Raw genomic sequence first — 69,697 nt, 5'->3', positions numbered from 1 at the left:
TGATAAGTTCTTTATAGATTTTGGATACTAGTCCTTTATCTGATATGTCATTTGCAGATATCTTCTCCCATTCTGTCGGTTGTCTTTTGGTTTTGTTGACTGTTTCTTTTGCTGTGCAAAAGCTTTTTATCTTGATGAAGTCCCAATAGTTCATTTTTGCCCTTGCTTCCCTTGCCTTTGGCGATGTTTCTAGGAAGAAGTTGCTGCGGCTGAGGTCGAAGAGGTTGCTGCCTGTGTTCTCCTTTAGGATTTTGATGGACTCCTGTCTCACATTTAGGTCTTTCAACCATTTGGAGTCTATTTTTGTGTGTGGTGTAAGGAAATGGTCCAGTTTCATTCTTCTGCATGTGGCTATCCAGTTTTCCCAACACCATTTGTTGAAGAGACTGTCTTTTTTCCATTGGACATTCTTTCCGGCTTTGTCAAAGATTAGTTGACCATAGAGTTGAGGGTCCATTTCTGGGCTCTCTATTCTGTTCCATTGATCTATGTGTCTGTTTTTGTGCCAGTACCATACTGTCTTGATGATGACAGCTTTGTAATAGAGCTGGAAGTCCGGACTTGTGATGCCGCCAGCTTTGCTTTGCTTTTTTAACATTCCTCTGGCTATTCGGGGTCTTTTCTGGTTCCATACAAATTTTAGGATTATTTGTTCCATTTCTTTGAAAAAAGTGGATGGTATTTTGATGGGGATTGCATTGAATGTGTAGATTGCTCTAGGTAGCATTGACATCTTCACAATATTTGTTCTTCCAATCCATGAGCATGGAACGTTTTTCCATTTCTTTGTGTCTTCCTCAATTTCTTTCATGAGTATTTTATAGTTTTCTGAGTACAGATCCTTTGCCTCTTTGGTTAGATTTATTCCTAGGTATCTTATGGTTTTGGGTGCAATTGTAAATGGGATCGACTCCTTAATTTCTCTTTCTTCTGTCTTGTTGTTGGTGTATAGGAATGCCACTGACTTCTGTGCATTCATTTTCTATCCTGCCACTTGACTGAATTCCTGTATGAGTTCTAGCAGTTTTGGGGCGGAGTCTTTGGGGTTTTCCACATAAAGTATCATATCATCTGCAAAGAGTGAGAGTTTGACTTCTTCTTTGCCGATTTGGATGCCTTTGATTTCTTTTTGTTGTCTGATTGCTGTGGCTAGGACTTCTAATACTATGTTGAATAGCAGTGGTGATAGTGGACATCCCTGCCGCGTTCCTGACTTTAGGGGGAAAGCTCTCACTTTTTTCCCATTGAGAATGATATTCGCTGTAGGTTTTTCATAGATGGCTTTTATGATATTGAGGTATGTACCCTCTATGCCTATACTCTGAAGAGTTTTGATCAAGAAAGGATGCTGTACTTTCTCAAATGCTTTTTCTGCATCTATTGAGAGGATCATATGGTTCTTGTTCTTTCTTTTGTTAATGTATTGTATCACGTTGATTGATCTGCGGATGTTGAACCAACCTTGCAGCCCAGGGATAAATCCCACTTGGTCGTGGTGAATAATCCTTTTAATGTACTGTTGGATCCTATTGGCTAGTATTTTGGTGAGAATTTTTGCATCCATATTCATCAGGGATATTGGTCTGTAATTCTCCTTTTTGGTGGGGTCTTTGTCTGGATTTGGGATCAAGGTAATGCTGGCCTCATAAAATGAGTTTGGAAGTTTTCCTTCCATTTCTATTTTTTGGAACAGTTTCAGAAGAATAGGTATTAATTCTTCTTTAAATGTTTGGTAGAATTCCCCTGGGAAGCCATCTGGCCCTGGGCTTTTGTTTGTTGGGAGATTTTTGATGACTGCTTCAATTTCCTTAGGGGTTATAGGTCTGTTCAGGTTTTCCATTTCTTCCTGGTTCAGTTTTGGTAGTTGATACATCTCTAGGAATGCATCCGTTTCTTCCAGGTTATCTAATTTGCTGGCATAGAGTTGCTCATAATATGTTCTTATAATTGTTTGTATTTCTTTGGTGTTGGTTGTGATCTCTCCTCTTTCATTCATGATTTTGTTGATTTGGGTCATTTCTCTTTTCTTTTTGATAAGTCTGGCCAGGGGTTTATCAATCTCGTTAATTCTTTCAAAGAACCAGCTCCTAGTTTCGTTGATCTGTTCTACTGTTCTTTTGGTTTCTATTTCATTGATTTCTGCTCTGATCTTTATTATTTCTCTTCTCCTGCTGGGTTTAGGCTTTATTTGCTGTTCTTTCTCCAGCTCCTTTAGGTGTAGGGTTAGGTTGTGTACTTGAGACCTTTCTTGTTTCTTGAGAAAGGCTTGTATTGCTATATACTTTCCTCTTAGGACTGCCTTTGCTGCATCCCAAAGATTTTGAACAGTTGTGTTTTCATTTTCATTGGTTTCCATGAATTTTTTTAATTCTTCTTTAATTTCCTGGTTGACCCATTCGTTCTTTAGTAGGATGCTCTTTAGCCTCCATGTATTTGAGTTCTTTCCGATTTTCCTCTTGTGATTGAGTTCTACTTTCAAAGCATTGTGGTCTGAAAATAGGCAGGGAATGATCCCAATCTTTTGGTACCAGTTGAGACCTGATTTATGACCTAGGATGTGATCAATTCTGGAGAATGTTCCATGGGCACTAGAGAAGAATGTGTATTCCGTTGCTTTGGGATGGAATGTTCTGAATATGTCTGTGAAGTCCATTTGGTCCAGTGTGTCATTGAAAGCCTTTATTTCCTTGTTGATCTTTTGCTTAGACGATCTGCCCATTTCAGTGAGGGGGGTGTTAAAGTCCCCCACTATTATTATATTGTTGTCAGTGTGTTTCTTTGCTTTTGTTATTAGTTGCCTTATATAATTGGCTGCTCCCATGTTAGGGGCATAGATATTTACAATTGTTAGATCTTCTTGTTGGATAGACCCTTTAAGTAGGATATAGTGTCCTTCCTCATCTCTTATTACAGTCTTTAGTTTAAAATCTAATTTGTCTGATATAAGGATTGCCACCCCAGCTTTCTTTTGGTGTCCATTAGCATAGTAAATGGTCTTCCACCCCCTCACTTTCAATCTGGGGGTGTCTTTGGGTCTAAAATGAGTCTCTTGCAGACAGCATATCGATGGGTCTTGTTCTTTAATCCAATCTGATAGCCTGTGTCTTTTGATTGGGGCATTTAGCCCATTTACATTCAGGGTAACTATTGAAAGATATGAATTTAGTGCCATTGTATTGCCTGTAAGGTGACTGTTACTGTATATTGTCTGTGTTCCTTTCTGGTCTATGTTGCTTTTAGGGTCTCTCTTTGCTTAGAGGACTCCTTTCAAGATTTCTTGTAGGGCTGGTTTTGTGTTTGCAAATTCCTTTAGTTTTTGTTTGTACTGGAAGCTTTTTATCTCTCCTTCTATTTTCAATGACAGCCTAGCTGGATATAGTATTCTTGGCTGCATATTTTTCTCCTTTAGTGCTCTGAATATATCCTGCCAGTCCTTTCTGGCCTGCCAGGTCTCTGTGGATAGGTCTGTTGCCAATCTAATGTTTCTACCATTGTAAGTTACATATCTCTTCTCCCGAGCTGCTTTCAGGATTTTCTCTTTGTCTCTGAGACTCGTAAGTTTTACTATTAGATGTCGGGGTGTTGACCTATTTTTATTGATTTTGAGAGGGGTTCTCTGTGCTTCCTGGATTTTGATGCCTGTTTCCTTCCCCAAATTAGGGAAGTTCTCTGCTATAATTTGTTCCATTATACCTTCTGCCCCTCTCTCTCTTTCTTCTTCTTCTGGGATCCCAATTATTCTAATGTTGTTTCGTCTTATGGTATTGCTTATCTCTCGAATTCTGCCCTCATGATCCAGTAGTTGTTTATCTCTCTTTTTCTCAGCTTCTTTATTTTCCATCATTTGGTCTTCTATATCACTGATTCTCTCTTCTGCCTCATTTATCCTAGCAGTTAGCGCCCCCATATTTGATTGCACCTCATTAATAGCCTTTTTGATTTCGACTTGGTTAGATTTTAGTTCTTTTACTTCTCCAGAAAGCATTTCTCTAATAACTTCCATGTTTTTTTCAAGCCCAGCTAGTATCTTTAAAGTGATGATTCTGAACTCTAGATCTGACATCGTACTAATGTCCATATTGAGTAGGTCCCTGGCAGTCGGTACTACCTCTTGTTCTTTTTGTTGAGGTGATTTTTTCCATCTTGTCATTTTGTCCAGAGGAGAAGAGATTAATGAGAGAACAAAATGCTAACAGGGTAACAAGGTCCCCAGAAAATATACTCTAAACAAATCAGAAAAGACCTGATGCAGTGGGAAAAGAAAGGGAAAGAAAGAAAAAAGGAAAAAGAAAAAAAAGAAAAAAAAAAGAAAAAGATAAAGATAAAAACAAACAAAAACAGAACAAAACAAAAAAAAACAGAATATGATCAAATATGATCAGGCTGGTATATAGATCAGTGCTACACACTAGATTTTGGGTGTATTTTGGTCTGTTAGAAGAAAGTGCCTCCCAAAATTTTAAAGAAAAAACTTATATATGTACAAAAATAAGGGTTGATATGATGAAGGGATGGAATATGACTGTAAAGATGGAAATTATAAAAAATTTTATAAAAGGAACTGCTAAGAAGTTGTTTGAAAAAAGAAGAGGATTAAAAAAAAAAGAAAAAGAGAATGTGATCAGGCAGGGGAGTAGAAAAAAACCATACACTAGAGATTTAGGGTATATTTTGATCTGTTAGAAGAAACTATCTCAAAATTTTAAAGAGAGAACAACTTATATATATATATGCCAAAAATACGGGTAACTACTATGAAGGGATAGAATATGACTCTAAAAATGAAAAATAAAAATGTTTTTTTAAAAAAGGGATTGATAAGATGGTTGAAAAAGGGAAAAAGAAAAATTCAAAAAAAAAAGTTAAAAAAAAAATTAACTTTGAAAGACTACAGAATCATGGTAAAAAAGCCATGGATTCTATGTGCAGTATTCCCCTAGTGCTGGAGTTATGCCGTTCTCATTGATCGGTAAACTTAGTCTTGGCTGGCTGTTCTCGCTGATCTTCTGGGGGAGGGGCCTGTTGCCGCAGTTCCCAAATGTCTTTGCCGGAGGCGGAATTGCCCCGCCCATTGCCCGGTCCGGGTAAGTAATCTGCTCGGGTTTGCTCTCGGGAGCTTTTGTTCCCTGCAAGCTTTCCGTACAGCTTCGGAGGTGGAGAGTGAAAATGGCGGCCTCCCAATCTCCGCCCCGGAGGAGCCGAGAACTCGGGGTCCTGCTCCTCAGTGAGCCCCCGGAGAAAAGCAGTCAGTCACTCCCGTCTCCCCCGTCTCCGGCCGCACTCCGTGCTCACCTGGCCTGTGACCGCGCGTTTCTATCTCTGGCACCCGACCCCGTGTGGAGTCTCCAAACCCCGCAGATCCCTGTGGTGCGCTCCCGCGCCTCTCCTCCCGGGGGAGGAAGGGCAGTCTCCCCGGATCTGCCGCTTGTTGGGTCCCTGCTGGAGGAGCAGTGGCCTGACTGTGCCGCGGATCACAGTTTATGGCAACCCTGAGCTGAGAGCCCGCGCCTCGGCTCCGTCTCTGCAGCCGGCTTCCCTGCTCCGATACCTGGGAGTTCTGCCGCACTCAGGCACCCCCGGTCTTTCTGTGACCCCGAGGGTCCTGAGACCACACTCCCACGAGGGTTCCACCCCCCGCTTAGCCACCGGAGTGACGTCCCTCAGCAGAGCCGACTTCTAAAAGTTCCGATTTTGTGCTCCGCGGCTCTATCACTTTCCAGCAGCGGCCGACGGAGGCCACTCCCTGCCATCTATCCTCCCAAATATCGCCTCAGATTCACTTCTCCGCACGTCCTACCTTCCAGAAAGTGGTTGCTTTTCTGTTCAGAGAGTTGTTGCTATTCTTTTCTTTGATCTCCTGTTGAGTTTGTAGGTGTTCAGAGTGGTTTGATCCCTATCCAGCTGAATTCCTCAGACCAGACGAAATCCAGGTCTCCTACTCCCCAAACTTTGGACTTTTGAGAGAATCTTGTGTTTTATGTAAAAATACTCCTCTGAGGAAAAGAAGTACTGTGGCTTTTAAGACCTAAAGGTACTCTTATAAAGACTATATTAATTAACGTACCTACTTTATACCTTTTAGACTTTTTTGGGTTGTGGTTGGTAAAGGACATTGAAAATGACAAGCTCAATATATAGGTGCTAATTTAAATAACTTTGATTATTGAGTACACACTGGGTACTACCAAAGAAGAGAGTTTTCACCCTGGGGGATTTAAATCTTAAGTTAGAAAAAGCATTAAAACCCAGATATAAAACATAATGGTACCACAACAGTCTCCCATCTGAGGTTACTTCCCCTGACTTGGATTTGTCTTTTATTAAGTAATCTCTACACCCTATGTGGGGCTCCAGTTCACAACCCTGGGATCAAGAGTTGTATGTTCTACCAACTGAGCCAACCAGGCACCCCTGGATTTGTCTTTTAATCCACTGAGCATGCTGCTTAGTATCTTTGGACAATACCATAGGTATTCAGTGAAAACTGTAAGGTTAAAAAGGTGGATAATTTGCTAGGTAAGTTCTTAAGGAGGTAAGGCGATAGCCTGGGTGCTCCAAATATGATCAATATTCGAGGAGAAATGCTTAGAAAATTATTTCACTGGAAAACAACTTTTAGAAGTTTTAACTACACATATTCTTGGTTTTAAAGCAGGCACTCATTTTCACTATTGGTCTAGCTTCTGCTAAAACCAATACTGCAGCAAATATTTCATGACTAAGTATCTGCCTTTAGAGAGCTTAACTCTGACAAAATAAGTTATTACTACATAAAAAAGCCAGATGTTGCCTATTTTTAAATTTCGATGTAGGCCTTGTGAAAGGCAAGGTTGAAGGATTTGAAAGGCCAGGAGAACGCAATCAACAGCAGAGGACATTTTGCTGGTACCTAGTAACAGAGTGATGGAGAGGTAATAAATTATCAACAAAATACCTTTCTTTTTCTTACTAGATTCCCAGTGTGCAAGAGCCAGCCACAAAACTCAAGCATAAATGAGATAGGACTATTTTCCAAGCAACCTAGGTTTAAAAGAAATGAAGAGAACTGATTTATTCCTTATGTTATTTCCTATATTCATAGACTACACATAAACTCCTAGGGAGCAAAATAAGATTTTGTATGATTTATACATCATATTGGACGTCAATGCTCAATAAAAATAAAACGTCATCTTCTAAACACAAGCTATTGATACATGTTGGTAGATACCTCCAGTTTAAATTGTGTAAAATTAAAGTCATGAGAGAGGCGCCTGGGTGGCTCAGTCATTAAGCATCTGCCTTCGGCTCAGGTCATGATCCTGGGGTCCTGGGATCGAGCCCCACATTGGGCTCCCTGCTCAGTGGGGAGCCTGCTTCTCCCTCTCCCACTTCCCCTGCTTGTGCTCCCTCTCTCACTGTGTCTCTCTCTGTCAAATAAATAAAATCTTTAAAAAAATAAATGATTGGGGCGCCTGGGTGGCTCAGTCGTTAAGCATCTGCCTTCAGCTCAGGACATGATTCCAGGGTCCTGGGATCGAGCCCCGCATCGGTCCCCCTGCTCAACTGAGAGTCTGCTTCTCCCTCTCCCACTCCCCCTGCTTGTGTTCCCTCTCTCACTCTCTCTCTCTCTCTCTGTCAAGTAAATAAAATCTTAAAAAAAATAAAATAAAAATAAACAATAAAAAAAGTTATGGGAATGAGTTACTTCCTGGAGGTTATCGATAGGATAAAATCGTAGACCAGATTATATTCTTCCCTTCTCTATCCCCCTCCCTTCTCTGTCCTCAAAAATTGATAGTTGAGGGGTAGGCTGACTGGCTCAGTGGAGCATGTGACTCTTGACCTTAGGATTTTGAGTTTGAGCCCCACTTTGGGTGTAGAGATTGCTTAAAATCTTTTTTAAAAAATTGATAGTTGAGGGGCGCCTGGGTGGCTAAGTCATTAAGCGTCTGCCTTCAGCTCAGATCAAGGTCCTGGGATCGAGCCCCGCATTGGGTTCCCTGCTCCACAGGAAGCCTGCTTCTCCCTCTCCCACTCCCCGTTTGTGTTCCCTCTCTTGCTGTCTCTCTCTCTCTGTCAAATAAATAAAATATTTTTTTTAAAAATTGATAGTTGAAAAGGAAATTAGCCAATTAGAATACCTTTTGTTGTTTTCACTATAATAACCACGTTGTTTTATGTGGTAATAAAATCAATAGCAGAATGTTATTTAAATTACCATTGTTGTCCAAATTTGAGAATCTGTGAATTTGGTTTTCTTTTTTATGAGCTGACAGTGGGAAGTTTTGTTGTGTCTGTTAACAATTAAAAAAAAAAAGAGACATACTTTCCCCACTTAAAATTTTTCAGAGGGGAAAAATTCTTTTAAGGGAAAATAATGTCTGCAAGTTAAAATGTAAGGCAGGGACTTTGTCTTATTTTCTGTTTCCCAACACCTATACCTGGTACACTGGAGCTCAATAAATCTGTGTTTGATCTTTTCTGTAAACTAGAGACAAGTCAGAATTTTTTTTAACTAATTCTTCTATTTTTATGAATGCTATTTCATTCGCTTTCTCTTACATGACTTTCATAATTGGAGGTAGAAAAAACAGAGAGTACACTTTGTTCTTTTAAGTTATGATTCAGTATCCGTAATTGTGAGACATAAACTTGTCGAGAGATATTTAAGATCTAGAAAAAATGAAGGAGCAGTTACCGAAAACCAACAGACCAGTTAGACAACATGTTCATTCAGTCATCAAATAATTTAAATTACTTTTTTTTTTTTTAAAGATTTTATTTATTTATTTGATAGAGAAAGACACAGCGAGAGAGGGAACACAAGCAGGGGGAGTGGGGGAGGGAGAAGCAGGCTTCCCGCGGAGCAGGGAGCCCGATGCGGGGCTCGATCCCAGGACCCTGGGATCATGACCTGAACCGAAGGCAGACGCTTAACGACTGAGCCACCCAGGCGCCCCTAAATTACATTTTTTTAAATGAGAGAACAGTATGTTTAGTCTCCTCGGCCCTGCTCTGAACGCTTTGAACAGGTAAGTCGTGGGGTATTAGCACTGTGACATAGCAAGAGAACCAGTCACCTTTCCTAGTCGTGCTTAATTTATATGCTGTAATCTTACTGGTTAAATTTCAAAAATCTTTTTAATTGAAAATAGAATCTGATTTTTGTTTTTATAGCTGCTCAACATACTGATTAGGGAGAAAATTCCTTTCAATAATAGATTAACTCCAAATATCATTGATTATAGTTGGCAAAAATGCCACATAAATACTAAATTAGCCATCATCAATGTAACAAATTGAAGTAAACTAATTAGTGTAATAACATGACTATATTTAACAAATTCAGGAATAAAATAAATTTTTAACTAATTTAGAGGCAACTGATTAAAACAGCAACCAAAATTTAATTTTAGAGGAGTCTCTACCTATACTCCACAAATAATCCAGATTCCTTACCAAATATAAAATTAACTTGAGCATTCTGACCCTTGACTATTTCTGCAAAATCAGATTTTTCCTTGAAAATAGAATACAACAGAAAGGCAGATTTTAGTTGATTTTTTTTGTCCACTTTTTAATTTATTTTTATTCTTTAAGTAGGCACTATGCCCAGCATGGAGCCCAACGCCAGCCCAAACTCAGAACCCTGATATCAAGATCTGAGCCAAAATCAAGAGTTAGACCCTTAACCAACTGAGCCACCCAGGCACTCCTTTTTTTGCCCACTTTAAACAAAATACAGGAAACATTATAATTGGAAACTAAGGATTTCGTTTTTTTAAATCTTAGATTCTAAACAGCTGGTTCAAAGGTCTGCTTAGAACTTTTAAATGACTCAAATTCCCAGTAGGATATTAAACGTTAATATAGCCATCATTGTATTAAATCAGCCTAGTGCTTGACTTTCTCACTGGTTCTCTTTCCCCTTAACGTGGTAAATTAAATGAGGGATGCCTGGTATGGTCCCTGCCTGCCTTATTACCCACCCTCTCCCTTTTTCTGAGCTCCCACCTTAAGTTCCAAGATGTGCGATTTCCGCCCCCCAACTCAGGACCTTTGCTGAAGGATTCATTCTACCTAGAATGCTGTTTACCCTTTCCCTTACCACATTTTAATTCCTCATCCCATCAATCAGCTCTAACTCAAAAAAATACCATCTAGGGGTGTGTGTACCTGGGTGGCTCAGTCAGTTGAGCCTCAGACTCTTGATCTCCCCTCAGGTCTTGATCTCACAGTCTGTGAGTTTGAGCCCCACCTTGCGCCACACCCCCTTACCCTCCAAGCCCTGTGCTGGGTGTGGAGACTACCTTAAAAAAAGAAAAGAAAAAACAGTCTGGGGGCACCTGGCTGGCTCAGTCTGCAGAGCATGACTCTTGATCTCAGGGTTATGAGTTCAAGCCCCCATGTTGCAGTAGAGATTACTTAAAAATAAAATCTTAAAAAAAAATACCGTATGTGGGGAAAACTTTGACTCTACTAGATCAGTTCTTGATTTGACACTCTTGGTAACCTATACTTCATGACTTACCACAGTTTGTAATGGTTGTTCAATGTCTGTTTCCCCACTGGATTACAAGCTCCAAGATACCAAGAAACCTGCTTATCATCCCTAGCAGAGTTGCTAAAAAAAAATAATTAGTCCTGAAGTAAAACTATTACCTCATAATTACTAGGCATGTAAACTACATCGTGCAATTCAGTCCATTCTTTGGAGCATTTAATTGTTTTCTGACTTTATAGTATATAAGTGTTTGGTTGTCAACACCTGCTTTCTTATACGTAGGCGTTTTTAATAGGTTAAAATTGAGCAGTAAAGAAGTGTTGACAGGGGTGCCTGGGTGGCTCAGTTGGTTGAGCTTCTGCCTTTGGCTCAGGTCATGATCCCAGGGTCCTGGGATCAAGCCCCACATCAGGCTCCCTGCTTATCGAGGGGCCTGCTTCTCCAACTCTCCTGCTTGTGCTCACTCTCTCTGTCAAATAAATAAAATCTTAAAAAAATATATATAAAGAAGTGTTGACAATTTCACGATCATGCTGAGATGTTTTAATGTAAATTTTATTACAAAGTCATACAATAAAAAAATACAGAATGGTTTGTGATATAAGATGGAAAGTAAAAATCCTCCTCCCTACCCTCTTTCAGTGTCACGACTGCAGTTTCTTTAAAATTATATGGTGTTAGGATACATTAAAACAGTAAGCATCACTACTATTACAGAGGATTGAAACTCAATTCTATAATATGGTTAGCACTGGGTTGCCAAAAGCCCACTTTCTTCACATTTAATATTCTTCCTCATTAAAATAATATTTTTGTAACACAAGTACTTTGTACCTATGCTGATCACCACAATTTTATAGTCTTATCTTGCAAGTGTAACACATATATAACTAAACAGTTGGTAAACATATAGAGATTGAGCACAATTAAGGCCCACAAGGTACTGCTGTATAACGTATCTACCAACAGGTTGATCAGACCAGTAGTTATATTTGACAGCAAGAAAAAAATTAACTGGTTTCTGTTCATAGCTGTAATTAAACAAAGACTGGGTTCCTTTCTTTCAGCTTCAGAGACTAGAGATTCTGAATGCTTTTTATTTGTGGCAGACAACTGGATTGGTTTCCAAGAACATGGTACTACAGCCCCTTTAATTAGAAATCTTGCAAAACTCAAAATTATATCACCCAGTAATAAACTACTAAGAAGGATCAGGCTAGAAGCAACTATCCAAATACAAAAGGCTAAATTGGCCATTCTCCGAGATACTACTTCTACATTTACCTGAACTATGTAAAGAGATATGAAGAGGCTAATAGCTGTCAGCAGAATACAGTACGTTCCTTTTATCCAGTCTTTGACATGTGATCTTTTTTTAAGCATATATGACCCTGTTTGCACACCAGCCATATGAATTGCCACATACCCCAAGGTAGAGATTATTCCTTCTCGGTTGGCATTTAATAAACCAATCCTTGTGCCACTACCATCAGTGCCATATAAAATTAACCTTTTCAGTGGGGTAAAGTCGAGGGCTAGCTGGTATAACACAATAGTGCTGATGGCCACAATCCAGGATTTATTTAGAGGAAAAATAATCAAAAGCAGTGATGTTAACAGTTTCACAACTACTAAGGTAAAGAAAAAGTTCCAGTGAACTCCATACTCAGTTAAATGTTCCTGATAGCCTATGGATTTTATAATGACTAATCGTCCTACTCCTAGGAAAACTAATGGCCAAACAGAGTACAAGGACTTTGTAAGATAATAAAATCTGGACCCTTCCGCGTATTTTCTCCTAACTTCTGGACAAACCATTGCAGTCCCAAAAATAAAACCTCCTACTCCAAAATCCATTGCTCCTGTCCCATAGAGCTCAGTTTTGGCAAATCTTCTTGGAAAAAGTGGGAAGTCCACAGCCAAAATGGCAATAGCAGTAAATGCACTGTTAATTACACGGAAACAAGAGATGGCTGGAACATATTCTGATTCTAGACTGATTTTCATGAATTTTTCAAGTATTTTCTGGACAGGCATTCTGGCACAGCAAGTTCTCCTGCAGTATATTTGATAGAATAGCCCTGCCCCAAGGATAATTACAGCAAGGTGCTCAAGGAGGACAAATGAAGACAAAATGGTCAAAGTGGCCACCAGGGGAACTATTAGGAAAACAAAGTCAATGAAGAATCTAGTTTTCCAGGTATGTGAAGAACACAAGTGCTGTGAGAGAATGATCAGAAGCCCTCTGCACAGGATACAGAATGCAGGTAAGCACAGGCCCTGGGTGACTTCCAGCACACTGGTTCCATTGTGGTTACTGACAAAAGCTTCCTTCATCTGCTTTTGAGACATTTTTTCTTCTTCCTGTGATAAGAGCAAAGGGATACGTTGGAAAAGCAATGTTCTTGTGGAATAGGCATATATATGATTTAATTTTACTTTTTTTTAAAGATTTATTAGAGCATGTGTGCGCGGGGTGGAGCAGAGGGAGAGAGAAACTTTAGCAGACTCCTCACTGAGCTCAGAGCCTGACATGAGGCTTGATTTCAAGACCCTGAGATCATGACCTGAGCTGAAACCAAGAGTCTAACGCTTAACCGACTGCCCCACCCAGTGCCCCCGATTTTACTCATATTCCTAGATTTCAGAGCAGAACTTAAGGCCTAATGATTTCAAATCAGGGCAGAAAATAGAATTTGTGATTCCTCCCCCAAGGATTGTGGGAAGAAGGCTAACACATCAGGATAAGAATGTCAGGGCACCTGGGTAGCGCACTGGGTTAAGCATCCCACTCTTGGTTTCAGTTCAGGCCCTGATCTCAGGATCCTGAGATTGAGCGCCCCCCACCGGCTCTGCGCCCAGCACAGTGTCTGCTTGAAATTCTCTCCCTCTCCCGCTAGTGCTCTCACTCTCTCAAATCTAAAAAAAAAAAAAAAAGGAGGGGCCCCTGGATGGCTCAGTCGGGTAACCATCTGCCTTTGGCTTAGGTCGTGATCCCAGTGTCCTGGGATCCAGTGCTGCCTCAGGCTCTCTGCTCGGCGGGGAGTCTGCTTCTCCCTCTTCCTCTGTGTTCTCTCGCGCTCACTCTCTCTCAGGTAAATAAAATCTTAAAAAAGGATAAGAATGTCATGCTAATAGTATGAAATCATTGGTTAAAAAGCTATTCTCTGTATAAGGCAGACTCACAAAGAAAATTAATTTGGCATATACACCCTGAAAATAGAATCACAGATAGGAATTCCTATTACAAAGCATTAGGATAGGTTATTAAAATTTTGTAATGCAAACTGAATACATTTAACTAATGACTTCAAGTCAAATCAGAGAAGGATAAGGAGAAGGTATTTAAATACACCTTGGAGTTGGAGACCTTGGTTTGTGTGAAGAGCCTCTCTGAACCCATTGCCTCCAAGACAAAATACTAGTCCTCCAATGACATCCTGAGCCCCAGGCTGCTCCTTACCTCAGTCACAGCCATGCTTTCAGATTAAGTGTAGACGGGTAGAATGGATGCTAATCCTGGGGAAGGGGGCGGGGCGGGGGAGGCCTGGGCGTATGGCACACACTAGTGTTCGTGGTTTCAAAGGGATGTAAAATACCTCTCTCATATTTCAATGTCTTTAAAGTGGCACACAGAAAGAACACGTTTGTTGGCCAAACCAGAACCATGTAGAACAAATGAATGCACGCACGCCTGACGGCCTGAGCCAGCAACAATTCCTCTCGATAACAAACCGATCTGAATCGACTGGCTTTTAGAAATAAAGGAGTCCTTTTCTTGACTGACACGCGCCACGGCCGCGCCGGCCCTTACACCTCACGTGCCTTCGGTGTCCCGGCGCCCCCGCAGCCGGCCGTCTACATGGTCCCTGCTGCACGACTCCCAACGCAACCGCAGAGCCATGCGGGAGCAACCCGCTTCCGCCTCCCGAGCCGCGCTTCCGGCCGACGTGGGGCGGCCTGCGCTTCCGGGCCGGCTGATTCCGCGCGCGCGCGTCCCGCCCAGGACCGGAGCCCGTTTCCCAGCCGCGTAGGCACCCCGCGCTAGTTCTTGCCTATGGTGGGCTTGCCGCGCCCAGGTCCGTCGGTGGAGCCCGGAGCAGACGCGTCACGCGCTTCACCGCCGCCCCTCGAACCCCACGACGAGTCTCTCAGAGTGGTGGGGTCAGGGGGCCCGGCTCAGTGTTCGACCACGGCGTCCTCTACTGAAGGACCCCAGGCCCTGTGAGGCCCCGGAGGCCCTGCCTCCCGCGCGCCTCCTGCCGGAATACGGGAGGCCGGCGTCTCAACCCCATCTTACCCCAGGTTCTCAAAATACTTTGTCCTAGCTGGAGCCCCTAACTTCGACCCAGGCGTCCAGGGCGGGCCACGTGCGCCCGGCTCCCAGTGCGCGCCCCGCCCCGGGGGAGGAGCCGGCTGGCTCCCGGCCACTGGGCCAGAGCGGCGGGCGGCCGGTGCGCTCTGGCGGTCCCGGCTTCCTCTCCTCCCCGGCTCGCTCCCGCCCTCTCCTCTTCCCTCCCCTCCCCGGGCTCTTCCCGCCGTCTCTCCCAGCCCGCCCGCCTGCCTTTCCAGTCGGGCCTGGCGGGGGCCGCGCGCTCGGCGGCTCAGGCCGTGGGACCGGTGAGTGTCACCCGCAGCCCAGGTCTGAAGCGCTTCGCGACCCCGAAAAGGCAGGGAGGCCGGTTTGCCCCTGGAGCGCAGAGGAACGGAGGGCGTCTTCCTCCTCTTTTTCCAAAGCGCCGTTTGCCTACCCTTTCCCATTTCCTTTTTGACCGTCTCGTATCTCAGCAGGGGGTAGCCCAGCTCTTGGCACTTGCCTAGAACAAGAACCTTTCATGGTCCCCCCTCCACCTCTCCACCTTGCTGGCAGGAGGCGGCCCGGGGTTGGGGAAGGGTTTCAGCTGGGAGGCTGAGTCCCGTCTCCTGCCCTTCTTTTCGCAATCATAGGGACCGGGGAAGGGGCAGCTGGCCCGGGTAAGCGTCAGGGCAGCCGCGCCCTTGGCTGGGGTCACATCCACCTTCCAGGGAAGGGCATACTCTCCCCGTGCCAGGTGCTTCCGGAGCGGCGTCCCAGCCCTCGTCCCTGCGGGCACTTCGTCCAGAAAGGGAGTCCTTGTTCCCGCAGGGAAGCTGGGGGCGGATCCAGCTGGGTTCCCAGGACCCTTACCCAGCTCTTCTCGCGTGCGCTCCCACTGTCCTCCAAGCGGAGGACGAACCTGAGGCTGGGGAGGAGGAGGAGCTAGTGATCAGGTTGCCTCTTGCCTTGACTTGGTGTTATATCTGTTCATTACCATCTTCCTTCTGCCCACAGTGGTCACACCCTTTCCAGAAAGTCTTGGCTGGTAACCGCGAAGCTGGGGGAGAGCAAGAGCTGGGAGAACTGGAGAAAACCGCTCTAATCTGACTTGACTTTGGCTGGGAACGGACGCTGCATCATAATAACCAACATTTGCAAGGCGTTCTCTGAGGTACTAGCCCATTTGATCCTTAACTCAGTGTTTTGAGGTGTAGGTATTAGTATTCCTTTTTGCAAACGAGTAAATGGAATAAGGCTTAGAGAGCTCTTGTGATCTGCCTTGGAGGAGTTGTGGGCTTTGATTTCTAACTCCACAACCTATTATGCTCCCCTGATCCTCTCTCTTAAAATGAGCTTCCAGGTGAGGGAGCTTTGTTTTCCTTGACTCTGGGGTTGCCCTCTCCACGGCTGTCCCTTGAGCAGCATATGATCGGTGTGCAAGGTGAATGTATCCAACACATTCCTGATGCTCTTCTCTGTCCTTTTTTCAGTTTGCATGAAGTCCCTATCCCTGAATTCTTTCACATGCTAGATGTATTCAGAGCCTCAAACAAGTCTCCGCCAGGGTCCATCCATTACAGACACCCCTCATCCTCATCCCTCCTTGCTAGGAAGGTGTGAGGCCTGGGATATTTTGAGTCTTAGGGTCACTTACAGTTTTTCAGAGATTGGTCTAGGTATAGCCTCACAACACCCCCCTCTCAGATTTTCCTCCTCTGAAATCCTTGCCTTTTTAAAGTTGACACTGGGCTGTTCTACCTGATTAGTGTCGCCAAATGGATTATCCATCCTCGGTAGTCCTTACTATTAATAACAATATTCCCCCTATGACTGAATATTCAGATTTGTACTCCATGACATCATTGACCTTCACAACCACTCCTTGTGAGGTAGATTTTACTACCCCCATGTTCAAGATAAAGGATCAAGGTGGGCCAGGAAGGTGATACGGCTTTCCTGTGAATGAGCTATAATTTTGCTCCCACACAACAACTTTCCTAGAGCATCAAGAATTGACTCTAGCCTCCCTGGTCTATCAATTACTGGCTATACAAAAACAGGATATTTCTGTCCAGTGGAGAGGGTAGGGCATGAGACTTCTCTGTCTCCCAGTGTCTCCATTCTCCACAGCACACTGACTCAGAACATATGCAGCCCCACCCCAAACCTCTGTAGTAAAACTGCCCCTGAAGAGCCCGGGGAGCCTCTGGAGGCTCTCATAAAAGTTTCCTGTTTCCTAATTGGCAGGGGATAGGACAGACTTTCCCTCTCTGCCCAGGCTCGCCCTGATTCTTATTTTGATTGTTCTTGCTTGGCGGGAGGAGCTGGAGTGAGTCACCCTGAAGAAGCCCTCACCTGTGTTTGGCCCTTGTCTTCTCTCTCATGTCATAGGCTCTGAGGTGATTCATCTCAGATTCCTCCAGAACTGAGCCTTTTACTGGACCTATGTTCTAACCTGTGCCCCCATGACCAGGTGGATAGCACTCTTTGTGCCTGTGACCCAGAACCCTGGCTGACCACACTGAAGCAAGATGCTCCAGCAGGTAAAACCTCACCCTTAGGTAACCTAGGCCCTGAAGCATCTAAGGCACTTTCCCATCTGTCACTTAGCTGAATGAAGATGCCACTTACCCTGACCTGGAAGGAAGAAAGAAGAAAGACCTTTTCTCTCTTCACGTAGCCACTCCAGTGCCTTTCACCTATCATTGAGAAGCTTTTCCTGATACCTAACTTGAATCTCTCCTGTTGTGGTCTTTAGGTCTTTTTCCTGGGATGAGTAAGATGGGATGGGGAGGGGAATCCTTAGGGCACTCTGGTGACTTCACAAGTCTGAACCAGTGAGGGAGTCCTGAGAGATGTCCCTGCCAGCCTGAACTGCTGAGGTACAGTGGAAGCCTGAGCCTTCCAAGAGGAGGTATTCTTTGAAGCTGAACCTTAAAGAATATGTAGGAATTAGCCAGGTGGAGAAGGGAAGTAAGCAGTCCAAGCAGAGGGGTCAGTGGGTGAAGATGCCTATGTGGAAATATAGGAGTCTGATGAATGGATCAGGAAGCGTGTGGTGGGGGAATTGCTACTGCAGCATGAAACCTGCCCTTACTCCAGGCCTCTGCCTCTCTAAAAAGGCTACTATGGCCCCAGGCCTTCAGGATTCCAAATCACGCATCTCCTGTCCATATCATCCTTCTCGTGCAGCTCTCGGTCCAAAGAGAATGCCAGTAGGTAGATATTTGCTGAATTTTTATTTACAAAATGTGGCCAGGCACCGGGCTGAGGCAGATGTTTAAGATGATACCTGCTCTCCAGGAGCTCACAGTCTAGTGGAGTCCCAGGCAGGTAGGTGCCTGAGACTTATCGGGATGACCAAGAGGAAAGCCAGCCAGCCTCAAGGGAGCCCTGGTAGACACTACTGCTTGATCATCTTCCAGACTTTTGTCTTATGAAATGAGCTTGAGACTGGAGAGAAGCTGGCAGGACAATTGTCTGCTCTGGGCTTTTTTTGTTTGTTTAAACTTTTTATTTATTTATTTATTTATTTATTTTTAATGAAAAAAGCAGTAATGTTCATCATAACCATACTAGCAGCTGCTCTGTATTGAGCCCTACCTAAGTAGTAGCTACTGTTCTAAGCATTTTACATGAATAATTTTGTTTAGTCCTCAAGCAAATTACAGTGTTATATGTACGGTGCTACTATATCCCCGTTTTGGAGATGAAGCTCAGAGAGGTTATTGACTTATTCAAGGTCACATTCACTGTAAGCAATGTGGAAAATATAAGCAAAAGGAACATTAAAATTACCCATAATTACACTAACCAGAGATAACATTTTAGAAAATATCCTTTATTTTTCCTCTAAAGGGGCGCCTGGGTGGCTCAGTTGGTTAAGCGACTGCCTTCGGCTCAGGTCATGATCCTGGAGTCCCGGGATCGAGTCCCACATCAGGCTCCCTGCTCGGCAGGGAGTCTGCTTCTCCCTCTGACCCTCCTCCCTCTCATGCTCTCTGTCTCTCATTCTCTCTCTCTCAAATAAATAAATAAAATCTTAAAAAAAAAAAAAAAAAAATTATTTTTCCTCTAAATATGTATTTTTAAAATATTTGAAGCTACATAGTTTTTTGTAACCTGCTTTATTCCATTGTAAGGATATACTGTAAATTGTCCACCATTAGGACATGTGGGTTGTTTTCAACTTTTTGACGACTATAAATAGCTCAAAATATACTGAATATTCTTATGGCCTTTACATAGGATCGTTTTCTAAAAGAATTGCAGGCTAAAGAGGCATGTGTGCTTTTTAGGCCTTGATATATCACTGCATAATTAAAGAAGAGCTGTTTTTAAAAGAATAATAATAGCTAATTTTGGGTGCGTATACAGGTGCCTTCTCTAAATACTTGATGTGCTTATTAGTGTCTGACCTAGGTGCTACCAGCATTCCCATTTTATAGATAGGAAAATTGAAGCACAGAGAGATTAAGAAATTTACATAACATTGTACAACTAGTAAGTGGTAGAATCAGGATTCAAATCCAGGGAATCTAGCTTTAAGGTCTAGGCTCTTGACCATTATACTTAGCTACTTCTCTGGTTGGATCAGAGCTAATCATAAATTATGGCTCGGCTTGTGATTCCCCCCGCCCAGAGCAAAGGGATTTGCATGGATCCAGCCATGCTCTGACCTCAGCCTTTATCCTGGAGGCCAAGAGCCTGCCTTGTGGATTATGGTGGGCCCAAATTCAGAGAACAGGCAACATCTTTGGAAAGAAACTTGTTGCTGGGCCTCTCAGATGACACTTGACACCTTGGCTTGAGGGGTTTGAACTTTTAGGGTTCACTAATCTCATTGGAAACCTACACAGTCCTATTACAGACTCCTTTCTCCAAAAGCAGATTTCAGCCAGGTACTACTTACTGTCTTCTCCTACTCCCCACCCCATCTTCCCTGCAGTCTCCAGAGAGATCAGAGGAAAAATGAGACCATGGGAGGAATTTGGAAAGAGGAAACACGTGGAAAGTGTTGGCATCAAGGATCGGCGAGGGCGAAAGAGAAACAGCCTTTTCCCCTTTGTGCCTATTTTTAACCTCATCCAACTTCCAAGCCAGGCTCCCTCTCAAGTAGACCCAGGGCAGAGGAAACTAACTAAACAGCCAGGCTAAATTTAAGCCCCGAGAGCCAAGTGATGAAGGCATGGGGCTACCTCACAGCTGGTTTTTCATCACAAGCTCAATGGTCTCTTTCAAAAGCCCAAGCCATGGTTCTTTTTTGGGGGGGGGTTATGATCCCCTGTAGCAGCCCCCCACCTTGGGCCCCACCCCTAGCTGGCCAGCCTGGAAGCTGGAGCTTGTTCAGAGGAGAGGGGATAGCATTTGTTCATTTATTGAGTACACACTGTGTGCCAGGCACCAAGTGCTTTGTGTATCTCTTATTTTTCTGTCCAGTAGCCCTGCAAACTGGTTTTATTTTCCTTTATTTACAAATAAAGAAGCTGTGGCTCAGAGAAGTTAAGTAACTTACCCAGGTTCACAGGCTTAGTAAGTGGCAGAACTGAAGTTTGAATCCAATGATACTAGAGGCCTGTTCTCCTGCTCCTCAGGCCCCCACCCCTACATTGCTGCCAGCTGGCCTCAGTCCCAGCTTTCATGGCCCTCTTCTCATGGCCTCTCAGGTTCATGGCCACAGTTCAGGCTCTGGTGCCCAAGGAGGGGAATCCCTCAGAGAAGACCTGCGGGAGTTCCTGAGCGGGGAAGTCCCGCTGCACCAGCTGGATGACCTCACCAAGGTGAATCCCGTGACACCGGAGACAGGTATGGGCCTCCCTGTCCTCAAGAGGCACCCCTTGGTGCTGGCTGGCTCCGTTGGTGGAGCGTGCAACTCTTGATCTCGGGGCTGTGGGTTTGAGCCTCACGTTGGGTGTAGAGATTACTTACAAATAAAATCTTTTAAAAAAAGGCTGTCTCCAAGAGGGTAGGGGTGTGATGTGGGTAGTTCGCACAGCTTCCCCTGGCCAGACCAAGGCAGGCAGGACTCCTGACCTCGAGCCGGTGGGCTGCTCCAGACGTCTGCCTGGCAGCTGCGCCCAGGCTCCCCAGGGCAGACTTTGCTCCAGATTTGGGGCTCATCTTAATTAGATCTTGTACCTATCCATCAGGGAGCTGCTGGGATCTAAAGGCACTTGGCTAATTGCAAAGGTAACACTGTTAGGCCAGTGTTTGTCTGTGTGGGCAGTTGGGTCTGTATTTGAGCCAGAGTTTGCTAAAGGTGCCTCTGCCTCAGTCCTGAGGTGTTTGCAGGCTCGGTATGCAGCAGACACGTTCTACACCAATGCTGGCTGCACCCTGGTCGCTCTGAACCCCTTCAAGGCCGTCCCTCAGCTCTACTCACCAGCACTGATGAGAGAGTACCACGCTGCGCCTCAGCCCCGGGTAAGGCTCAGCCACTTCCTGGGCCTCAGGGCTCCGCCATATCCCCCTGGGCCTCCTTGCAGCTTCCCTGTCATTATCCATCTATTCACCAGCCATGCAGTCATCCAGAATCTGCTGGTGCCACAGCCCTGCCCACCAGGCAGTCGAAGAATTTTGGACACATGACAGTAGGTGCCAAGTGAGAGAGAAATATTTTTTTAACTGAGTTTGGAACCTAAAATAAGGACATAGGATAATGGACTTTTTTCTTGTTTGTGACTTTATTAAGAGGGAAGGATTTACAAAGGTATATTTGTGTATTTAATGAACCATTTTTTGGGGAAAGAATAAAATCATGTATAATAAGGAGTGCCCTAGAAAATTCAGCATTTGTTCCTCTCAGTGGGAGGAATGAGAGGAATAAATTCTGATGGGGTTGGAGGTGGTGCAGGCAGGGAATAGGCTAGCTGGTGTTTAAGTGCATGATGTCTTCAGAGAGAGGCAAGAGCCAACCTGCTGGCAAGAAGGGTGCTGTCAGGGGCGCCTGGGTGGCTCAGTCGTTAAGCGTCTGCCTTCGGCTCAGGTCATGATCCCAGGGTCCTGGGATCGAGCCCCGCATCAGGCTCCCTGCTCGGCGGGAAGCCTGCTTCTCCCTCTCCCACTCCCCCTGCTTGTGTTCCCTTTCTCGCTGTCTCAAATAAATAAATAAATAAAATCTTTAAAAAAAAAAAAAAAAAAAAAAGAAGGGTGCTCTCAGGGAGAGAGACAATAGATGAGATAAGCCAGGGCTGCTGGCGAAGGGTCTGAGGCACCACAGCAGGCAGAATGTATGCGCAGTGCTGCTTCCCCAGGGCTGGAGGGACTGACTGGAGCCCACCATGGGGATAATTACTCGGGAAGTTGGGGGAGTCAAGTTCAGGAAGGTGAAACAAGATATAGGGAGAACAGTTGGAGGTTTTTAACAGTTCAGGGAAGAAGGGGCTGGGGCAGAGGCAGGTGCAGAGAGGGATGGCTCTGACATTATCCACAACAGTACCTTCTCTCCAGGAAGCTGGGTAGGGGGTGATTGCTGGACGGGCAGTGCGGGCTGGCCAGGCATTGTGCAGATGGCCTGGCCCTTGGAAGCTCATGCATGGTTAAGTGTCCAAGTCTCCCCTGAGAGCCCATATCTCACTGACAGCCTCTTCAAAGGCAAAAGCCATGTCATGGTTTCCTGTTTCCCCAGTGCCCAGTTTAATGCCCAGGACATTGAGGATAATTAATATTTGTGGGTGGAAAGAAGAATCATGGCCTAGGAATTCAAATCACATAGTTGCCTTTACTTGCTGAGTGGCCTTGGGAAGGTTATTTAACCCCTCCAAACCTCAGATTTCTCGTCCATAAAATAGGATTAGCTATCCAACTAATGGATAGATTTTTTAGGCAGTAACTTGTAGGAAAGTTCTTTGCGTGCTGCAAAGTATAGTAACATAAAATACTAAGCAGAATAAGACTATTAAGGTAAAATAAAATGGGAGGACAAAGTGTTAAGGTCATAGACTGGTCAAGGCCAGCGCTGCTTCCATACTAAAAGATGAGCGGATATAGGCACCATAGGGTCCCGCAGTTGGGTCTAACACTGCTACATCCAGGAGATTTTTCTAGAGGAAGCCTCCCCATCTCAGCCATCATTGGATCAACCACTCCTTGGAGACAGGCATTCCCTCATGTGACCTTTCACCCCTTGATGTTTTAGAAACTGAAGCCCCACATCTTCACTGTGGGTGAACAGACCTACAGGAATGTCAAGGGCCTGATTGAGCCAGTCAACCAGTCTATTATTGTCAGCGGAGAGAGTGGTGCTGGAAAGGTAGGAGGGCCTCTTTCGTGACTGGTGGGGTGGGCAGAGAGGGAGGAGGTCATTCCTTGTGGAGTTCTTCTGCTGCCTAATCATTCCCAGATAGGCTGGCTCAAGCAGGGAGTCAGTGTGCAGTGGTGAGCAAGCACTCGGCAAGAAGTCAAGAGATGGGGTTCTAGTCCAGGCTCTTCCATGTAACCTTGGGTGGATACTTTTTCTCTCAGCCTTCAGTTTCTCCTCAAAGGTCTCAGCTCTAACACCACTGGAAACAAAAGTTAGGTATTGGGGATTCCAGAATACGGTTAAGAGCACATCGGAAAGGTATTTAGGTTCTGCAAACCTCAGTTCTTCCATTTGTAACACGACAGGGACAGGAGGACCAGCATGTAAGTCCTGGGACTCCTACGAGAGTTAAATGGACCAGTGCACATAGGCACTTGGTATGCTTGGCACATAGCAGCACTCCTCTAAAAGTAGCTGGGGTGACTCGTAGGAAGGGGTTACTGGGGTAGCCCACCTGTACCCTCTGGGTTGCCCGTGCTGGCAACCACGGTGCCCTGGGCTGGCTGGGGGGAAGGACAGAAGCACTTGATGCGGTCATGTGGCCCCCTAGGTGCCAGAACCACCACAGCTGAGACAGAATGTTGCACAAGGATAGTTAAGGAGTTGCACAGCTGGTCAGAGGAGGCCACCGGGCCAGGCCTCGCCACCTTCTTGCCAAGGCTCACCCAGCCACCCCACTTTTTCCACAATGCTTGTACCTTCACAAGGGATTTTTTAGACCAGAAACTGCCTCTGCCTGTACTTACATAGGAGAGAATGGCCGAGCGCTGAGTACCTGCCAGCTTCTAGGCCGTGGGCTAGCCACTGAAGAGTAGCAGGGGGAGGAACAGAGCTGAAAAATGCAACATATGGCTTTCAGGGGGTCTTAGTCCACTAGGAAAGACAGCTGCAGGGATGACAGCTTGGACTTGGGTGTGGAGAGGATCTTCAAGAGCTCTTTCAAACTGGCCAGTGCAGTGGCTCATACCCAGCCCCCAGAGGAAGCCCACTGTCCTCCAGAATTGCTCTGGGGAGCTGAGGCTGGACCTGGCCTGAAACCCATGCCACTGGAGCTCAGTAACCCTTTATTGAGCAGCCGCTATGGTCTTTTGCTGGGTCTGTGTGGTTGTTTAATAAGTAGTAGCATAATTACATAGTTCAAAAATCAAGCAATACTGCAAGGCTTACAAAGAAAAACAGCAGCCGTACCCCATATCTATCAAGACTATTTCTCTCTCCAGAGGCAGCTACTTTCACATCTTCTAGCAGTTTATTTGGGTGTTTGCATTTGTATTTCTAAATAACATCATTATATTGTTACTAATTTTTCAGTTTTTTACCTAATCCGTTCATTTCCTACTCTGATAAGGATTTTAGCCCTATTTCTCTGCCCCCAAATACATACATAATTATATCACGATTTCTAATTAATAGGCAGTATTACAGCCAAGTGTATATTGTTCACAGCAAAGCAGTATAATATCCTTTTTTGTATAATTTTTACTTTCCCTCTACTTAATAATTGCCGTTTTTTCATTTGTTTAGTTTCTATATACCTATTATTAAGTTATTACTAAACCTATCACCAAAGCTGGATAACACCTATCCACCAGCAAGTACATCAAGCCCTTTTTTTTTTCTTGGTGATATTCTTCCCAGAGCGCCCAGATCTCTGGCTCCCACCTGGACTGGTGGCTGCCAAGGGGTATTGCCACACAGTTATTACCTGGGAGCTTCTCTGCCTCACTCTGGGGATCCCCCAAGTTGCCCTCTGTCCTATGACAACACCCCCACCCCTACCCATTGCTGGAGCCCATGGCTTCAACTTCTTAATGGCCTTGTTTTTATGGAGTACATTCTTTAGTAGCTTCCTAGAAAAGTTACATGCAGGGCAGATTTTTGAGTTGTTGCACCTCGTGCTGGATTTTATAATTCCAGGTTAGAGACCATTTTCTTTCCAAATTTATAAGGTTTTTTTCTTCTATATTTTTTGAGTGTTGTGATAGAGAGTCCCAGTCCATAATGGCGATTTGTTTTTCTTTCCAAAAGCTTTTATAGTCTTTTTTATCTATAGGTATTAAAACTCAAGTGCTATGTCTTGGTATGGTTGTTTTGTTTTGTTTCGTTTGCTGTGCTGGGTATTTTGTGTGGGTCTTTTTATCCTGAAAACTCATGTTCTTTATTTGGGGAAATTTGTATTATAGCTAATAATTTAATAATTTCCTTCCTTCTATTCTCTCTTTTTGGAACTCCTATTAGAAGGAAGTTTGATTAATTGTCTAATATTCTTATTTTTCTCACTTATTTTTCCGTCTCTTAATATTTTGTTGTACCTTCTGGGAGATATTCTCTACCTTCCAATTTTTTGAATTTTGAATTTTTTGTTGAAAAAGGGTTAATTCTAAGAGTTCTCGCTTGTTCTCTGAATATTATTCCCCGCAGCCCCCACCATCCTAGTCTTATTTCATAGATTCAGTATCTTATTTTTGAGGATACTTCATGATTTTTATTTGTCTTCTCCTTGCATTGACTCTGTTTCCTTCTGGTTCCTTTTCCTTCTTTGTTGTGATATTTGTCATTCATGTAAAAGAGGTTTATCAAATAGTTGATGATCAGTAAGTTTCTGTTCATATTTAAGAATAAGGCATTATTATTAAATGCCTCATTCAGCAACTGATTAGAATCTTTATGGATAGGATTATCAACCAGGGAGCCTCACTGTAGGTAACTTTTTAAACTTGTGGGACCCTGAATGTCCATAACTTTTCTCATGAGCTTGTCAGTGTCTCTAGAAAAGATTCCTTAGTAGAGATATGGAAACTATAAAGAGTTAAATGAAAATGATAAAAATTAAAAATAAATGAATAATTCCTTCATGCTTATCAACAGACCAGACGAGCAGATGAATACATTAATGAATTTGACAGTAAATCAATAGAAATAATTCAAATTGAGAAACAAAGAAAGAAGCACATCTGAGAGCTATGGTACAGTATCCCGTGGTCTACCATAGTTGTTCTTGGTGTGCCAGGAGAAAGAGAACACATGGGTCAGAGGTGATATCTTACACAATGAACAAAAGATGGCAGGCACAGATCCAAGAAGTTCAGAAAACAAAAAGCAGATGAATACAAAGAAAACATACTTCACATCATAGTCAAATTGCTGAAAACCAAACATAAGGAGAAAACTTTTATGGGAACCAGAAAAACAAATATTACAAAAAGAGGAACAAAGATAAGAGTGACAACGGGCATCTTTCAAAAACTGCAAGCCCAGGGATGCCTGGGTAGCGCAGTCAGTTGAGTGTCTGACTCTTGGTTTCAGTACAGGTAATGATGTCAGGGTCATGGGATCTAGCCCTGCGTCAGGCTCCGCACTCAGCACAGATTCTGCTTCAGGTTCTCTCTCCCTCCCTCTGCCCCTCCTGCTTATGCTTGCTCTTTCTCTCTAGCTCTCTTTTGCTCGCTCGCTCTCAAAAAATAAATAAATCTTTTTTTTTTTTTTAAGATTTTATTTATTTATTTGACAGAGACACAGCAAGAGAGGGAACACAAGTAGGGGGAGTGGGAGAGGGAGAAGCAGGCTTCCCGCTGAGCAGGGAGCCCAATATGGGGCTCGATCCCAGGACCCTGGGATCATGACCTGAGCCAAAGGCAGACGCTTAAGGACTGAGCCACCCAGGCGCCCCAGAAAATAAATAAATCTTTAAAACAAAAACAAACACAAACAAGAACTGCAAGTCCAAAGGTAATAGCAACATCTTTAAAGAGCTGAAAGAAAAAAAAAAAGCTGAAAGAAAATATCTTTTGGGGCACCTGGCTGGCTCAGTTGGTAGAGCATGCAACTCTTGATCTCAGGGTTGTGAGTTTAAGCCCCACATTGGGTGTAGATATTACTTAATAAAAAGGAAAGTTGTTTTTGTTTTTTTGTTTTTTTAAGAAAAAAATATCTGCCAACCTAGAATTCTATTACCAGCAAAAATACCAAAATATCTAAAAAAATGAGAACACAGGATGCCCAGCTGGCTAGTCAGTGGAGCATACAATCTTTTTTTTTTTTTTTTTTTTAAGATTTTATTTATTTATTTATTTGACAGAGAGAGAGAGCGCGAGAGAGGGAACACAAGCAGGGGGAGTGGGAGAAGGAGAAGCAGGCTTCCCGCGGAGCAGGGAGCCCGATGCGGGGCTCGATCCCAGCACCCTGGGATCATGACCTGAGCCGAAGGCAGACGCTTAACGACTGAGCCACCCAGGCGCCCCAGTGGAGCATACAATCTTGATCTCAGGGTTATGAGTTCAAGCCCCACTTTGGGTGTGGAGATTACTTTAAAAAAAATTTTTTTTTTAATTCTTTGCTTCTTTCATTTTTTTTTAATATTTTATTTATTTATTTGACAGAGAGATAGAGCACAAGTAGGCAGAGAGGCAGGCAGAGGGAGAAGGAGAAGCAGGCTCCCCGCTGAGCAGGGAGCCCGACGCGGGGCTCGATCCCAGGACCCTGGGATCATGACCCGAGCCGAAAGCAGCTGCTTAACCAACTGAGCCACCCAGGCGCCCCTAAAAATTTTTTTAACCATGGAAGTGAAATAAGACTTTCAAACAAAAGTTAAAGGAATTCATTGCCAGCAGACCTGTATACAAGAAACATTAAAGGAAGTTCTTTAGGCCAAAGGACTATGAAAGCAGGTGAATATTTGGATTGATACAAAGGAGTAAAGAACATTGGGGATGTGATATCTTATTTTTTATCTCTACAAGATAATTCTCTCTAGGGGGTCCTGGGTGGCTCAGCTGGTTAGGCAACTGACTCTTGGTTTTTGGCTCAGGTCATGATCTCAAGGTTGTGAGATTGAGCCCCATGTCAGACTCCATACTGCACATGGAGCCTGCTTAAGATTCTCTCTGTACCTCCCCCCCAACTCTCTCCCCCTATCTTTAAAAAAAAAAAAAAAAAAAACCTCAAAAATAATTCACTCTAAGGCAAAGATAGTAACAGTTTACTGTGGAGATACAATGGAATCATAAAAGTACTAAATTCAACCATAAAAGAAGAAAAAAGTAACAAAGATCATGTGAAACAAATCACAAAGAAATAATAAGATGGTAAATTTCAACCCAGCCATAGTGATTATTACATTAAATGAATATAGACTAAACACTCCGATGAAAAGACAACATCAGATTGGATTTCTTTTTTTTTTTTAAGGCAAGACTCAAGTTATAGGTATTCAAAAAACCCACTATAATTATACAGGTAGGTTCGTGGTAAAAAAACAGAAAAAGATACATCATTCCAATATTAATCAAAGGAAAGCTGAAGCAGTTATACAGAACAAAGAACATTTTAGGGGCAGCTGCCTGGCTTAGTTAGAAAGAACATGTGACTGTTGATCTTGGGGTTGAGGTCAAGCCCCACATTGGGTGTAGAGATTCCTAAAAAAATTAAAATTTAAAAAAGAAGATAATACTAAATGTGTACAGTTTCAAAATACATGAAGCAAAAGTGGATAGAGTTGAAAGAACTTGAAAAAGTCAAAATTATAGTTTGAGATTTGAGCTTTTTTTTTTTTTAAGATTCTATTTTTTTGAGAGAGAGAGAGACACAGCGAGAGAGGGAACACAAGCAGGGGGAGTGGGAGAGGGAGAAGCAGGCTTCCTGCCAAGCAGGGAGCCCGATGCAGGGCTTGATCCCAGGACTCCGGGATCATGACCTGAGCTGAAGGCAGACACTTAATGACTGAGCCACCCAGGCACCCCTGAACATTCTTTTCAAGTACACATGATACACTCACCAACAGACCATATTCTGAGCCATTAAAACAAATCTCAATTTGAAAAGATTAAAATCACGCAAACTGTGTTCTCTGTCCTGAGTAGAATTGAACTAAAAATAAGTAACAAAGATACTTGGAAAATACCCAAAGCATTTGGAAATTAACACCCTTCTAAATATCTTATGGGCAAAGATAAAACCACAAAGAATATTAGAAAAATACTGTGAACTGAATGAAAAGGAAAACAGGACATATCAAAATCTGCTTTAAAAAAATAGCAGTGCTGTGCGTCTGGGTGGCTCAGTTGGTTAAGCGACTGCCTTCGGCTCAGGTCATGATCCCGGAGTCCCGGGATCGAGTCCCACATCGGGCTCCCTGCTCAGCGGGGAGTCTGCTTCTCCCTCTGACCCTCTCCCCTCTCATGCTCTCTCTCTCTCTCTCTCTCAAATAAGTAAATAAAAATCTTTAAAAATAAAGTAAAATCTTTAAAAAAAATAACAGTGCTTAGAGGGAAATTTGTAGCATTAAATGCTTAATTAGAAAAGAATAAAGAACTCAAATTAGTGATCTGAACTTCCACCTTAAGCAGCTAGGAGAAAAAAGAATAAACCCAAAATAAGGAAGAAGGAAATAAAAGAAACCAATATTGCACTGTATGTTAACTACCTAAAATTTAAATTAAAAAAAAAGATGGAAAATTCAGCTATCAAAAAGAATGAAATCTTACCATTTGCAATGACATGGATGGAGCTGGAGTATATTATGCTAAGCAAAATGAGTCAGTCAGAGCAAGACAAATACCATGGGATTTCACTCATATATGGAATTTAAGAAACAGAACATATGGGAGGGGGGAAGAAAAGAGAAACAAACCATAAGAGACTCTTGAAGGTAGAGAACAAATTGAGGGTTGATGGAGGGAGGTGTGTGGGTGGGGATTAAAGAGGGCACTTGTTACGATGAGCCCTGGATGTTGTATGTAAATGATGAACTACTGAATTCTACCCCTGAAATCAATATTGAACTGTCACCTAACTAGAGTTTAAATTAAATAATAATAAAAAGAAGGAAATAAAGTGAAAAATCAATAAAATAGGAAACAAAAATAACAAAACAAATGAAGTCAAAGGCCATATCTTTTAAAAGATTAATAAAATTGATAACATTCTAGTCAAACTTTAAAAAGAGAGAAAAATTCACAAGTTACCAGTATCAGAATTAAAGAATAGATATCACTATAGATCCTACAGATTGGTAAGAGATTATTATGAACAACTTTATTCCAATAAATTCTACAATTTAGATGAAATAGAGAAATCTTTTGGAAGACCCAAACTGCTGGAGCTCACACAAGAAATATATAGGCCTTTTTCAATGAAAGATGCCGAAGTCATAGTAATAAACCTGGCCACAAAGACAGCTCCAGGCCCAGATGGCTTTACTTGTGAATTCTATCAAGTATTTAAGGAGGTAATGTTAACCAGTTCTACACAGTCTTTCAGAAAATAGAAGGGAACAACTCCCACCTCATAGAAAGAGCTAAAAGAATTTACAGAAATTTACTACAACTAAGAAGTTGTAGTGAGGTGTGTAGAGAGTTGAGCAAAGTAACAGGTTACAAAGTAAATAAATAAAAATCTGGGGCGCCTAGGTGACTCACTCGTTAAGCATCTACCTTCAGCTCAGGTCATGATCCTGGGGTCCTGGGATCGAGTCCTGCATCGGGCTCCCTGCTCCACAGGAAGCCTGCTTCTCCCTCTCCCACTCCCACTGCTTGTGTTCCCTCTCTCGCTATGGCTCTCTCTGTCAAATAAATAAATAAATCTTTAAAAAACAAAATAAATAAAAATCTATTGTATTTCCATGTCCTAGCAACAAACAATTGGAAGTGAAAATGTGCCTCATTTCAGCTGATTAAAAACAAGTTGGGAATTTTCTAATTAGATTGCCTGGGTGTAAATCAGAACTCTGTCATTTACTATATGTGTGATCTTCAATAAAATTAAGTATCTTTATTTGCCTCAGTTTCATTTTAAAAACAGGTATGTCCTGGCACGTGCATCAATAGGTTTAGTAAGAAGATGCACAGAAAGCATCCTTATTAGCTCAGCACCTGCCACAGAGTAGTCAGTATTAGCTGTGAGCCCTCAGAGACACTGAGTAGCCTGCCCAGGTCAAGGTGGGTTGTCCCTTCTCTATCCCTCCTTCCTTCATTTCTTAAAGGTGTCCTCTGGAACTAGGAGCAGCAGAAGGGAGCAACCCCCCATTTCACTGTAAAGGACACAGTTGAATTCAACATTCCCCCATTCGGTCAGCAATGTGCCTGGTGGAGAAGAGGACTCTGGTGGGCCCTGCATCCTGAGGTACAGAGGGAGGGAACGTGAACACAGCTCCCACAGGGCTGTTTCTGCCGCAGACTTGGACGTCCCGCTGCCTGATGAAATTCTATGCTGTGGTGGCCGCCTCACCCACATCCTGGGAGAGCCACAGGATTGCAGAGAGGATCGAGCAGCGAATCTTGAACTCCAACCCTGTCATGGAAGCTTTTGGTGAGCTTGGTGTCCTCTGCACAGTACCTCAATTCTGTTTCCTCTGGGATTTGCCACCACCCAGGGAGAGGGGTGGTGCTTTGAGCCCGTCTCTGGGAGTTGGAGGATGAGAGCCTCACTGCCTTGGACCCTCAACCTCCCAGGTGCCCTTGGGCTCCTTCCATTAGAGTCACCCCATCCTCTGGCCTAGGCAGATATAACAGTGTGCTGGAGAGGACCTCATGGCTCACCTAGTTCAAATCCTGTTCTTACATATGGTTTCCTGAGGGTTCAGAGAAGAAAGGGACTTGTCTAAGAATGCTCACCAGTGAGTGTCCCATGTTGGGACTCGAGCCTAGATGTGTCCGGCTGGGCCCACAGCTGCCCAGATGCGGGGTGGAGATAGGTCTGTTGTACCTAGATGTTGTCTAACTCAATAGTGACAGCTTGTTGGTTTTGGTCCTTTCCCTTCAAAGAAGACAGTCCCTGACCACCTAGACTTGCTTATTCCAATTCATTGCCAAGAAGTTCTAACCCTCCGGAAACATTTGATAAAGCGCGAGTGCCCATTCCCTAGTCCTGTCCCCTGTTTCATGGAAACCCACGAAGGGGCTGTTGGGTGACTTGAGGATCGAGACGTGCCCCCACCTTGGCCCACAAGGACCTGGTCAGCATGGGGGAGTGTTATAAACCTCGGTGTGATCTCTAGGGAATGCGTGCACCCTGAGGAATAACAACAGCAGTCGCTTTGGGAAGTTCATCCAGCTCCAGCTGAACAGGTAATGGCCACTGCCACTCTGGCTGATGGGAGGATGGGAATGCGGAGGCTGAATGTGGCTGGGGCGGTTTCCAGCCTGGGCTACTCCTATGGGCAGAACCCTGCTCCTCCTGGCATGTAATGTTTGTGGGATAAATGAACCTGGGGGTGATCTTTGAACCTGGAGAATTCTAGCTACTCCAGCCTTAGAGACCCTGAGGCGGTGTGCTTGTTATGGCCTGTGAGTTCCTCCTGGCTTCTATCCTGGTTCGGGGCTTCTAGTTAAACTACCACCTCTCTGGACTGCACCCCTGAGCTTGAAGCTGGGGCTTCCGTTCCTGCCTTGAGATGGGACAAAATGGTATATAGAGGGCTTGGCCCTGTCCACCTGAGCTGGTCACAGGGGAATGTTCCAGACCACCCAAGGACCTGAGTGGTCCCTAGTCCTCAAGACCCACTTTGACTAAGCGGAAGAGCTTTGGGGGGAGTGGCTAGGTTGCATTCTGGCAGATGGTAAGTCCTTAATAAATGGCTACCTGCTTGTGCCCAGGGCCCAGCAGATGACCGGAGCTGCAGTCCAGACGTACCTCCTGGAGAAAACTCGAGTGGCCTGTCAGGCATCCAGTGAGAGGAACTTCCACATCTTCTACCAGGTTTGTGTCAAGCTGGGCCCACAGCTGCCCAGATGTAGGGTGGAGATGGGTCTGAGCCTCCAAACCCTCCTCTCCGCCCCACTCCCATGCTCCAGGCCTGCCCCGCCCACCGCTTTCCGTGAGGCGGCCACTTACTCCTGCAGACTTTGTGCAACTCCTCTGCCTCATGCTGGACCTTAGCTCCCAGGATGGTTTTGACATGGAGATGCATTTGCTTTCTCTATCAGACCAAAAGGTCCTTGGGACTGGGACTGGGTCCCCCTCATCAGACCGAGGACTCTTACAATGGCAACTCTCTCCAACAGAGTGAGGGCTTCCCTAGAGCTGTGTCTGATGTGTCTCCTATAAATCAGACTTGGGGTCCCCCAGAGCCTGGATAGTATGTCTGCCTGCTCGGATGGGACCTGGGGCTCCCCAGACAGGAGTTGTGCTTTCCTCATCAGACCACAGGCCCCCTCAGCAGGCTTTTCTTGCATCAGGTTAGAGACATTCAGAACTGTTGCTAAGGCTTTTGCCTCTGGGCCTGCCCTGGGCTCTGTGCAGGGACCTCTCAACCTTGTGATATCAAAGCATTTCTCCTCTCATGGCAACCCCAGGCTTATGCAGGCCTGGGCTTCCTCATACCCTCCCCTCGGCCACCTGCCCACCCCTTCCCACAGATCTGTAAAGGAGCCAGCACGGACGAGAGGCTTCAATGGCACCTCCCTGAGGGAGCAGCCTTCTCTTGGCTGCCCAACCCGGACAGGACCTTGGAAGGTAGGGGGAGCCTTGTCCAGCACCCTGGGCTGGCCCGTCAGTACCCACTCACCCTCTGCGCAGGGCCTGCCTTCTTCACCCCTCGATGTCCCTGCTGACCTCTGGTCCTGACCCTGGGCTGTGACTTGGATTCCTTTTCAGAGGATTGTTTCGAGGTGACCAGAGAGGCCATGCTTCATTTGGGTATCGACACCCCCACTCAGAACAACATCTTTCAGGTTAGAAGAAAAGGCACAGCTCTTGTGTTGGGCAGAGGTGATGGATGGGAAGCCCCTTTCATACGTCCCTTCTCTGAACTCTGAAGATCTAGGACTTTAAGCCCCACTGTGCAGTCTCTAAGGAGTCACCTACCCTCTGAGCCGCTGAGCCCGGACAGGGCATCGGGGAGGACAGGGCATAAAGGACAGTGATTGAGTGTGCAGTGCTGTGCTATAAAACCTAACAGTGGGCTGGGGGGGTAGGGGGGCGCGGGGCCCAGGTCAGTTATTACTGCAGTGATCAGAGTACAGAATAGAGAAGTAATGCTATCACAGGTTCGTCTAGTATATTCAGACTTTAAAATCACATTCATACTTCTTAGTCCACTTGGTTTTTTCAACAGTCCTGTGTGTGTGGAGATTTTTCCCATTTTTATGCTTGAGAAAACTAGAGAGGTAAAGTGACCTCCCCGGGTCGGACATCACTAAGTGACAGTTTGTACCAGACGTAGTAATTCCGACTTCCCACTTTTCCCTCCTCTCAGATGGAGTGCTGACCCAGGTGAGCTGGGCCCCCATCATCCCACTAGTGGCCTCCCTTCTCCCTTCTGTGTCTGCTGACAGAGCTGACTGCCGCCCTCCCCATCACCCCCACACCCACCAGAGCAGGGGGCGGGGATACAGGATAGGCTGGCAGCAGCCACAGGGAAGCCTCTGTAGGGAGGTGGCAGTGCAGTGGACAGTGACCTCTACCTCTAGATGGGGGCTGCTCAGGCAGGGAGGGGATCATGGCCAGCATAGGCACATCAGGCCAGAGCTTGGCCAGAGGGACAGCACATGGGGACAAACCCAGGGCAAGTGGACAACCCCAGGGTTCTGGCCTTGCAGTATCATGACCCTCTGCCCATTGGGTATGGCAGTCTTCTCCCAAGGTAGGTTGTGGCCTGAACACTGGTAGCATGTGGAGACCTCCGGCCTGGGACCAGACGGGGATGGTGGGAGAGGCCTTGCTCTCCCAATAAGGGTCTGAGGGTTTCCAAGTTGCTGGACTTGAGTCTCTTCTCTGTAGCCTATGGGGACCCATCCATGTGGATCCACTGTACAGTGTGGCCTGGGACATCGAGCCCAATGTGCAGAGACCAAAATCCCAGATTCTACCCCAGGCCGAGCTGTCAGAGCCCCAGTGCTGAGAGAAGGCCAGAGGGAGCCAGGGCCAAAGCCCCACTGGCCACGCAGAAGTGAGCCTGGCCCACAGGTAATAGGAGTGGTCTCATAGTCTGCTTCTAGAGAAGGGAAGGCACAGGGACAGACGGGTGACGTGGGAGCCCCACTGGCTGCCCTGGGAGGCACCTCAAGTCAGACTGCCTGGGTTCTCATCCTCCCTTTGTCTTTTACCAAGTCTGTGGCCTGCAGGCTTGTGATTTGAAGATTTTATTTATTTAAGTAATCTCTACACCCGGCGTGTGACTCGAACTCACAACCCTGAGATTGAGAGTCACACACTCCACTGAGCCAGCCAGGTGCCCTGTAGACTTACGACTGAACTTCTCCCTTTGTCACCCCTGTCTGTCATGGGCATCATCACAGCACATTCCTTAGTGATCGTTGAAAAGATTAAACGAGGTGATGCATGTAACTCGAACAGAATTGTGCCTGGCAGGGGCTCGTAGTCAGGGGGCATCAGTTAGGAGCTTGTCTTAATGATCCTGGTACCGGGACTCTGTCAGCAGGAGACGGGCCCTTCCTGGGCGAGGCTCCAGCCCTGGAGAAAGAGCTCACACCATGTCCCCTTGCCCACTCAGGTCCTGGCCGGACTGCTGCACCTCGGCAACATCCGCTTCGCCGACTCTGAGGACGAAGCTCAGCCCTGCCAGCTGATGGGCGATGCCAAGTGTGAGGACAGGGCGGGGGCCTGGGGCTCAGGCTTCGGTCACACCGCCAGGGAGCAGGGCCCGCCCTGTCTGCAAAAGGGCCAACATGGGTGGGATGGGGGGGGGCGGGGAGGTTGGAATGTGGAAGGCGATGCCCTCGGTGAAACCATGATGTTCCTGCTCACCCCCATCTCTGGGGAGGCAGACAGCAGCGGCCCTGTTCTACAGATGAGAAAAAAGTCAGAGGGTTTATGACGTGATCTGTCCCACGTGGGGCAGTGTGGACTGGGACAGAGAAGGCCTGAGTTCAAGTCCTGCCTTTGCCTCGGGCAAGCCTCCTGCACCTGAACCAGAGTTTATTCCGTCCACGTGGGGCACCATGGTTCCACTGTGATGACATCACATTGTCTTGTGAAGACGGCCGTCTGCATGGAGGGGATTTGTCCTTCTCAGGCTCTATCAGGACGTCAGCCTCGCTGCTACAGCTTCCAGAAGACCCACTGCTGGAGACACTGCGGATCAGAACCATCAGGGCAGGCAGGCAGCAGGTGTTCCGGAAGCCCTGCTCCCGAGCCGAGTGCGACATCCGCAGAGACTGTGTGGCCAAACTAGTCTACGCACGGTGAGCACTCGGGGCCCTGCCCTCCTTCCAGGTTTTCCCGTCTGGAGTTGGACCAGACACCATCAGGCAGTAGGCCCAGGCCCACAGTGGAGGCTTCCAGATAAAGCAGACACATTCTTCTCCCTGCTTCCCAGACCCTTCCCAGACCCTTGGGGACAGCAGGGAGTAGCTCCTGGATTTTTCCTGAGCAAGGCCTTTGACCTTAATTCCAGAGTCCTCTGCGTGGGGAAGTTGCCACAGTGTGGGCTAGATTCAGCTCATTATTAAAGCACAGGAGCCTGCCTTGCCCTTGGCAGTGGGTGAGGAAAGCCTGCCTGGCTCTCCACTGGCAGAGCAGGCTGCCAAGGCGATCTGGGGCCCACTCAGTTCCAGGTTTAGACCTATGGGTGAATCGGCTCCTCTGTCTCCATGTGCCCTTGCACTTCATGTTTTCATGTTACCTGGGGAGACTGATAAGACGGTAGAGCCAGCAGTGTGGCCCACAGTCTCGCATGACATAGTGTGCAGCAAGCGCAAGCCCAGAACGTGGTGAAGGTGGGGGTCCTGGCCTTTCCCTGGTCGGTTATTTGGGCATCTCCACGTGGACTCTGGCCATGTGGTTAAGGGTGATTTCTCACCCTGGGTTCTGAGAACCTTCAGGGTACCAAGTAAAGGTATCAAGGGGCCCGGAATCCTGCACAGCTATGGGACAGAACACATACATGTGCGTATGCATGTGCTTATGGGAACTTGGGCACTGGGGAGAGAGGGTCCCTCTGCTTTCATGAACTTCCTGAAGAGTCTAAGAGCCTGAGATGCACTACTAAGATGAAGATGGCCCAAGGCAGCTGGGCTCAGACTGACCCCAGTTCAGCAAGAGACTTTGTTCCCACTGCGCCGAAGCTGATTTCAGGCCAAAGTCTTCTAAAGCCTTTGTGTTAAGTAACTGCAAAATGAGCAGATAAAATAAATATGATGACCACAGAGTGAGCCTGTGTGAAATAGAACATTTCATACAGGATAAATGTCGGGTCACTGTATCACCAGGTCACTTGTGTTTAGTACCTCAGACGGGTACTTGAAGCCCCTGTGGCAAAAATAGAAACCAGTGACTGGATTGCAGTAAGTTGCAGAGCAGTCACTTTAAGAAAAACTGTAAGAAAGAGACTCCTTAATAGTACCGTACATCGTGCTGAACGTGTCCCCAGGACCGTGACCGCCTCATCTTCTGGGGGTGGAGTGGGGGATGGTCCAGAGTGCAGGATGCCACTTGACCTCAGGTGACTCGGGGCCCACTTGTGCAGGATCGAGTTGGGGGGATGTGGCAGGATCTTGAGCTCTAGGCACCACAGGTCTAGTTTTGCAGGGGAGTCTAATGAACTTGGTTCTTTGCAAGCCTCACGCAGGCCTACCCATCGGCCCCTTCCTTTCTAGTCAAGACACCAGCTGGGTGTCTGGCCAAGTGACTGATGGAGACCCACTCCCTGTCTAGCCCCAAGGTCTCGTTGTCCTGTGTTCAGCGTGCTGGCAGGACAGGCCAGGTTTATGTGTGCCTAGGAACAGGCATGACCATAGACTGCATTCGTGGTAGGGCAAGACAGGATGGGCCAGAGAACTGGAGGAGAGGGTTTGACCCTCTGGCCTGTCAGGCTTGGGATACAGGCCCTTCAGAGTGTGGCACCCTGGCTAGAGGAGCAGTCTTGCCACCCCTCAGGCTCACCTGACCTCTCACCAGAGTCCTCTCTCCCTCCACCCCCACCCCAACAGGCTGTTTGACTGGCTGGTATCCGTGATCAATAGCAGCATCTGTGCAGACCCTGACTCCTGGACCACTTTCATAGGTAGCAGGGGCTCACCTTTCTGGGAGCACTCCTTCAGAAAAAGAACAGTAGAGTCCACTGTGCGACTCCACACAGCTCTCTCTTTTCCCTTCTCTGCACCCCCGTCTCCTCATCCATCAACGTCTGGGCAAGACAGCTCTGTGCTCTCGGTGCCCATGTCTGACCCGTCTGTAGCTCTCTAGGCAGACTCAGATGGTGCCTTGTCTGTGAGGGCCCCTCCTCTCTCCTGAGACCCAGGTCCGGCCTCAGGAGAGCAGTGGGGGGAGAGGCAAAATAGCTAGATTAGAGGGGGCTTGGGGGACACGGTAACATGGTTGGAACTGGGGTGGATTGTCAGGGGAGGAAGTCAAGCTCAGAGATGTGAAGTTTGCTCAAGGGACAGTGGAATTCTAGATACCAGCTGGGCTGGTGAGATCGAGGCCCTCCAAACTGGATTGGACACAGAAAATGTTCTCTAGGCCGCCCCTCAAACCTCATTCAGCCTTCTTTCCTGCTCTGAATTCTGAGGGGCCATGAAGTGGAGATGGGCCCCTCCCCAAGGCGGGGTGTATGCTGTGCCCACTGCCGGGTGTCATGCTCATTTAACTTCATCTCTAGGCTGCCAAGCATGAGGTTTCACCCCGGGCTCCTGTAGTCCCCCCAACTGCCCCCCGCCCCTGCAGCGGCCCCATGGGCTCTTCCCCATCCTCTCAGGCCTGCTGGATGTGTACGGATTTGAGTCCTTTCCCAACAACAGCCTGGAACAGTTGTGCATCAACTACGCCAATGAGAAGCTGCAACAGCACTTTGTGGCTCACTACCTAAGGACTCAACAGGTGAGGGGTAGAATGCTTCTTCCAGGATCTTACCAGGAGCCTTTAGTTCCTTCTTTGATGTCATTCTGGAATATGCTGTGGTATTGAGGCCAGCCGTGGATGAGCCATCTGGGCCTCAGATCACAGTTGCCTTCTCCTGCCACCCAACCCCCACCTTTGTCCCCTAGGAGGAATATGCAGTCGAGGGTCTGGAGTGGTCATTTGTCAACTACCAGGACAACCAGCCCTGCTTGGATCTCCTCGAGGGGAGCCCCATCAGCATCTGCTCCCTCATAAATGAGGTGGGGTCAGCTAGTATGCTGAGCACCAGAGTTGGGCCTTTCTGGGGCCTTTTTGGGGCCTTGGAGACTATACTGTACCCACCCTGTGCCTCTGTCTTCCCATCTGCCAAATGGGCTTGCTAATCCCTACGTTAACTTCCCTCTGAGAGCCACTGTGTGACAACTCTGCTGTTGGGGGGCCACAGGGTGTGGGGACCATGAGGGTTGTGGTGAGCCCGTCTCGTGTTTGGCTGACTGCCCATCCCATCCCATGCAGGAATGCCGCCTTAATCGGCCAAGCAGTGCAGCCCAGCTCCAGACACGCATCGAGAGTGCGCTGGCAGGCAGCCCCTGCCTGGGCCACAACAAGCTCAGCCGGGAGCCCAGCTTCATCGTGGTACATTACGCGGGGCCTGTGCAGTACCACACTGCAGGCCTGGTGGAGAAGAACAAGGTGAGGGCTGGGCCATGGCTTGTGGGGGCCGGTGTGAAATGAGGTTGTTGAGTCATTGCTGCACATACATGGAAGTTTCCAGTCATGCGCTCTCTCTCTCCTGAACATCCTCCCAGAGTCCAAATCACCTCTTGGGCCTGCCTGAGGTCCCTGATAATCAGGCATGAGCTGCCCAGAAATGACTCCTGTCACAGTGGGGCTCCCATAGAAGCCATCTTCTGGGGCCCTGGTGAGCAGGACTGGCACACCTGTAGACAGCCCTGGCTAGCACTCCACGTGCCCTTACCTGCTGCCCTTGTCCTTTTCCAATAGGACCCTGTCCCACCTGAGCTGACCAGGCTCCTACAGCAATCCCAGGACCCCCTACTCAAGGTGCTGTTTCCTGCTGACCCCGAAGAGAAGGCCCAGGAGGAGCCCTCTGGCCAGAGCAGAGCCCCTGTGTTGACTGTGGTGTCCAAGTTCAAGGTGTGTCGGGGGGGTGTTGATATGATGTCCTTGGTTCATTCACCAATGTCAGATATTTACCCAGCACCTTCCAGGATTGGTACTGTGTGCCAGGGAGTGTTGACGAGTCAAGTAGCGTGGTCCCAGTCCACGCGGAGTTGGTAGTCTCATGGGGAAGACCGAGACAGGAAACTGACAAAGACACGTATAATTGACATGATTGGAAGCCTAGGGGCTTGTGGGTGGCACAGTGAGGGCCTCTCACCCACTGCCGATAGGGCGGTCACAGAAGAGCAATAGTTAACGCGAACCTCTGTGCCCCCATCCCTTCCCAGTTCTCCAGCTTCCTGCTCCAGCTGTCCTTGGCTAGCAGATTTGTCACCTTCTCTAGCACCTTTTGCTTTCTGCCATCTCTGAGCCCTTACACATTCTGCTCCACCTTCCTGGGATGCCCCTGCCCCTCCCCCCCACACTCCCACCCTCTATACCCTTTGTCCTAAGTTGATTCCTTCTCCTTCTTCAAACCTCAGCCTGATCACCTCCTAGAGGAAGCACCTTGTGGAGCCCAGATTTTGTTGGCACTTTCCTGCCTAGCCTCAGACACGCCACTGAGGGGGCCCACCCCATATCTATGTAGCCCGTCAGACCCTGGGCTCTGAGCCGCAGACTGACCTTGTCATTGCCCCAGCACAGCTCCCCTGGCACACAGGATGGGCTTAATGAGAACAGCTGTTGCCTGAATGAATGGCTTTGGCTTCCGAGATTGTGCTCTTCCAGAAAGACTGCACCAGTGAGGGTGGGGGGAGGGCAGCAGAGACCAATCAGGTGCAGGATCGCAGGTCAGGAAGGCCCCAGGAGGCAGGGGTGAGGAGCAGTGGGAGGTCAGGCCAGGAGGGTGCTTGGACTCAGTGAGCACCTCCCATAATCATCCCAGGGCCCAGGAGCATCCCCGCCTCAGGGCTGTGAGGACCGCCTCAGGTGTTTGAGGCAGTCACTAACCACGGCCCAGCTGATGCACGCAGGCAGCCCCAGTCTGCCTGACCCCACAGTCTCCCCTCCCTGCAGGCCTCCCTGGAGCAGCTTCTGCAGGTTCTGCATAGCACTACGCCCCACTACATTCGCTGCATCAAGCCCAACAGCCAGGGCCAGGCGCACACCTTTCTCCAGGAGGAGGTAATTCACGGGGCCAGAGCTGCTTTGTGGGGAGCTCCATTTGGCCAAGGCCCTGAAGGGCCGAAAGGCAGAACTTAGGCTCCAAATGGAGTGCCCAGAGCGCGTCTCTTGGGCTGAGTCTCACACGAGGGCGTCTTGTGTCCCCTGCTTTGGCAGCACGGTCACGTACGGTTTTGTGGTCTGTGCACAGCACAGTGAGCTAGCCAGGAAGGCTGCACTGCATCGGACACTCTGTTCGCCCATCACGTGCCCTGATGAGACCGAAGCTGCCCCGAGGGATGGGTGGCTTTTGTGATTCGCTGAAAGCCTGCGTCGCCTTACAGTCCTGCACACTGCAGCCATTTCTGACCGGAGGTCGAGTGTTTTCTGAGTCGCACAAAAACAGTCGGTGGCCAGCAGCTGCCCTTTGTTCAGGGTACGGGGCTCTGAGATGGGGATGAGGTCTGAGTGCTGCACAGTGCTGGAGAGTGTCCCATAGTCAACTGGCCTGGGGGTTTAAGGCCAGGACCTCTCCACTCAAGTCCCGAAGAATCTTTACAATATAGCCTCTCCTCCCTCTCAGCTATGATTTACTCTGTCGCCCACAAAATAGAAAATAAATAGGAAACAAATGGGGTTGGGCTGCATGGTGAGGCAGGACCTCTGCACTGCCTGGAGGAGCGAGAGAAAAGCAGGACCAGCACCTGCCTCAGCTGCATTAGAAGCCAGGCATCAGATAAGGGGACCTGGGGCCACCAGGACCCTTTTTAGCAGGGAGATTTTCTTGAGGTCCCAAGGAGTAGACCCCCATCAGCCACGCCTCTGGACAGGCTGCAGGTTCATACGGACCAAGGCCACAGTAAAGCCTCAGAGAGAGGGCAGGAGTGGTATTTCTGGCCGCAGGTGCCCAGCCTGTCTCCCACCCTTGCAGGTCCTGAGTCAGCTGGAGGCCTGTGGCCTCGTGGAGACCATCCACATCAGTGCTGCTGGCTTCCCCGTCCGGTGAGTGGGCCGAGCGCTGCATGGGGCGGGGCCGGTGCTGGGGTGGAGCTTGGGACTCAGGCGTGACAAGAGCTGCCCAGCCCAGAGTAGGAGGTGGAGGTGAAGAGAAAGAAGCAGGTCTGCAGAGGTCAACCTGCAACTCGAGAGGCTTCACTCGTTTGTTTATCCATGCACTTTCTGTGTACTGTTTTGTTCCAAGCAGTTTCTAGTATCAGTGAATAAGGAAGGTGAGCCTCTGCCTCTTGGGGCATACGTTCCTATGGGTACACGTACAAGAAGTATAAAGTTGATCAGTGTAGGAAGGAAACAAAAAATGCTGCTGGGAGACTAATGGGGGAAGAGGATCTTGGGGCTGGTCAGGGAGGGGCCCTCTAAGCAGCTCAGGCCTCTGGGAACGGAGGAAACAGGAAGCACAAAGCTCCCAGCTTAGGAACTAAGATGCCCAAGTGATGGGAGCGTAGGGACCTGGGGGAGAGGGGCCGCATGGGTCCCACGAGGACTTGGCAAGTTGTCCATAGGGCCTGGAAGCCACTGGACGTTGTGAGGAGAGAGTGCTGTGCTCCCATTCATGTTCTGTGGCGGCTGTGTGGAGGCTGGACGTAGGGGCAGGAGAGAAGGGAGATGTGTGAGAAGGCTGTTGCCGGTACACAGGCAAGATGGTGACCCAGATGAGGGGGGCAGCCGTGAAAAATGGAGCAAAATGGGTGAAATTGGAGTATGGCTTGCGATAGAAACAGGACTGGGGGTTGGCTGACCATGGGGTGTGGGCAGGGGAGCAGTCAGCTTCCAGCTCACACAGGAAACTTCCAGGCTTCCATCGGAGGCTAATGGATGCATCAGGGGACAGTTCCCTGAGATAGGATGTCTGGGGAAGGCACAGGCTGGAGGTGGGATGGGAGGAGAGTCAGGAACGTGACCTCGTCAGGTTTGCAGTGGCTGTAAGACAAGCTCGGGGCCCAGAGCTTTGGGAACTGGAGGGCGCATGAGGATCTGTCCTCAGTGGGTTGTAACATCAGGAGCAAGGAGGAAATCACGGTGGGGAGAGAGAAGCGCTCTGAAGCCGTTCCCTGAGGAGCATTCACACTTAGGGTAGGGGACGAGAAACCAACAACGGCAACTTGGCAGGAGTCGTGGGTGAAGGAGGAAGCCAGGCTCACGGGGGTCAAGGGGGTCAGCCGGGCACCTCCCGTCAGCCAGTCAGAGCACTGCCCACTGGATTTGGTGGCGTGGTGTCTGCTGATGGCTGCAGCAAGAGCCACACGGGAACAGTGTTGGGGACAGAAGCCAGACTCAGGAGGAGGAGGTATAGATAGATACAAGGTGTCACCAGCTGTTTAAGTGTTGCAGTGAAGGGGAGCAGAGAAATCAGGAGGAAGCAAGGGAGGCTGTGGGGTCAGAAGGCACAGATGTGGCTGACCACGTACGCGGCAGGAGCCATCCAACTGGGGAGAAGCCTGCAAGCCCCTTCTTGCTTTCTGGAAGAGCACAATCTCTGCATAGCACTACGCCCCACTACATTCGCTGCATCAAGCCCGAAGGAGGCAGGTCGCAAATCCCCTACAAGAGGAGCGAGCAGCTTTGTTTGGGTAGACCAAGACGGCAGAAAGAGCAGACCCAGTTTAAAATGGTCTCCACGGGCTTCCGTGAGTGACCGTAGTCATCCCTTCAGAACCACCACATCCATTCATTGTGGGCACAGTCAGGCAGCTGCTGAGTAGATTAAATAGAGGAGCTCCCATTGGCCCCAAGCGCTATTCCAGGCTCACAGATGAAGTCACTTCATTTCTTCCGCCGCCCTTGGCTTCCAGGATCCCTCACCGGAACTTCGTGGAACGATATGAATTGCTGAGAAGGCTCCGTGCTCGCACATCCCCTGGCCCCCACAGCCCACCTCCTGCTGAAGGGCGCTCAGGTGAGTGGGGCCCATTTGCTAGTCGTGTGTTCAGCCACAGTGGACTGAGCGCCTATCCTGAGCCATCTTGGGGCTAGGGGCTGGGCATTCAGAGCAGAGTAAAACACAGCCCTGCCCTCATGGTTCTTGGTTCTTGGTTCAGTCGGGAAAACAGACTAAAAGACGACAAACAGTGGGGAAAGTGGAAAGGCAGAGGTGGGAACAGAGTGCCGTGGGTAGTGCTGCGGAATATGAATCAGGGAAAGCTTCCTGGAGGAAGTGGTGTCTGAGCACAGATGGTATTGGCCAGGTGAAGAGCATTCCACCTAACAGGTAGTTGAACGGAGGGCTGCATGCAGGAGACAACCCTGTGTGTGAGGAACTCCGGGCCAGTGTTGCTTGCCCATACGGGCAAAGAACAGTTGGAAGTGAGACTGGGGTGATAGGCCATGTCACAGAAGCCGAGCTTTATTCTCTGGGCAGATGGAGGCACCTCGGAGGAGGAAGGGAGTGACGTCAGCCTTGTGCTTTCTGGAGGCCATAGGAGTGAGGCTATTACGTTGGCCAGAGTCAAGCTAGAGATGTGGGCACAGTGGGCAATGTTGGGAAGAAACAGGTCAGACTGTGCCCGGCCAGTGGGGAAGAGAGGTTTGGGGGAGGTGTTGAGCCCCGCAGGGCTGACCTGAGCTCCAGGTCCCTGGAGTCATCCCATTGGCAAGCTCTAACATCAAGGGAAAGGTCTGGCGTGTGGCCCCTGTTTGGGGTTGTCAGCATGTAGGGTAAGCCCCCCCCCGCACAGGTGGAGGAAGAAGGGGCCAAGGACTGAGTGCGAGGCCCCTGCCCAGCCGGACCCCAGCCCAGCAGCCACGGCTCCCACCTGGGACACTTCTGCTTTCCCACCTCTCTCGGGCTCAGTTTTGTCACTTGCCTTTCATTCTTTTCCCCCACTTCTTTCTTCCCCTCTCTTCATGATCTGCTCTACTGCTCTGTGTCTCGTGCCTAAAGCCCCCTTCGCCCCCAGTCGATTTTGCGGTTTCTCGTCTGCGGCGTCCTCTTTGGCAGCCTCTTCTCCAGAGAGGCGCTGGGCAGCAAAAGGTGGTCAGAGCCCTCAGGTAAATCCTCTACAGGAGCCAGCCCTGCACACTGCGGGAGGGCAGGCAGGGGCACCTGCTGGGCCTCCATGGACGGGGATTGTTCTCCCTTTTCTCATACGTGGCAGGGAGTTAAGGGGTCTAGGGCAGAGGGAGCGGCCCAGCTGCCCTGCTTGGTCCCCCGCACGTTTGGGGCCTTGGAACAAACGCCGGCTTAGCAGCCTGGGTTTCCAGGTTGGGGGCAGGCACCGAGTGCCCTTGCCGGCTTGCCCAGGGGACCGGTGGGGATGGAGGCTGCAGGCCAGCCCAGGGCACAGCCACAAGTGGGGACTCCTGTATTCCTCTGAACAGCCAGGGCCTGAGGAATGGGGGCTCAGTAAAGGGGTCACCTCTGGCCTCCCCCCAAAAAAGATGGGGAAGTGGTTAGAGGCAGGAACAGCAGCAGAGAAGCCTGTGGAGTACTGGAGAGACCAGAACCGGCTTCTCCAGTCCACAGAAGCGTGTGGATGACCAAGAGCTGATGGGACCTCCATTTCCCATCCCACAGAATGGTCTCCATGCACCGAGGCGGCCACACCACAACCTCTCCTCCAGGACATCCTCCACACTCTTCCAGCTCTGACTCAGGCAGCCGCTGCACCTGGCGACCCAGCTGAGGCCTCAGCAGCCCCAGTTCACTGTGGCAGGACCAAGGTGTTCATGACGGACTCCACGGTAAGCTGGTTTGAGAGGAGGCGGGGAGTTCCCCGAAGCCAGCCGCGTGCTCTCCTCAGCAGGACCGGGTCTGGGACCACTTCAGGGCAGGGGGAGGAGAGGCTGAGGCCCTCAGCGGATGCCCCTTCTCCCAGCTGGAGCTTCTGGAACATGGACGTGCGCAGGTGCTGGAGCAGTGTGCCCGCCGCATCCAGGGCAGCTGGAGGCGACACTGGTACTGCAAGCAGGGGAGGCGGAGGCGGGCAGCCGTGCTCATCCAGGCAGGTACGAGGTGCATGGGCTCGGGGCCCACGGGCCCACGTGCAGACCCCGCGTGATCCGGGTTCCCTGGAGACACCCTATGCCAAGGCTGTGTCCCAGCCTCAAGACACTGACGGTACGACCCTATGGTACACTGGGGTTCGAATTCTCATCAGTGTCTCCTCAGTTCAGTGGAAACCAGGTGACACCACAAATAAGGGTGCTCTGTAGGCAGCAGAGGCTGAAAATCTGCCTTTAATTCCCCTTTCCCAGACCTAGAGAGTGGCTTATGCCACCTTCCTTTGCCTCTATGACAAATCGTTATGTGTTGGGTCCAGGGCTTGTAATGAGTTTGAGAAGGTAAAAACTGACAAGATTTGATTCATCAAAGGAAGAGAGATAGGAACCATGTTCCCTGCAGTCTTACTTTGAAAATACTAGAAACCACCCACATAGCTGGCAGTGGTAAAGTCATGGCTATTACGGACCATCCTTATGATATAGCAGCTAGGAAGTGTTTTAGAAGAATATTTTAAATTTAATGGAAAACTACTTCCAATGTGATGTTCAAACCAGGATGCCAAACTGCATGTCAAGGGTGATGCCACCTTCCTCAGGTGTGTTTCTGTGTGTATGGGCCTAAAAAAACAGAGTAAGGAAACTAAAGAACTGTCTGCATTGGTGAGATAGCAGGATTTGGATCTGTCTTTAAGCTTTTTAGTTTTCTAGAATCCAAACATATTAATATTGAATGGAACAGCCCCTTTTCTGAATGTAAAAGAACCAGAAAATGCTGAAATTGCAGAAGGAAATGAAAATTGCCAGTCTGCCATCCAGTAGTGTCACCTTTACCAACACGTGGGTGCCCAGTGGGTTCCCAATTTATGAATTCGTAAGGCCGGTAGGCAACTTCAGCCTGCTCCCTGCGGCCCTTCCACACGACGTCTGTCCCAGGCTGACGGTCTGAGGGGCGTCTTTCAGAGCCAAGTTCACTTCAGTACTGACTTCCGCTCCCTCCCTCCCGGGGCGGCGTGGGCTAGCCGTCCCCTGAAGAGGTGCCGATTCCAAGCTTCTTCAGCAGCTCGGGTGTGGCTGCAGGGCCAGGCTACCCATAGTTCTAAGGAACATTTCACTTCTTGTTTCTGGGCAAACCCCTCAGCCATCCGGTCCTGGCTAGCTCGGAAACACGTGCGGAGGCTGCACGCAGCTGCCACTGTCATCGAGCGCGCGTGGCGGAGGTGGCGAGTGAGTATCTGACCCCGCAGGCAGGCTGGGCAGCGGCCGGCCAGTACCCGAGGGCCCTGGGGTGGGGCTCCTGGGACGCAGAAAGGGCGGCATCAGCACCTCTGGGCATATACTAAAAACCATGGAATTATACACTTTAAAGGGGTGAATTTTATGGTGTATCAATTAGATCTCAAGGCTGTTCTTACAGTAGCATACGTAAGGCCTAAGCACAGGTGCCCTGGGCATAAAGAAGTTTGGCTACATGGCGCCCATCTAGTTGAAGGCATCCAGCTGTTCAACAGCCCGGTGCCCTTCAGGTCACCTTGTTAAGCTACCTTGTTAAAGATAGTTTTGGTTTCCATTAAGAACTAATACATTAAAAGCTACAAAGTGGCACTCTTTTTTTTAGATTGGAATGGCCTTCCTTGCTTCGAAAGAACTGGATGGTGTGGAAGAAAACCACTTGTCTCAAGTTCCCCTTCCCACGGGCTCCCTCCTGCTGCCACAGACACAGACCAGCCTCCTGGCGGCGGTCATCCGCCTGTGGCCCCTGGGACTGGTCCTGGCCAACGCAGCTGTGGGTGTCCGCGGCTTTCAGAGGAAGTTGGTGGTCTGGGCCTGCCTCCAGCTCCCCACGGGGAGCCCCAGTAGCTACACAGTCCAGACGGCCCAAGGACAAGCTGGTGTCACATCCATCCGAGCGCTGCCTCAGGTAAGCATGGCTCTGGGTCCCTCACACCTCCTTGTAGAAGGCAGGAGCCAAAGCCCATGAGTCCACGGCGGGAGAAGGACTGAGACTAGGACAAGAGCCGTCCTGACCCTGCTCGGGAAGCCAGAAGCCTGAGCCTCCCAACTGGCTGGTTTGGGTGGTATCCATCATTACAAGTAGGAATTTTCCAGAGCCCTTTCACTTTTTAAAAACTGCCTCTGAGTGTTCTGGCTTCTCCTCTGAACCTCCATGTAATTAGTCCCACTTTTTAAAATTTGGGTTGTGATGACCGCTTATTCTGAAGTTAGCATCCTATTTTCCTCACATTATTACTTGGTTTATCTCCTGCTCCAGCTGCGCAAATGACAAGCAGGTAATCAGCGGTCCAACAGCTCTGTTTTTATATTACGGGCCGCCGGAGGAAAAGAGTCAGCCAACACATTCCACTAGCTAATGCTCAACCTACCACATGGGGTCCCGGCCAGGTTTAAGTGACACAAGTCAAAAGAAAACTGAGTTTTCATACCAGAGGAATTACGATAGGATGTAACCTGGAGAAGATCTCCCAATGACAACACACAGGCCAGCCAGAGTAGAAACAAAAGTGGGATTGTTTTCTCTTCCAGTTTTAAGCAGTCTTAAGACTGTGGCAGGTAATACTCTTATTAGGGGAGAGCTCCCTCATCCATCACACCGAATGGATGTGAAATGTTGTATTTTAATTTGCCACTGGTTTAGAATGAGCAAAGAGCAGGAACCGAATCCTGCTCCTGCTGTTGGTCTCTTACCAGTGCTCGTCCACATCTCCACATTTCTAGCATTGGCTCGGGGGGGGGGGGGGGGCACCTGGAGGGCTGGCACTCCTGGGAGCTGGGGTTCAGCGGTCTCTTTCTCTTCCCTCCCCCCCACCCAGGGCTCGATCAAGTTCCACTGCAGAAAGTCTCCCCTGCCATACGCAGACATCTGCCCTGAACCCTCACCCTACAGTGTTACTGGCTTTAATCAGATTCTGCTGGAGAGAGACAGCCTGGGCCCCAGGTGAGGTCTTCTCACCTTCTAGCCCCACCTGGCTGGGCAACCCTTTGGTGCCTTTGTGTCTACAAGGCTTTTTCCTGCCATCTGCTTTGCCAAAGACATTTAATCCACACAACGCCACCGCACTACTCCCACAACGACTCCAAGCTCCTGTGAGCGAGCGACGGCTGCCGCGGCCCCTGCACTTGCCTGGGGCTTCCGTGGACATCTCAGGCCCTGACAGACATCAGGGGTTGGTTAGCAAACTCAGGGCTAAGAAACCTCAGGGCCACAAAGGATTTCCCCCATTTTACTACCTTCAGAGATCCGACTCAGCTGTGTAGTCCATCACTACAGTGGGGCACCCCCGATTCCCTGCAAACAGAACAGGCCGAGTTAGCTTGAAAGTAGCCCCCAAATTGCGACTGGGATATTTGCATTTAGTTCCTTTGAAAGGAACAAAACCTTACTATTTAATGTGTTGATTTATTTAACGTAATTTCAAGCAATTATGAACTAAGGATAAACAATGCCATTTACCATAGAATCACCATATCCTGATTTTATTTAGCAACAGTGAGCAAGTTTTAACTCAAATGGGTATGAAACTTGACAAATCATGTGTGATGTCTAAACGCTACCAAAATTAAAACATTTAAACACCACCATCAGAATGTCAAATTCTCCCTCCATAAAGGGTTTGTCACCTCGAGTATCCTCCTCTTGCCTGAAACCCACGCCTACAGTGCTGGAGATAAAGCCTTTGTACGGTCCACCCTAAGCAGCCGGCCTGGAAGTCAGCACCCTTGCTGAGGGCCCCACGCTAGCTCTTCTCCTGGGGGGTGCGGGCAGGTTCTAAGAGTCATGCACACATTCCAGGGAGCAGCACAATAATCCATCTTAGGAATCCTCATCCTGGGATGGCTCCACAATCCTTAAACAGCAGTCCGCAAACTCCACAAACAAGGGCTCCTGCATGCAGGCTCTCATGAGCTTCGCCTTGTTGTCGCCCTGATCGAGGCTGACCATCAGCTGTCGAAGGTGAGGGTTGAGCAGCAGGCTTCTTAATGCTGCAGATTCTCCTTAAAAATGAACAAGAAAGCCAGTGTGAGTTCAAGTGGGAAGAGATGGAGACAGCTAAAAGCTAATGCGTCCAATGTAGTACAGATCAAGGGTGCCGCATCCCCTCCACCTTTAAACCCAAAAATGGAACCAGTGCTCCACATAAACAAGAGGAGGTCAGCATAGCAGATGATTTCCAGTTAAATGCCATCACACATTCTTGTTCTTGGCATCTCTATAAATTTACGCCATTTCAAGTTAAGAAAAAATACCAGCACAAATACAACAAACAACATGAAGTTGTTGGCACGTTATTCTTCACAGGCCTAAAGGTCCTCCCTGATGAGGAGAGTTACACCGAAGACTCTGAACGCTGCAGAAGCCAGCACATGGCCCTCACTGCAGGCTCAGTAGCAACGAACAGACGCCAACATCTGCGTGGTGCTTTAGTTTACAAAACCGTTCACACCTGCCCTCTGTCTCCTCCCTGCTGTGGGACTGGGTGCGCAGCAGGGTGGGCCTGACGGTGAGACGGAAGTGAAACCTCCCACGTGTAGGAACTACCCTGGCCCGTTCATCACTCGGGCCACAGAACGGCCCCAAGGCCAGACCGCACGGGCCTACAGAAACACCGGGCATTACGAACATCCTCATCCCTCTAAAACTCCCAACTCCTGGGGTTACCGTCTGCTTGAATGGCTAGACCACGTACAGAGCACTGGGGAGGTGGGGTAAATGCAGGCCCCTGCCCTACAGACCGGTGTGGGGGAGAGAAGGTACCATAAAATACGAGTGGTATATTGCAAGGCCCCATGGGAAGGTGAAAAGTGCTTGCTTCTGAGAAAGACAAAAGATCAAGAAAAACTGAGCTGAGGAAGGGTAACCTGAACCAAGCTTGAGGGAGGAGAATTTTGCCAACTCACAGAACCAATAGGATTCCAGGCCGAGGGAGTTGTAAGAAGGCGGGGAAGTGTGGAAGCCCTGAGTGTTTACGGGGTCATGTGGCTGAAGGGCTCTGCGTGCCACACTCAAGTACAGGGACCCTTGAACAACGCAGGTTTGAACTGCACAGGTCTGCTTATACATGGAGTTTTCCCCATAAATACAGTGGTGTAAATGTATTTTCTCGTGATTTTTTTAACGTTTTCTTTTCTCTCATTTACTTTATTGTAAGAATACAGCATATGATACATGCAACAGACAGACTGTGTGTTAATCGACTACGTTACCAGTAAGGTTTCCGGTCGACAGTAGGCTATTAGTAGTTAAGTTCTGGGGGAGTCCGAAGTTATACACAAATTTTCAACTGCAGGGTGGACAGAAGGGAGCCGTACTCCTGTGCAGTTCAAAGGTCACCTGTATTTAGTAACTTAAAAAAAGAATCACATTCTATACGTTGGATTAAATGTATCAGTGGTTGATAAAGAAGCAAGCACAGCACACTTACCTAAATTCTTTAAATTCTGCAAAGAAACTCTGTCCTCTTCCTCATCACTATTGAGAAAGTCAGCTACAGAGTCCTCATCATCATCTGAGGAATACAGAACACAACTAATTACGACTAGAAACCTAGCTGCCAGACGGACTACTCCAACAGATAGATGTGCACACCACTGACTGACAGCAGCAGGGCGAGCAGGTACGGACAAAACAAAAATGACCTTTTCTGGAATTTGTGACTTTACCAACGTTCCTCTTTTTGGGGAAGGAGGGTGAAGCTAAGAATTGGGGAGTTTAACAAATGCATCCTAGCATGTTCACATGCTTGTTCTACTTGTTTCTCTGTGGTCTTTGGGCCAGGAGCCTGATTTTCCAGTTCTTATCCCCCCAGCTCTCCTCACTATGGCTCCAGCCCTGTCAGGGGCCAAAAAACTAGGTGCTCTGTAAAAACCTGCTACCATGAATACCTTGTGCTTTCAGCATGGCCAAAAATTTCTGACACTGCCTAAGCCCAACAAGGAAGCTTCTCAAAGGGCAGAAATAGGCTATCCCACGCTGTGAATGTTCAATACCTCTTTGCTGGCACCAGGAGGGGCTGCCTTCGGACGCTGGCATGGTGCCTGACACCCAGGGGATACTGAAGTCTGTAGAGATGGATGGGCTGACAGCCCACTCCCACAATAAGCCATGAGGAGCCCCCAGCAGCAGGGAGGTGAGCTAGGTCAAAGGCAGCCTCCCACCTGAGCCTAGCTCAGGTGAACGGACCGCTCCATCCAGGCCCAGGGAGGGAGACCTGAAGCTATGACTGGAGAAGGTTCCTGCCAGCAGGGTCCACCCCTCACCCCCACACCACAGCCAGCTGCCTCTCACCCCCTTATTTCTTGTCCTTAACAATGCCCTCAGGCTGCTCTAAAATACACAACAGGTGCCCCCCGTCCTGGTGCTCTGAGCTAAGATGAAGCCTTCGTTCCTGACTCCCTGTCCCAACCCACGTCTCCTCCTTCAGCTTCTGTTTGAAACCCCTTCCAAGGTGGTTTTTTTGAAGTCAAGCAACCCACCTTTGTTTTCCGCAGCCTTTATAGTTTTTGCCGTAACAGCTGCCCTTACTTTTTTCTCAGTAGGACGAGTTTCAGGGTTGCACTGCTCTGAAAGAGACACAAATCAGATGCACCTCCCCACCGAGCCAGCATCTAGGTGGGAAACATGTACGTGGTAAGGGATGTGGGTGGGGATGGAGATGGACGCAGAGGAACTGAGGGATCCAATCAAAGGGCAGCACCCAGAAAACAAGCAATCCTGAGCCTGGCAGAGGGTGGAGGAAGCAGGCCTCATGCACCCTGAGATCTGTCCCCATCCTCCTCACCCCGCCTAACCTCACAGGGCTCTCCCCAAGATTAAGTGGCACACTGACTTCAATTAGCGAATTATTTTCTCAGCAGTTGCAGATACCAAATTTTCATGTACTACGTGCCACTGGGATGACACAGATGAAAGTCATCAGGCCCACCTCAAGGGGTTGAGCCTTATGGCTGGCAGCTAGAGCCCGGGATAAGTCTGATTGATGTCACCTAAAAGGACTGGGAGACAAAGAGGAGGTGCTGCCAGGTGGAAAGAGCATTCCCGGCAGAGGGAAAGGTCTACAGCTGGACCAGACCCCTGAAAAATAGGGTCACATGCAAGGACACAGTGATGCGCGACTAGCGGCTGATTGACGGGGCAGGCCTGGCAGGTGGCTGGGTTGCAAGTGGAGGAAGCAGGAGAAGAATGCCACACGGGAGGTTGGCCTTTCTTCCCAAGACCAGTGTCTCTCATCAAAGGCACTGTGATATTCAGGGTGGAAGGGTCTTTACCAGTGTGAGATGGTTTCACACACCAAAGGATGTTTATCTGCACAAATACCGATTGCCAGAAGTGACCCCAACCCTCCTCAGCTACTGAGACACATTGTCACAATGTGTCTCCCTAGGGAGAGCAATATCTAGGCTAAGAACCACGGCCTCCCTTTGCTAGAGAGGCTGGAGTTTTCAACAAGGGAGTGAATTACTCAAATGTGCATTTTAGGAGAAACCCTGGCAGCAGCAGGGCCACACTGTGAAGAGCTCCAGATTGCCCCGAATTGCCCTAGGGGTTCTTAGAGGGGCCACCCAGGGCTGCACAGGCAGAGCAAAGCTAACCTACCTGGCTCCCCAACCCTATTTCCACCAAAACAGTTCTACTTCTTTCCTCTCTATCTTGAACTGACAAATTTCCTTTGAAAATGCTCCAGAGATACTAGGGTAAAAAACAAAAACAGCAGGCGGAGCAATACAGCTTGAAACACACCTCTAAGCCAGAGACTGGGGGGGCGGCGGGTAGAATCACACTAGACGCAAAAAACCAATAGGACTTTAACCACAGAGTCAACTCAGCATGAGGTCGTGGGGAACGGTCTCTGAGGACTAAGAGGCTCCCGATTGTAGTCAAAATGTAGATTTAACAGCACTAATCACTCCTTAAGGCAAACAGATCCACCTCGTTGTTTCTAGCCAGGCACTTAAAGAAAATGGTCTTAACTGCAGCCAGCGCAGCTTCTGAGTCAGAATACTAAGATGAAGAAACTGCTAGGGCTGACTTCGACGGCCAAAGCAGTCGCCGATTTTTAAGGGGGGGGGGGGGGGGAAGGACAATCTGTAGGAGAAAAGGCAGAGCAGAAGTTTCTGACTTCAAAATCCGGGGAGGCATTCACAGGCAGAGGCTCCCCCTGGGGCTCCGACAGGATCGGGCGAGGCAAGGCCGGGAGGGAGCGCGGCGGGACGTGGGGGCTGCCCGCACGAGGAGAGCGGCGGCTCGGGGGGCGGGGGGGACGCCGGGGCCTTACCTTTGTGCTTCCGGAAGCAGGTCACCGAGCAGCTGTAACAAGAGAGGCCACGAGCCGCGTCAGCCCGGAAGGTCGTGCGGACCCTCCCGGGGCCCCCGCCCGGTCCCCCGCCGCCCCCGCCCGGTCCCCTTCCCCACAACCCCTGCGCTCACTAAGGCACGCGGCAGGCGGGGCAACGGTATTTGGGTTTTTCCAAGCAAATCACGCAGACGACGGCGCTGCAATTGAGCGACGCCATGGTCCCTCACCGGCCTCGTTCCCACCCGACGCGCCAGTCTCTGACCGAGGCTCCCACGTGCACGCCTTTTTTTTCGTCGTTTCCTTAACCCGGACCAATCGGCGCGCAGCACTCACTGGCAGTCAAAAGCAATGGATCGATCCTGCTCATTGCTCCAGTCCTGATAAGTAGAAAGTCGATACACTCGATGCACATCCAGTAGCTGCTTTGACTTCCCGGATTAGATCTCGCTGTCGTCCCTAGGGGAAGTGGCAGGCAGAGGGAGTGGGAGAGGGAGAAGCAGGCTTCCCGCTGAGCAGGGAGCCCCATGCGGAGCTCCATCCCAGGACCCTGGGATCATGACCTGAGCCGAAGGCAGCCACTTAACCCACTGAGCCACCCAGGCGCCCCTGACTTGGACTTTCTGAATCTTGCAAGGGCACTGGGTTCTCCCCCTCGACATTCCATTTGCTTATATTTAGCAAATGAGAAGTCCAGACCCTGGCCAAACCAGAATCGGTTAGATTGAGTGACACACACATGCTCTTCCCTGCTTAAACTCTTTTTCTTTCAGGAACGAAAGCTGAGGCTTGACCACGGACAAATGTTTATAGAGTTCTCAGAACAGCACTGCACGGCCCACATGCTGCGCCGGGGGCCCCAAGGGAGTAGCAGGCACAGTCTCTGCCCTCTAGGAACTCAAAGCTTAGAGTGAAGGCAGGAGGGAGAGGGGAGGTAGAAGAGACTCTGTCTTAGGGTCCTGCTGGTGCTAGCCTGCACTTGCACGGTCCTGACAGTGAATGCCTCTTCAAATCTTGCACCCTAGGCTCCTTACTTGACTCACCCTAGTCCCAGCCCTGGCTGGGATGGCTTGGTCAGGCAATAGATGAGTGAGCTCTGGCCCAAAGGAGGGGGTCCTGGCCTAACGAGTCTGGATAGATGAACTGTGATGGGCCTTGAGTGGCACCTCAGGCTTTAGGAACAGTCATGTTTCATTAGCAGCCTGGGCCTCCTTAAAGCCCTAAGCACTGCCCAGCCTAACCAGGGCTCCCACCCCACATGCGCAGTGCCCACCTAGGGCCATAAGTCATTCTCACTCCCAAGTCCCTCCTCCCTTGTGTTGAGCCCATCAGCCCTCAGGATCCCACTACTATAAGGGCTCCACACGATTGTCATTGTTTTTGTGGATAAATCTGCAAGGACCAAGGCAATTGTTCCAGTCTTGGCTCAAACCCCTCCCTGGCTATGTGACTTCTACCCTCCCTGAGGTCCCTCACCTATTAGTGTGGATGTGCAGGGCTGCTCTCCTGAGCTGTTGAGAAGCACAGAAAAGACCATGTGTAAAAGCGTATGTAATCTGAGCAGAGCCAGAGTCTCAATGATTGAGGGCCGCGGGCTCGCTGGGTGGTATGAAGGGGCCGCGGGCCGCCAAGGTCGAGGACGTCTCTCTGCACAACTTCAGCACAAGGCTGTGGGAGCAGCTCACCCATTTCCATATCATGCAGCTGATGGACTCGCTCTTCCCGTGGGTGGGGGCCACGCCACACGTGCACAGCCTCGAGGTGGCCATGTGCAAAGCTATGATTCCATCCCTGTGTCTACCTCCCTTCTTGGAGACAATTCTGACATGGCGACCTCCACTGGCCTTGCCCAGCATTTAGCCAGGAAGACCAACAAACAGGTGTTTACAAACAACTATAACCTTCAAAACACAGTAACTTCGCATTACTGGTAGAAAACAAGATCAAGGAAGAAATGGAGGCTTTTCTGGAAAAGTTCTAGCAGAGTGGCAGAAGTGAGGATTTGTAACTTATGTAGAATATATATGTAAAGAAATGGATTGAATTTTTTAAAAGTTTGTAATTCGAAGCACTACAAAGGGTTATTTGATACCCAGAGTCTGTAACTCCTGGAACTCAGATCCCAACCCTATGAGTGCAGATGTCAGGCCCCAAGTCCCTCAAGGCCGGGGTCCCGAAGCTCAGGCCCCTCCAAAAGGGTTCTGCCGGCAGCCTCTATGGGCCACCCTCGGTGGGCGTAAGCGACTAGGCGTCCCTGCTTTGGCTTTGCGAAACTGTCCTGAGGATGCTGTCCAGTCCTTAGTGCTGAGGTGACGTAGATCCCGACCTGCCCCGCATGCAGCTACCCCTGGGTATACCAGGACCCACCTGAAATCTAAGACATGTCCACACTGACCCAATAATCAGCAGCATTCCCTGTATTCAATAGTCGTGACCACCCCAGAACCATCCCAGAAGGTCCACGCTTACCTGGGAAGGCCAGAGAAGGTCAGCGATTTGTCCAGGCCACGTTTGAATCCTGTGCCCTCTCTGGCACCTGGTAGAAATTTGCTGACTGTGGACATCACCACTGCCCACTCCAGATTTTTACTGTGAGCTGTCTTTGGAGGCTGAGGCCATGGAGAGTCTCCACAATTTTCAGGGCTCAACCCCATCTCACCCACATCCAAACCACGTTGATTCCTCTACCTTTGGGTCCAGAGATGGTGACATCAGCGAAAAGAAAAAGTTTCTGGAATTCCTCCCATGCACATTACACGTGGTAAAGACAGCCTTCCCTCTACTCTGGGAGACCCCCAGCGTCCCGAAACAGCTGCACCCCTCCTGCTCCAATGTCCAGGAAAGGACAGCGGTGGTGATGAGGTTGGGGAACATCAAAAGGCCAAGCAAGGCCAGTATAGATCTTCTTGGCAGTGGCCAGTTCAGAGAAAAACAACACGTATGACTCCAGGCCCAGCAACGGCATGTCCACAGTGACGTACCCACCCTTAGCAGTACCCTGGTTCTCCCTGACCCCCGTCCAAACCCATCCGAGCAGCTGTGTAAGGCTGCATCGCGCCTCCCCGAGCCGGACCTGGAGAGGGGTGAGGTAATAATCAAGGCCGAATGATTTTCAGAGCTCCGCCACCCGGGAGCGCATTCCGGGGACCAAGCCCAAAGCCTGGCACTGCGCGTGGAGGTCCAGGCCCGCCGCCCAGCACCGCCAGAGGGCGCTCCAGGTCCAGATTGGCCTGGTGTAGCTGAGCTCGAGCTGGATAGGAGTAAACTCCACCCCACTCCGTGTCCGAGCCAAGGCTGTCTCGGGGCGCAGGGGAGGGTAAATCCAGGCGTTGGCCGGTACCTCGACCATCGCCAAGTGGCAGGAAAGAGCGTGGAGGGCGCGGTGCTGAAGCCGACGACCGGATGGGCAGGAGTGTCTCCTCCACGAAAGTGAGACCCGTATCAGCAGAGGGCTCCAACTGCAACTGGCCCTCCAGGGCCAACTCACCGATGCTTATCGTCCAACGCTTCCTGGCATTCCCAAGGGGTGGAGATCCAGCTGCAAGCTGGCCACCCACATTAGCTGATGGAAGTTTAACCGTACTTCTCGGGAGCGCGAGGTTACTAACTAGGGCCTGAGCCTCTTCCTTGCACCCTCCTCGGTGCCATGATGGGGTGGGCAGAGGGATCTGATCACCCAACCTGAGCTACATATTCCGGTTATCAGAGGTAGGAGGTTCATAAGGTTGGGCTCTCTGCTGCCTTGGCAAATCTCAGCTGCTGCTGCTGCTTTTTTTTTTTTTTTTTTAAGATTTTATTTATTTGACAAAGAGCACAAGAAGGGGGAGCTGCAGGCAGAGGGAGAGGGAGAAGCAGGCTCTTCACTGAGCAGGGAGCCTGATGCCTGGCTCGGTCCCAGAACCCTGGGACTTGAACTCACGACCCTGAGATTAAGAGTCACATGCTCTACTGACTGAGCCAGCCAGGCGCCCTTACATTTTCATTGTGCATACCATCCTCAGTCCTCGGGGTTAGTTGAACACGCTAAAGGCACTATTAAGATTCAGTTGGCAAAATTTCTCAAGCCCCTGCAAATACCTTGGCCAAAAGCATTGCCATTGGTCCTTCTAAATCTCAGATCTACTCCTTGGAACAGGATGTCCAATACAGACTGAGCCACGGAAGCGCCCCTCCCCACTCCATTCTAAACAAGGTTTCCTTTTATTAATCTCCATGTTTTCCCCTTTTGATCAAGATCTTTCGTCACGCCCTACATCAGAGGGAAAGTGCATAACACTTGGAAACCACTTAAGGTCACATTTGAGTAATAGGGAAGACTAGGAGGGAGAAGTCTCAGGTACTTCCCATCTAAACTCCGTATCTTCTCAAGGTCATAGGTGTCAGAGGTCATCTTGAAGCACTGAGCCACCATCCCCTTATTGGGTGCATTGTTTTTTGTTTTTTGGTTTTTTTTTACAGTGTGACTGGCAACAAAATACAAAACTTAAAACAATTATAAATAACAAAAGAGGTATCATAACAGTTCCAAATGGAATCATGGTTCTGAACCAGGACTCTAGGTCTGAAAGTAACTGGCACTTACTGAGACTGAGGGGGACAGGTCCGTCCTGTGAGAGCAGACCTGGCAACCCATATGCCTCCTGCGGTCTCCGCTTAAAGCAACCGGAGAGCAGTGATTAGCGAATGTGCAGGAACGCTCTGAAAGAATGAACCCGGTGCGTTTGGGAAGATTCAGGGCAGGTATAAACATAGAGCAACAGCTAACAAACTTTTTGCAAAACAGCACAACTTCAAAGACGTTTTAAAACACTAATGTTATCTCAAAATAACTGTTTAGAACCAAACGGGTTTTCAGTAATACAGTTTGTAAAGATGTAAATTCAGAAACCATGAACGTGAATAAGAATCCAGAGTCAGATAATAGTTCAGATGAAAGAAGAATTTCGTGAATTCGGAACCTTCTAACCCTTCAGAAAAAGCAAGTGAAAAATTCCTTTGTCACAGGATCATGATGAGACTGTTTCCGAAAGGCCATAGTCACAGAAGAGGTTACCCCCTTTCATAAGAGTTTGGGAAACATGGACAAGAGCATTTTCTTGCCACAAAAGAGACAGAAGAAGCAACAGTAAGAAAAAGGTGTACAGGCCTAGTCTGGACATCTTGGCAAAGCTGTGTTGTCGGCTCCAATTCCTGGAAATCTTTACTTTCGGGTCATCAGATGATGTGCTGGTCCAAAGTTTCGTGTCATGTGACTCCATGAGTTTGTTTCCTGGACTTTGGTGACACAAGAGTTGGTGAGCAGTTCCTGAAAAGGACCTTTCCATCGAGGCGGAAGAGTCTTTCTGGTCTTTTTTTCTTTTAATTTTTTTAAACAGAAACTTTTTTTAAAGTAATTCCTACACGCAATGTGGGGCTCAAACTCACAACCCTGAGATCAAGAGTTGCATGCTCTACCGACTGAGCCAGCCAGGTGCCCCAAAGCATGGTTACTTTTAATAGAAGCAATTAGGACTTTACAATATTAAAGTCTATCTCCTTGATCAACAGTGGGTCAAAGGAGGCAGAGGCCAAGTGTATTGGATATCCTGTTCTAAGGGGTAGATCTGAGATTTAGAAGGACCAATGGCAAGGCTTTTGGCTAAGGTTTTTGGAGGGGCTTGACAAATTTTGCCTATTGAGTCTTAGTGGTGCCTTTAGCGTGCTCAACTAACCCTGAGGACTGAGGATGGTGTGCACAATGAAAATGTTGTAGGGACGCCTGGCTGGCTGGTCAGTAGAGCATGTGACTCTTAATCTCAGGGTCGTGAGTTCAAGCCCCAGGTTGGGCATGGAGCCTACTTAAAACAAAACAAGACAAAAATATGTTGTAAAACTAGCCAAATAGCACAGACTCGTCAAAGCACCTGACCAGTAAAATAGGTTCCCTAATCACCATAAAGTTTGAGAGGGTTTCCCCAGGCAGGGATAATCTCCAACAGAAAAAGCGTTGGCCTGTCTACAACAGGAAGCTTTGGTCCAGTGAGAACATATACAAACCATGACTAAAACAGATTTATTCAACATATCATGAAACATAATGAGAGGAGAAGTTGTATGAAATCCATTTGTGTGAACAGGTTTTGCCAGATTCTACTTTGGACAGCTGGGACAAGAGAAGTGGGCACTTTTTGTGGCCTTATTAATTTTCCCCACAAATACCCGTTTATGAATTCTATCATTTTGCTAGGAGACCAATGGTTGAATGCACGTACAGTGGCAAGTAGTGGGAATTTAGAATTTCTGGTAGGCCCAGATTGTTATTTGGTCCAAACCGAATTATCTGGTATTGAGCCAATAATTACTAAATTTCCAATTAAATTTTTCCCTCTCTGGGACAGTTGTTGGGTATCTCTTGTCAACTTTTACAAATTATCATTTGGGAGAACATCCCTTTGAACCATGACTGAGGTTTGGCTATTGGCTTCCTTGAAAGCAGGATTTTTGGTGGAAATATCAGCAAGGTAGATTACTTTGGCTCCCAGGGAGTCACGTCTGGAATGCCCAGAAACCTTCATAATAGCTGGAGCAGCCAGCAAAAGGATGGAATCTAATAAATTTTTGGACATAAGAGCCATTTTTAAATTCTATTCCCATTGGAGGTAAGGATATCTCGTTGTTTCCATAATATTCCAAAGTCATGAGCTACCCCAAAGGCATACCAATGATCAGTGTAAATGTTGGCGGTTTTACCCTTAGCTAGGGTAAAAGCTTGAGTAAGGGCAGATAATTCGGCCTGTTGGGCAGAAGAAGGGAAGAGTTAAGGTGCTGCCTCAGTGACTTCAAAAGGAGTTACAATAGCAGACTCAGCAAGAAATGCACCATTTTCATACTTTCAATAAGAACCATTGGGGGTGCCTGGGTGGCTCAGTCGTTAAGCGTCTGCCTTTGGCTCAGGTCATGGTCCCAGGGTCCTGGGATCGAGCCCTGCATCGGGCTCCCTGCTCGGCGGGAAGCCTGCTTCTCCCTCTCCCACTCCCCCTGCTTGTGTTCGCTCTCTCACTGTGTCTCTCTCTGTCAAATAAATAAATAAAATCTTAAAAAAAAAAAATAAGAACCATTGGTAAACTACGAATAATCTGCATTTGTTAGAGTTTTCTGCAAATTTCCATGGGGGTGAAAAGGTAATCCGTCATTGTTAAGAAGTTGTGAGGGTTTCATCTGAGTCCGAATGTCATCCTCGTTCCCAGATCAGATGCCCTAAGTACTGAACCCGACTTTGAGCAAACTGTGTAGTTTTCTTTGGAGACTTTATGTCCCTTTAAGGTCAAAAGTTTTAACAGGTGGATGCTATCTTCCTTTTGAAGAGGATTGAGAAGGGGAACAGAGAAGCAAATCATCTACTCACTGTGACCAAGGGGAAGCTGCAGAAACCCTTCCATCATCCAAATCAGCTTTTAAGATTTGTGAAAGGTAAAAAGGACTCTGTGAAACCCTGGGGCGTTACTGTCCAGGTGCATTTCCATTCTTCCCAAATGAAAGCAGAAAGATATTGCCTCTCCTTATCAACTGGCATACTAAAAATGCACTGCATATATCAATCACAATGAAAAGGTTTGCTTTCCGTGGGAATGGATGTGAGTAGCACATGGGGTTTGGGAACAACAGGGCGGCAAGAGATAGTAATGTTACTTATTACTCGGAGGTTCTGAACAAACCTCCATCCTCAGCCACTGGGTTTTCTCACAGGTAAAATAAGGGTATTCTAGGGACTAGTGTTGGGAATAATGAGGCCTTGAGGCTTCTACTCTTCTATTACGGGCTTGATACCTTAAAGGTCTTTGTTATTTATAGGGTATTGATTAATTCTGGAGAAAGGTTTGAAGGAATCTATTTGAATCTTGATGGGAGGTGCACTGCGGATTCTGCAATATCAGTTGAGGGTTTTGCCCGTAAAGAGGAGGGTAGCTGATCCGTAGGAATAAATGATCAGTGGCCCCAGACTCAGGTATGGTGCTATCAGAGATGGAGCAAATAAGAGATGGCAAAGGACCATTTAATTCCCCAGGTTGGCTATTTTGATCACTATCATCAAATTCTAGAATTATTTCCTCCTTTTGGGAGAAATTCTGGCATGATACTTTCTAAGAAATATCAGTCCAATAAATGAATAGGGGTCAGAGGAACTAAGGAGAAAAGGGTGTGTATCTCTCAAAGGGCCTAGAAAAAAGGGGCATAGGTTCTGAGGCAAGAACCTGTTGAAGTTTACTAGAGACCAGCGCTCCTTAAATGTTCTAGTCATTCAAGCCTTCAGGCTCATCCACAGAAATATGGGGGCACTCAAGGTGGCAAATTCCCTATGGAAAGACAACTTGACATGACATTTGCTTACTGCCAAATGGTTGTTTTTAAACCTTTGAGTTTTTGGTATAATGAAGGTACCACATAAAAGATTATAACATTTGGCAAAGTTTTCTGTATTAAAAACTAAGGTTTGGTTCCCTTTCAAAAGGAACTCTGTGCCAAATCCCTACTTCCTCCCCAGCCAAAATTTCAAGTCACATTTCACTCTGGCCTTCCCTGGGTGATTGCGCTGTTCTCTTCCAAAAAGCTCAGGGGGAATCTGTAAAAATGCTACCATAAAATGTCATAGAGGAAGGGTGCCTGGGTGGCTCAGTCGTTAAGCGTCTGCCTTCGGCTCAGGTCATGATCCCAGGGTCCTGGGATCGAGTCCCACATCGGGCTCTCTGCTCAGCGGGAAGCCTGCTTCTCCCTCTCCCACTCCCCCTGCTTGTGTTCCTGCTCTCGCTATCTCTCTCTCTGTCAAATAAATAAATAAAATCTTAAAAAAAAAAGGTCATAGAGGAAATTACCCAACAATTAGAAAAACTTCAAAGAGTACCTAAGTAATGGAATGCTAATCCTCTGTACTAAAGATGCCAATTATCCCCTAATTCATCTGAACATTCGAAGAAATTCTAATTAAAATGGCCCCATGAAAAGTCTCTGGCTAGAATGGATCTCCACTGAATGGACCTGTGTTTTCCAAGCAGGATTTGATTTGGTAAATCCAGTCCCACTTTTGGCTTCGAGTTCAGGGATGGTGCGGCTGACGCTCAGTGGACACAGCCTGTAATGGACGTGGGCAGAGGCCAGGAAGAGATGCAGCCTTAGCACAGGTCCTGGGAGCCCCGGAGCCTAAGATAATTCCAAGAGGGAAGGCTGCAAGGTGGGTGGGATCCCACACACAGGAGGAACATGAGGCCCAAGAGGTGCAAGGACTCCCCTGAAGTCACCCAGTTTTCAGTGGCAGAGCCAGCTGCTGAACTCAGGCCTGTCTGGGGCCGAGTCTGCCTCCCTGCCTCCTCGGCCAGACAGTCGGACGCTCACTGCACTGTGCATGGCTGGTGAAAGCAGCAACCGCCTCCACGTGTGTTTCCGGGTTAGCCAGGAACTCGCTGCTAATAGTTTCAGCTTCAAACAGAAAAAGGAGAAAAATTAAAATGTCATTAGAGCTGTTAGGCGTCTGTCCCTGATCTGAAGCCAGCGTTCCTGTAAAGGTTTGAATATATATATATATATATATATTTAAGATTTTATTTATTTATTTGACAGAGAGAGACACAGCAAGAGAGGGATCACAAGCAGGGGGAGTGGGAGAGGGAGAAGCAGACTTCCCGCTGAGCAGGGAGCCTGATGCGGGGCTCGATCCCAGGACCCTGGGATCATGACCTGAGCTGAAGGCAGACGCTTAACAACTGAGCCACCCAGGCACCCAAGGTTTGAATATATTAACCTTCTTCATAAAGGTTAAATCCTAAAGTCAGCACCAAAAAGAAGTCAGAAATTACCTTGGAAAACAACCCTCGAAGCACCTCCCTCTCCCACTCCCCCTGCTTGTGTTCCTGCTCTCGCTATCTCTCTCTCTGTCAAATAAATAAATAAAATCTTAAAAAAAAAAAAGGTCATAGAGGAAATTACCCAACAATTAGAAAAACTTCAAAGAGTACCTAAGTAATGGAATGCTAATCCTCTGTACTAAAGATGCCAATTATCCCCTAATTCATCTGAACATTCGAAGAAATTCTAATTAAAATGGCCCCATGAAAAGCACCCGTAGCTTGGAGAGATGGCTGGCTCTGGCCTCCTCAACACCCCGCAGGCTTCTCCTGCCATTCTTGCCTCTAACCAATTCTGTTCTTCCCTTTGGACATTTTCTGAGGAGCTCAGGATGTGGCCATTCCGAGGCCTCTTGTAATCTCACTTGAGTCTGCTTCTCCCTCTCCCTCTGCTCCTCACCCCGCCCCCCAGGCTCATGCGCTCTCTCTCACTCTCTCAAATAAATAAATAAAATCTTTAAAAAAAAAAATCCATTACAACCAAAAGCCAGAGGCAAGAGGCACAGAAGAGGAAAGTAAGCCACGGAGAAAAGGGAGGTGGGAGAGAGAATGAAAGTAACAAAACTGCACCCAAGACGGGAGAAAAACTAAGCAGATTGTCTCAATAGGGCTTGTGTGGGTGTCATGCTATGTGTAGACAGGACTCACTTCCTACTTCCAAGCCCCATGCCAAGAATCTGGTCCCCCTGAAGAGAGATCACATGTCTGAAAATGGTCAGTGGCGGTCAGGAAGTGGCAGGGGGATAATTCGGCCCCTCCCCAACTCCAGCCTGTTCACTGAGGTAGGAACTAGAGCTGACTTCCTCCCCTGGGTTGGGTACCTCCCCTGACAGAGTCTGGGGCGGGGGGGCTTACCTGCCTTTTGAGGGATGCAAACAACCTGCCCCACAGGCTCATTGAGGAGATGGAAACCATGAGATCCAGGCTCCCTCAGTGTCCCCACTAAATTGATCACTCTACTCAGACCCCCACCTACCCCATCCCCCACAGGCTGATTCCCCCCTGGGCTGTGGCTCCCAGCGGGGCCCAATGACCTGGCTCTTTCACAGACTACGAGTAGGTAAGACCTGTACAATTCACTGGCAAGTGATTCAAAACAACAGTGATAATAACAATTGCATGTGTGTGCGTGTACTTGAGAAACAGAGAGGGAGGGAGAAAATGAAGGCAGAGAATAGTAGAAACTTGGGAAAATGTGAGTGATGGGTTTACTGGTACAAAGAACCACCTTCTCCAGTAAGCTTCAAAGTATTTCAAAATAAGAAGTTTAAAAATTAGCATAGCTTTTAAAGAGTGCCCTTTCCTGCATCAGGGTCTCCTCTGGACATTTCCCATCACACAAACAGGCTGGAGCGCGTTGCCCATCCGCCTCCACCTGATTCCTCTGCTACTCCGTGAAGGAACACTTGCAGACAGCTGATATCTGCACTTCTTCCTCCCAAGCAGATCCAAACAGCTCTGGTTCTCCTGGTAGCTGACGAATGACCACTCTCTCAAGTCACATTCTCCACTTATGTGGCCTGAGAACCAGTCTTGCTGCCTCGTGGCTGGCTTTCTGGGAATAGCAAACCCCAGAACAGTGTCCAAAAAGGTACAGAAGGCTGCCAGGACCTTGAGAGCATGTTTGGACATTCTGGCTCAGCTGCATGATGCTGTGACAAAGGCGGTTAGTGGAGAGATGACACAGACTGAGGGTCTACATGCCCATAGCAGGAGGGCAAATTCAGGGCTGCTTATTTGGTGATTTTTCTCATACGTTTGAGCTAGAATGAGGTTTTCCCGATGTTTCAGGTCCTACCTACTGCTGGCCCTCCCCTGCCTCACTGTGTGGCTTGGGACGATTCTTAGGCCCTCTCTGGGCCAGTCGCTGGTTGTAGCGTTTGCCAGAAAGGGTGGCTTCCTAGGCAGGGATCCAGCATCCCCGCGGAGCCGCTTCTCCTCGCACTTGCATAATGCCATAAGTCCAGACACTGGCTAATGCGGATTGGTGGCGCTAGGTCACGTGACACCTGCCTCACCGCGCTGGGACAAGGACACGCTGCCCCTCACCCCAAACCCGGCTCAGGGTCCACCCCTGAAACTCCGTCCTGTTCCTTCCGTGAGAAGGTCTGGTTCAGAAGGACAGTTGCCGGGCGCCACCCGCTCGCCCTGAAAGGCGCTGTCCAGCCCGCAGTGCTGAAGCGTGCTGGGCCCGGCAGCCAGAGAACAGAGAATAGTCTCTGCCTACAGCCACCGTTCCCAACCCTCAGACTCCAGGCCTTGTTCACGCTGGCCTAATAATCCACAAGGATGCTTGTCTGCCTCAGCAGGTTTAAAGGGAATCGCCTTGGAGGTCCAAGCTTCCCAGAGGGGGCCAAGGGAGCGCCAATGTTTTCCAGGGGCCACTCAGCACAGGAAAGTGGACAGTACTCAATTCCTATGCTCCATTCTGGAATGAGTAGGCATTCACACCTCATGGGCATCTCCACTGCCCTCTCCAAACTTGTCCTATGAGTTGTGCGGGGAGACTGGGCCCAGGGGAGTGTCGCCTCACTTTCCAGGAACTTGATTCTTCCCACCTGCATCCAAACCCAGTAGGCCCTGCTACCTGAAGAGGATGAGGTAAGACAATCCCTGGAATTCTTCCTGTACACATTCCCTGCAGTGGAGATGCTTCTCCCTCCACTCTGGATGACCCCCAACTTTTGTGGATGCCCACCCACCCAATGTCCAGGCAGGCAGGGGAGATCAGATATTCCCAGTGAAGGGCTCTGCAACTTAGAGTCTAGAATCTTGTCCTGGAGGAGTAAATGGCACAGTTGCCCAGCATAATCATGACGGCAGTAATGGTGGGCAGCAGGAAGAAGCTTCATGTAGCTCCTGGGCCAGAAACTAGTCCAGAGAAGAGGGCTGATAGGACGCCAGAAGGGGCAGCCAGATGACTGCACCGGTGCTCATGACCAACCCCACATATGCCCTGGCTTGCCCCAGGATCCCATGGCGACCCTCATGGCAGTCCAGGGCCCAGTCATACCGCCTTAGCATCAGCTGGCCTCAGTTCAGGCTAGAAGAGAGATGAGGTACCAGCTGAGGCAAAAGGGTTTTGAGAGAGCACTCCAGAGGAGCTGAGCATGTGGTCAGCACTCATTGTCACGTCCTGCTCTTCAGAGATTTATGAAAGGACCCAGGTCCGGTGCCTACAAATACCAGCCACTCCAGTTTGAGGCTCTCCAGGGTACAGAGAGCATTCTGGCTGGACATAGGTTGCAGAGTCCCAGGGGACCATGTACTACTGTAGGGATGAATTCACACCAGGGGGAAGGGCAGGCAGTGGCCTCAGGATTGTTGAACCATCCAAGAATGAGGATTCTTAAAATTATTGTGCTGCATAGTGAATGTTGCTTGACTCTTGGAACCTGCCCGTCTCCTTATGCAGGGTGCTTGCTGGTGCACCCTGGATGAGTGTCGAAAGATGGGCAGTACTGCTCAGCCCGTTGAAGGCACACACCTGTGTGGGATGGAGTGGACAGTCAACTAAGAGATGAGAAGTTCTAATCCCACCACCCCCCAACACATGGGCTCCATACTGTAGCCTCCATGGCAATGGATAGTAACTAATGTCACCCTGGGCATCATAATGACCCCAAGAGGCAGACAAAGTGGATATTAGCAAACCCATTAGGCAGATGGGAAGACAGAGGGGCAAGAGAAGGCATGGGACAGTCACCAAAACCCCAGAGAAAGCCTGAAGACCAACTTCTGGTGTTCAGCTCACCGTAACACCCTCCTTCCTGTCCTCTGCTTTCCACTTCATCCATCAAGGAGTTGATGCTAATGGAGGTCCCCCTCAGTCAGATCCTAACAGCTCTGGCTACCATAGTAATTAAAAAACAACCACTCTAGGCTCTCAACAACATAATCCTAGGGGGACAGGAGGAGGGCACATGTGGCCTGAGGGCCATGTGTCACCCCTTGGCTGGCCCCACAGCCAAGGCAAGGACTCAAACAGCATCCAAAGAAGAAATGATGATGCTGGGCGGACCATGGGGAAGGGTGGGGGGCCTGGAGGAAGCACAGATATTTTCTGGATTTGATTGCCTCCCACACATGCTAGGCTCTCAGGCCTAGTGAACCAGAGCTGGAATTTGAAGCCCCCTCCCAGTGCTCCTTCTATGCCATCCCCCTGCCTTCTGCTCACTGGGACCCCCAACCTCCACTGGACCCTCCCCTCTGCATCCTCTGATAGGCAGTGATACCAGGAAGAGTCTGCACGGACTCTGGGTGCCCCTAGGTGTCTGTTGGGATTAAACCCAACATAAAACAAGGCTTAATCAACAGCAAAGACAGGAAAAGTTCTCTTCTTGCCAGGCCTGAAAAAGCTGTTGCTCCCCTCCTTTCCCCTTCCCCTCAACCCTACAAGTCCTCCCTGGGCTACTGAGGGAATCTTAGGAGAGTGAACAAAGCAGAAGGCTAGAGGTGGTCACTGGAGTATGACGGGGCCTCCTTGGCAGAGCGAGTGAAGGAACATTTTGCCTTTAAATACTTTGAAATAGCAGCAGACATAAGAAGTACAAAAAGTCCCTACAACACAGATGGCATACATTCTCCTCCAGCCTAGTGGCCCCACCTCCCAAGGTCCCACGCACACAAGCCCAAGCTCACACCAGCAGGAGGCTGGGACCAGAGCTTCTGTGGCCTTCCCAAGTGTGTTAACTTGCATTCCCAAGGGTCCCTGAGGCCCGCACTGAGGTTCCCAGTGTCTGCTGAGGAAGAAAAAACACAGCCCCTGACATTCACAACTGATTTGACATTCACGGTTAGACCTCAGCGTTGCTACGAACTGGTCTAACACTTACAGCCAAGTCATTTTCTTCTCTTGTTGGGCATAAGCAATCAACAATACTAACCTCAGAGAAGGTTACTCTGAGCCCATGATAAAATGAGACAAAATAAGCCACTTCAAAATTTTTAAACACAGACAAAAATAAGGTCACTGAGCTGACACCCACCAAATACCAAACATACCACTCTATTGGCTACAATGACTGACTGATATATTTTTAGCAACTTTATTTTTTTTTAAGATTTTATTTGTCAGAGAAAGAGAGAGAGAGAGAGCACAAGCAGGGGGAGCGGCAGGCAGAGGGAGAAGCAGGCTCCCCGCTGAGCAGGGAGCCGGGTATGGGACTCGATCCCAGGACCCCGGGATCATGACCTGAGCTGAAGGCAGATGCTTAACCGACTGAGCCACCCAGACATCCCTTTTAGCAGCTTTATTGAGATATAACTCACATACTATATAATTCATCCACTTAAAGTGTACAATTCAGGGCACCTGGCTGGCTCAGTTGGTAAAGTATGCAACTCTTGATCTCGGGGTTGTGAGTTTAAGCCCCATGCTGGGCATAG

General features: G+C 48.4%; 3 protein-coding genes and 1 pseudogene across 9 annotated transcripts; 2 read left to right on the top strand and 2 right to left on the bottom strand.

Moving 5' to 3' along the window:
- Nucleotides 1-11,024: 11,024 nt before the first annotated feature.
- On the bottom strand, nt 11,025-15,771 carry PIGW (phosphatidylinositol glycan anchor biosynthesis class W). Of its 7 annotated transcripts, none has more exons than XM_032428735.1 (2): nt 15,654-15,771; nt 11,025-12,850 (listed from the first exon to the last, which is right to left on the bottom strand). In XM_032428735.1, exon 2 carries the CDS (start codon nt 12,836-12,838, stop codon nt 11,330-11,332), a length of 1,509 nt encoding a protein of 502 aa, XP_032284626.1. In that variant the 5' UTR covers nt 12,839-12,850; nt 15,654-15,771; the 3' UTR covers nt 11,025-11,329. The 7 variants fall into 7 exon arrangements, with proteins under 7 accessions (XP_032284626.1, XP_032284627.1, XP_032284623.1 ...); XM_032428736.1 differs by lacking the exon at nt 15,654-15,771 and adding an exon at nt 14,787-14,859; XM_032428732.1 differs by lacking the exon at nt 15,654-15,771 and adding an exon at nt 14,301-14,853.
- A 4,517-nt stretch (nt 15,772-20,288) lies between these two features.
- Nucleotides 20,289-51,325, top strand: MYO19 (myosin XIX). The gene is made up of 24 exons (XM_032428729.1): nt 20,289-20,588; nt 21,058-21,206; nt 22,921-23,034; nt 31,257-31,389; nt 32,078-32,147; nt 32,676-32,778; nt 33,438-33,534; nt 33,676-33,752; nt 35,534-35,624; nt 36,056-36,224; nt 37,971-38,044; nt 38,738-38,859; nt 39,027-39,140; nt 39,397-39,573; nt 39,886-40,038; nt 41,083-41,190; nt 42,101-42,171; nt 43,980-44,083; nt 45,701-45,867; nt 46,002-46,131; nt 47,267-47,352; nt 47,744-48,046; nt 48,957-49,081; nt 50,444-51,325. The coding sequence occupies exons 1-24, from the start codon at nt 20,345-20,347 to the stop codon at nt 50,460-50,462; spliced, it is 3,000 nt and encodes a 999-aa protein (XP_032284620.1). The 5' UTR covers nt 20,289-20,344; the 3' UTR covers nt 50,463-51,325.
- On the bottom strand, nt 49,085-54,741 carry ZNHIT3 (zinc finger HIT-type containing 3). The gene is made up of 5 exons (XM_032428737.1): nt 54,569-54,741; nt 54,417-54,448; nt 52,618-52,704; nt 51,567-51,650; nt 49,085-50,139 (listed from the first exon to the last, which is right to left on the bottom strand). Exons 1-5 carry the CDS (start codon nt 54,652-54,654, stop codon nt 49,958-49,960), a joined length of 471 nt encoding a protein of 156 aa, XP_032284628.1. The 5' UTR covers nt 54,655-54,741; the 3' UTR covers nt 49,085-49,957.
- Nucleotides 54,742-55,896: 1,155 nt separating this feature from the next.
- On the top strand, nt 55,897-56,518 carry LOC116647385 (annotated as a pseudogene).
- Nucleotides 56,519-69,697: the final 13,179 nt, after the last annotated feature.

The sequence above is a fragment of the Phoca vitulina genome, unplaced genomic scaffold, assembly GCF_004348235.1.
Source record: "Phoca vitulina isolate PV1807 unplaced genomic scaffold, GSC_HSeal_1.0 scaffold40, whole genome shotgun sequence".
Lineage (NCBI taxonomy): Eukaryota > Metazoa > Chordata > Mammalia > Carnivora > Phocidae > Phoca > Phoca vitulina.
The sequence above is the reverse complement of the archived record's forward strand: the minus strand, read 5'-3'. Positions and strand labels throughout refer to the sequence as shown.

Bases quoted from the DNA above. Each gene is read 5' to 3' on its own strand.
- MYO19 (XM_032428729.1), top strand. From the start codon at position 20,345: ATGATACTAGAGGCCTGTTCTCCTGCTCCTCAGGCCCCCACCCCTACA. The intron at 38,045-38,737 runs GTAGCAGGGGCT...CCATCCTCTCAG, and splicing joins CTCCTGGACCACTTTCATAG to GCCTGCTGGATGTGTACGGA. The intron at 41,191-42,100 runs GTAATTCACGGG...CCACCCTTGCAG, and splicing joins ACACCTTTCTCCAGGAGGAG to GTCCTGAGTCAGCTGGAGGC.
- ZNHIT3 (XM_032428737.1), bottom strand. From the start codon at position 54,654: ATGGCGTCGCTCAATTGCAGCGCCGTCGTCTGCGTGATTTGCTTGGAA. The intron at 54,449-54,568 runs GTGAGCGCAGGG...CTCTTGTTACAG, and splicing joins CCCGCCTGCCGCGTGCCTTA to CTGCTCGGTGACCTGCTTCC. The intron at 52,705-54,416 runs GTAAGGCCCCGG...TGTCTCTTTCAG, and splicing joins CTGCTTCCGGAAGCACAAAG to AGCAGTGCAACCCTGAAACT.